At 45.4% G+C, this 61771-nt stretch overlaps 1 protein-coding gene across 1 annotated transcript; it reads right to left on the reverse strand.

The window, feature by feature from the left end:
• Positions 1-8033: 8033 nt before the first annotated feature.
• Positions 8034-45364, reverse strand: YPEL2 (yippee like 2; the record flags this gene model as incomplete). The annotated part of the gene is made up of 4 exons (XM_079726107.1): positions 8034-8123; positions 12322-12430; positions 13455-13498; positions 45248-45364. The coding sequence occupies 4 exons, from the start codon at positions 45362-45364 to the stop codon at positions 8034-8036; spliced, it is 360 nt and encodes a 119-aa protein (XP_079582233.1).
• Between the last annotated feature and the right edge of the window lie 16407 nt (positions 45365-61771).

Genomic DNA, 61771 nt, shown 5'->3' on the forward strand with positions numbered 1-61771 from the left:
TCCTGTAAAAATAAAGGTATAATACAACAACTCTTCCTCGGTTCTAAGCTCTTGGCTTCCAGTGGAAAAGCCAGGGTTTTCATTTCATGAAAAAAGAGTAAAATATGAGAGAGCAAAATAGCCATGACATTTTGGGTGTGTGCTTAGTCAGATCTGCCAGAAAGTTTCCTATTTGGTAGTTATTCGTTTTTCCTGAACAGCAGGCTGGGGACACAGATATGGTGTGGGCTTCAGAATCAGAGTTAAAAAAAAATCCCAGCTCTTCCATGGACATGTTATTTATGCTCTCTGAACCTCAGTTTCTTCCTCTGTAAAATGGGGATGCTTCGTGGGTTTTGAAATTAAACAAAAAATATACATAAAGAGCAAATACAATAGTCTTCTTTACCCCACTCCAAATGCAAAACAGACTTGAGCAATTCATAATGATAACAATCATTTTATTATCATTGACGCTTTACTGGCACTGGGCTAGCCCTTTCCACAGATTACCTTTTTATTAAGGGAAACCAGTATTTGAAACCACGTGTTCTAATTCCAGGGCTTGCCCTGTGCCCTGCTCTGGTACACTATTATTGGGTTCAGATTAAAGGATTTATGAGCAATTGCTTCTGCAGGAAACAGCTGCCTGAGGGTCGTGGTCCATGTGGTTAGATATTTGGCCAACAGTAGGGAAAGCCATGCATAATCCTTTGTTCTCACTCAGCACAATTAGTACCCCTGCTTTTCTGCTCCCTGGGGTTAGTTTCCTGACTAGACTAGGCACATAATAGATGCCTCCAAAGTACTTGATAAATAAATAAATGCAAATTAGTAAACTGATTGCTCATGGTATAACCATTTACTTTATGTAATATTTAATGCTAACCTCTTCTCCATTCTTCTCTTAGGGAAACTAACATGTTAAAGAGATTTTTTCTTAACCTGTTAAGTCTCCACATTAATTCAGTGTTCACCAAGCACTTATTAAGTACCTACTATTAATCAAGGGGCCAAGGATTACATATGTAATCCATTACTGAGTATTAAAAAACAACAAAGCCCTGCTTATATTCAGCTGTGGAATACACAATACTTTGTAGGTAGCATTGACCTTTGTGGCTTTGTTTAATTTTCTAATTTGCATTCCCTGAACCCTATTTATTAGGCAGTCATGGTAGGCAGACTGGGAAAGTGTCTTTTTTTTTTTTTTCTGGAGTATAATTGCTTTACATACAATGTTGTGTTTAGTTTCTGCTGTACAACAAAGTGAATCAGCTATGCGTATACATATAACCCCTCTCTTGAGAGTCCCTCCCACTCCCCCTATCCCACCCCTCTGGTCATCACAGAGCACAGAGCTGAGCTCCCTGTGCTATACAGCAGCTTCCCACTAGCTATCTATTTTACACATGGTAGTGTATATATGTCAATGCTACTCTCTCAATTCATATCCCCACCACCACCACCACTCCCGGGTCCACAAGTCTGTTCTCTACGTCTGTCTCTTTTTCCGCCCTGCAAATAGGTTCATCAGTACTGGGGAAGTGTCTTGTGAAGCCACACTAGAATTAAGGCTAGAGAGGAATTCCCTGGCGGTCCAGTGGTTACGACTCCACGCTTCCACTGTAGGGGGCCTGGGTTCAATCCCTGGTCTGGGAACTAACATCCTGCATGCCACATGGAGTGGCCCCCCCAAAAAAAAAAAGAAAGAAAGAAGGCTGGAGAAGAGAGAGGCTGAAATTTGGAACATGGTGTAGGGAAAGAACAAAGAACTTAGGGCTGTGAAGTCAGACGGACTATGGTTCCTGACCCTGTCACTAGCAAACCTCAATTCTGTCATCTACAAATTGAGGATGATCAGCATTGGTCACTGTTTTCCCACAGGGTGGGAAGGACTCCTAGAATGATATGAGGAAGTGCCTCATTGTGAAGATCCTACATGAGGTCACAGGAGCAAAGCACCCAACACAGGGTCTCACGCAAACCAAGCGCTCCATGAACATCCTTGCTCTCCCCTTCCTTTCTTCCAGAGTAATCTCCTCGACAGCCACTGTGGGCTAAGAGAGCTTGGAAAGGTGAGGAGGATCCAAGGGCTGCTGGTCTGAGACTGGTTGTCTCCTGCACATGTTATCTTTTCTCTCCTCCCTGCCTGCCAAAGGCAAACAAGAATGAAATGATAACAGGCATAGGCATTGAAGCAAAACAGGTCACAGGAATAAGATAATGCACTCAAGGACAAATAAAAGTTACCTGTAGCTGGGCCCAGAATAGGTAAGTAAAAAGTCTAGGGAAGTAGAGAAGGTATTTCCTATTTTATAGGGAATAGGCTTTTCAAATATTATCACCAATGTGAAAACTCACAAACACATACACTCGTGTGGCTTTAATATCCTCTTTGCTATTTCGGTTGACTGCACAAGGTGGGAACTCTGTAAGTTATGGATGCAAGCTTTTGAAAAAGTGCTTTAAAATACAGCATAGGGCTTCCCTGGTGGCACAGTGGTTGAGAAACTGCCTGCCAATGCAGGGGACATGGGTTCGAGCCCTGGTCTGGGAGGATCCCACATGCCGCGGAGCAACTGGGCCCATGAGCCACAACTACTGAGCCTGCGCGTCTGGAGCTTGTGCTCCGCAACAAGAGAGGCCGCGACCCCGCTCGCCACAACTAGAGAAAGCCCACGCACAGAAATGAAGACCCAACACAGCCAAAAGTAAATGAATAAATAAATAAATAAAATTAAAAAAATATATATATATAGTACAAATTGATGATGTCTAGGCAAATATGTTTAGCCTTGTTACAACTGTACTTATAATGACTGGCTATGCAAGGTTGTGTGTGCATATGGACGAGACTAGAGGAAAGGTACTTGGGGAAAAAAACAGCTGCTTTATTAGGATGGTCGAATTGCCTTACTCAGTGGCTAGAACCTAATAGATGTTTAATATTTGTCCAGTGAGTGAGAAGACTTGATTTTCCATATATTATAACTGTGAATATTTATCTCCCTTTGTTAGCCAACCATTCAGAGATAATGTTGCCTCTTTTTGACATTATTTTGTTGTTTTACTTTTTTTCCCCTTCACCTAATGTAATTCTATCTCTAAAGAAAATTGGTATAAACAGAAAAGCTTGCAGAGTCTAAGAATATGGGGCTTAGTAGACAGAAATGATACATTTCTGCATTTCTGATCTCCAAAGCCAGGAGAAATGTTTGTAGATAAACAGAAGACCTGATTTGTATTCATTAATCAGCCAAGTGTCCTTAGGGAAAATAACCCCTCAGGGCCTCAGTTGACAGATCTGTGAATAGGGTTAGACAGATGACCACCTACAGGTCTGTCAGTTACTTTAAATGTTAAATGTCAAGATAAAACATGCTGGGTCAATTAAGACAGATGAGCCCTCCAAAGAATTAATATTTGAAAACTTTATTTTCTCAAATGAGCACCGACACAGATTGGAAATATGACAGAAACAATGCACTTTTCTCTAATATTGAATCACTATGTACAAATACAGGAAAAGGTGAAGACAAATTACTTGAAAATAATTATCTTTGTTATTGAAGCAAAGTGACCTGAAAATGCCACTGAAAAAAAATTTTAATTAAAAAAAAAAAAGAAAAACAAAACCCAAACCCAACAAATACAGTTTGTAAACACAAGCATAAATAGAATCTGTATTGAAAGATAGTCTCTGCAGGTTGGAAAAGGGAACTGACTCTCACTTTCACCAAAATGTTATACAAAAACACATGGACAGATAGAATTTGGTAATATGAAAACAGCTTGTTTCTTCTTGGCTTTACCTTTCACTGCTGGCCAATTTCACGACTGTATTTTATTTTTAAATATTAAATATCTCTTTCCTTGAACTAGACCACTAGCATGTTTTCTCATTTGAGCAGACTCTTTTTTAAAACATGTAACATGATTGTGTTCAAGATTTGATTTCCCAGCCTCTTCCTGAACCTGAGGCAATCTGACCTTAAAAAAAAAAAAAAAAAAAAAAAAAGAAGGTGTTTACCTCCAAGGTATGTGTATTATTTTATTGACGTTCTTTCTACCCAAACCAGTTTAATGTTTAACATGATGTGGCTTCCACAACAGCTGGAGCCCTGGGTTCATGATGAATACACTCACATCTCAGTGAGAAACACAGCTTTGACTCTGCTTGATCTTCACAACAACAGATTTCCTTTACAGTCTGTAAAAGTTGAGCACACAAAGAAAGACAAAGGAGCAAACAGGCAACAGCTCCATGCTCAGGAAAACAAAATCCTCGAGGGTTGTGCTGTTGGTCCACTCAGAAACAAAACCACCAGAGAAAAAGAGAAGAAAAATCTTATGTGCCCAAGGTGTAAACTGTAGGTACAGTGTCCCCAGTAAAAACAAAAACAGGAGGCACAATCCAAAGTGCTTTACACACACACACACACACACACACACACACACACACACAAATTAAAAACAAGACTCCAAGACTCCAATCTGTTGGAAATTCTTCCAACAAGAGGAATCACTCTAATTTGTTACTAAATTTATTTGATTTTATCTATTTTCTTTTCTAGCCAATAGTGGTGCAAGAAAATATTTCACTTCTCAACTTGGTAATGTACTGCAGAGTCTGTTCCATTGGGAAGAAATGCAGAGAGGCATTGCTTTATTGCCTCTGTCCAGACTAAAGTGATGGAGATCTTTTTTTTTCTTTTTTCTTTTTTAAGAGTATATTGGTGATCACTGTTTCCCTTAAGATATACTTCAAGAAATGCAGAGGAAACCACAGCATTTAAAAATGAAAATAAAAAGTGCTCTCAGGGGATCTGAGAAAACAGCACCAAATATATTATTTAAAAAATTAAATATTATTTACAGAAGTATATTTCACAAGCAACTGTTTCTTATATATCCACTTGAAAATCTTTTTGTCAAGGGGACACCTCTCTTTTACACACTGATCCACCAGTAAAGATTTACTCTGCTGTCAGGGGAACTGGGGGAGCACGCAGGCAGGCCCAGCTGACGACAGGTGGACATCAGCAGCCTGAGACTAACATCCCGCCCGGGAGGCTGGGTGTAATCCAGGACCGCCGAGGCCGTATGACCTAGGGAGGTACAGGGGAGATGGAACTAGAGTCTGCCGGTTGGACTTCGGTTGAAAATGAAGGCAGCTGCTGGCTGAGGTATAAAACTTCTTCTGAACCTCAGTATAAATAAAAGGTTTTATACCTTTTCCTTCCTCACTTCTTCTCGCCTTCCCTCTCCCTGCACCCCACGCTAGCTTTCTCATTGAACTCCGATTCCCCGAACCTCCCAGGGGTGAATGGATGAGGTCTTTGGTTATGCTCTGAGTCAATAATTTGGTGAGGAAATTAAGAAATGAACTGACTGAGGCCTTGAGTTGATGCATCTCCATCACTCAGCTGCGGTCTCTCCAATACTATAGACGGTAGATAGACAAGCCATGAATGAAGCTGAAGTTATAAGAAGCACTTTTGGTTGACACAAAGGGAAAGCCTAATGAGTGGGGTTTTCTTCCCCTGTTGCAACATTCTGCTCAGATCTCTGGCACCAAGTACGGTGCCATGCGCCCATTGGATGCTCAATGGATAGTAATTGAAAAAAATACCAGAACCAGGGTCTAACTGGAGCCTGCTCTGATCTATGTAAGAGTCAGAGGCCCCATCCCCACAGACACAGTGGCACATCAGTCTCCTCTGCCCCTTGAAAATTCTAGGGGACCTCATGTCCAGTTTCTATGTCACCACGCTCCGTTTTTACACACCTACCCGTGTCCTCCCCAACCCCCCATACCGTCTTCTTTTTATGGAAAGGATTATCAATAGCCAGGACGTTTCCTGAGTCAAGGGGCTAATCAAGATACAGAAATGATTTTGTTATCCCTTCAGCAGGGATGGGGAGGGGAATCCATGATTTCTATGCTGGCAAGCCAGCTTAGGAATGTGAAAGTTGAATTTTTTTTTTTTTTAATTGAGATCTGGGGCCTGGGAGCCAGAGGAACTATTTCTCTGGGATCGGAAATGAAAAGACTTCTTCTGAACCTCAGTCTGCTTTCTAGTAACGTGGAGAGAACAACTTAATCTCCCAGGCTACTAAAAGCACCAAAAGATGTGGGCAAGAAGCCTTCGGGAACAAAAGATTTGTAAGAATCCTCTTTGTCTTACAGAAGCTGTCTGCTGCTAAACGTGGGGCTGGGCAGGACCACACCCATCTCAGCCCCTGTTCCACAATCAGCACACAGAAACTCAAAAAGGCATTTCCACAACAGACTCGCCCCCTCTGGGAATTTGGCTCAATTCTGAAAATGTCCTGGGTTGGCCGCTTTAATCTTGGTTAAGAATTTTACAGGTTCTCATCTCCATGAACTCACTCTTTTGTGACTTCTAAGGTGAATTTTCCTATGGGATCAGCCTACTTGGGGAATGAGATGCTGAGAATTACCTAACATAACCTACACCTATCTTAGCAATAATAATATTTTCAGTCTAAGCAGTGAAATGAACTCAGTTAAATGAGTTTCGGTCATGCACCGCGTACTGGCTAAACTGCTGTAGAGCAGACTTCACAGTGTTGATTAAAACGTAACAAACGCCTCTCTCTCTCAAGAGCCTTACAGGGATTTGTTCTCCACTTCCCTAATATAATGAACTTTGGATGGGGAGGCGGGGAGTGGGGTGTAACACTGGAATTTATAACTTGCCGTTTGACATCAAATCTGAGACCTTCCCATTGCTGGATCCCACTGACAGATTTGTCTCCACACAACACATTCAAGTAAAAGAGAACAGCTAGGGGCATGAGGAGTCTACCCGCCAGGTTATCACTAAGCTCGAAGCCTTGGGACTTTGTTTTCCACGATCTACAATGATAGAACTGGAGAAAAACACCCAAAACTCTACGTACAAAGAATTGCTGATCTCGGTGAAGCCATTGCATACCGAAGAAGAAAGATGCACTTAACCTGTTATGGTTCAAACCTGAACTATTCCCGGCACTGCCCCGCCCCACCCTCCCTTCCTTACCATAATGCTCTTCTCTTACTAAGGTTCAGAAAAAAAGGTCAGTCAGAACTGCTAACTGGTTCTACTTTTTATTTTCTCTGGCCCAATATCAGAGCCATTTCTGCAGGAGCTCCTAAGCTGCATCCCCCTTTTGTTCCCTGTTATCCTCAATCACTGATTTTACTTGGTTGCTGGTCAAAGCCTTTGGGACGTTTGGCTCTTGCACCCATTGCAAATGGCAGTCCCCTCTCCTGTCACCTACAGTGGCTGAAGAGGCAAAGATGATTACCCAGAGGAACAGTGTGGCATCAGAGTCATCAAAACCATCTGGGCTTTTCCCGAGTCACTCATTGCTGCCAGGACACTCTCCAGCTCGGCCCAGGGGAACCAGGACAGCCCCTGCCCTGCCAGCTACAATTAGGGCCACTTCTTGTGCTCATTTGCTAACCTGGCACATTTGGTGTCAGGAACAGAAGCTTCGGATCAGAGAGAATGCAGTCATGAGGTATTTTTTTTTTTCTCTTTGTCCTTTTAGACAAGTCGATTATTTCAAGCCTAAGTTCCCAGGTCTCCAGGCGCAGCACAAGTTTGTTCCTACCTCTACCCTCCCGTCCCCTACCCACCCGGGACCCTCCTGGTTCCCCTCTTCCTCACACCCCTGTGCTGTGCCACTGTCCTCCTGACAAGAGGCCATCGGGCAGCTCTTCAAGGGCCCTGGGGCCTTTATCAAAGTGGGCTGCCGCCATGTGGGCAGGCATCTGTTCCTTTTGTTGTTTTGCTTTCAGCCAACACTAGAACAGAGAGAGAAGCCAGGATCAACTCACAAACAGATACAAAGCAAAGAGACAGAGAGACAGCAATTTAGAGGCTGGTCACCAGAAAGATGGTGGCAGGGTGGGAGAATGCCCCAGATGGCAAGGCCCCTAAATGGATGGAACCAAGTGTTCAGTCACGCTCTCACGCTTGGGCAGAATGTTCGGTTGGATGGCGTTCACGTGGACACTGGGGTGGGCAGACGCTCTCCAATCAGTCCCAGCCATTGTCTTTGATCATGTGTGCTAGCTCAATGATGTATTTGCCTTCTTTATATTTCTGGCTGCTTTCAAAGGCGTGTTCCTAGGAAACACAAAGGAAGAGAAAAGACACTGAATGACCAAAGACAAGCAGATGACTTTTGGAGCGTAGGAGCCAAGGCGGGGCCAACGACAGGTATCAGGACCACTGAAGTCTGGCTCTGGCGTCACCCAGACTCACTGAGAATTCCTACCACTCAGCACACTATGTCCCCTTGGCTTAACTGCAGCACTGACTGAGGCATCAGCAGGACTTTCTCAATATTTACAATAGAATTTAAATATTTTTAAATTTAAATGTTCTGAATTTAAATATTCTAAATATGTTCTCAGTATTTGCAAGAGCGTTTCTTCAGGATCTTTGCTCACTCAAGTCTCTGGCCAAACGTCCCCATCTCAGTAAGGTCTTTACTGAAAATCACAACTTCCCAGGCAGCAATCCCTCCCTGCCCCCCTCTTTTCCTGCTTTATTTTTCTCCACAGCACTTACCACATTCAAACATGCAGTATAACTTGCATATCTATTTTGTGTTTTGTCTGTCTCCCACTACCACAAGATAAACTTCATGTTTTGTTCATTGATAGATCCATCTATGTGTGTGTGTGTCTGTGTGTGTGTGTAAAATCTTAGGGGCACTTGGTTTCTGATGTTTACCAGAAATCTGCCCTATGGAGGTATCCATAAAGTTTCTGTGTCATTATTTTATTTTATTATTATTTTTTGGCTGGTCTGTGTGGCTTCTGGGATCTTAGTTCCCCGACCAGAGGTTAAACTCGAGCCCTCGGCAGTGAAAGCCCAGAGTCCTAAACACTGGATTGCCAGGGAATTCCCACTGTGTCATTATTTTAAACTGTGCTTGTTAGGCTTAGAGAAAAGACATTCAGGGACAGGAACAAAATAGATTGTGAGGCCAAACAGGTCTCTCTTTTCATTCTTATCTTGCTATTTCCCTGTCAGATGTGTTAAGTCTGTTTTTCCGTCATTGCTTTTCTCCAGGGAAAAAGGAGCTGTATGAACTCCAGGCTGAAGAACCTGGCAGCCCTTGAGCCCTACCCAGCTGCCAGGCCTCCAGAGAAGGGCAAACCCGCTGGGAGGTTACCACCTGAAACTTACAGCACTGCAGGCTCTCCCAGCTAATAAGCCCCACAGAAATAAGTCCTGCATAGGTGTAGGATCAAGGTGACATTCTATTTGCAGACACAGATACAAAAAACCATCTTGGTATATCATCTGAAAAACACTGGGTATAAGGGTCATCAGATGGCAAAGCTCAATGTGCAGAGCAGTGGACGTCAGCTCTCCCTCCCGAGTCCCTAAATTAGGAAGGAGTTAAATAAATCCTACAGTCGATAGATTCTGGGCAGCATTTGTATGGACTGTATCTTCTGTTCTAGAGCTCAGGGGCTCCGGGTCTCAGAACAAGAGTTCAGACTAGCCTCTTGTTGAGAGAGGAATCATTCCACCTAGCGGAGGGGGGAAGGGCACCGCGAGAAAGTGCAAACACACCACACACATACAAGAGCTGTGGGCTCAGCAGTAATTTCCCTGACACCTCATTATTCCCCAGCTCCCCGTCTGTGTGTGTGTCTGTGTGTGTGTGTGTGTGTGTGATGTGTACACAACCAGAGGAATGTGGTTTGGGAATAGGACCTATTGTTCCATAGGAGTGTATTCAGGATAGAGAGGAGGAAAAAACAAAACTAGCAAAGTGACAGTGTGTCTGTCCCTATTAAACAAAAAAAGAAGAAAAAAGTCAACACCCCCCCAAGCCACAGGGCACTTGCAAAATGTCACAACTGGATTCCAGTAGACAGCACTAGATCTGGAATTGAAACAAACATCCCCCCTAAACCCCACGTCTACTGCTTCCTAGCATCAGAAGCATCATTTAAGCATCTGACTTCCTTTTACAATTTACAAAATTATAAACTTTCTATTTACAAAATTGGGATAATTACAAGTACTTCACAGGGTTATTATAAGGGTCGGAAGGGATAAGAGAATGAAAGGTTGGAGCACTGGGCCTGGCATGTGAGAGGTGATCAATGAATGTTTGGGGAGATGGATGTTCCTCTGTTGTCCTGTCCAGTTGTTGTAACTTCGCCTGTGGTTTTCCCCCTTGGTATCGTGACTATAAACACCCTGAGGGCAAGAACTAGATCTCATTCACTTTTGTATCCAGCACAAAGGTTCTTAATAAAGCTTTGTCAAAGGACTGAATCATTTTACCTGAAGGAAGGAGCAAAACCAACCAAGTCAGATTTATCTTCTGTATATAAATCCAGCACATGTTCAAGGAATAAGACAGCCAAGAAGTTGGGAAAGAAAGCAGCAGCAGAACACTTTTGGATAATCAAAACCAGAGCTGTGGCCCCCAGGTCACTCACAGGGGTCCAGTGGCCATACAGGGGGAGAAGGGCCAAGGCCAGTTCCTCCCATAGGAAGCTGTGGTTAAACCTTCTTGGTATCATGAAACACAGTGTCCAGGTTTCTTCGTTCTCATTCTGAACATTTCAAGGAAGACATGAAAAGATGGACTCTAAAGGCCATGCTGCTGCACTGCAGACTCCACCAGCAGCAGTTTTTTAGATGTGCACTTTTTTTTTTTTTTTGGCCAAGCCACGGAGCTTGTGGGATCTCAGTTCCCCACCCAGGGACTGAAACCGGGCCACGGCAGTGAAAGCCCGGAATCCTAACCACTAGGCCACCAGGTAACTCCCCAAGATCTGCACATTTTTGAACTTTATTTTTTTATTTTTTATTTTTATTTTATTTTTATTTTTTTTGCGGTACGCGGGCCTCTCACTGTTGGGGCCTCTCCCGTTGCGGAGCACAGGCTCGGGACGTGCAGGCTCAGCGACCATGGCTCACGGGCCCAGCCGCTCCGCGGCATGTGGGATCTTCCCGGACCGGGGCACGAACCCGTGTCCCCTGCATCGGCAGGCGGACTCTCAACCACTGCGCCACCAGGGAAGCCCCTGAACTTTATTTAAATGGAATCATACTTTCATGTCTGGCTTCTTTGGCTCAACATCTTTTTTCACATACACTCGTATTTTTAGAGCAGTTTTAGGTCCATCACAAAAAGGAGCACGAGGCACAGAGATTTCCCCTGTGCTCCCTGCTCCCACATATGCACAAGCTCCCCCACTATCGAAGTCCTGCAGAGTGGGGCATTTACTGCAGTCAACAAACCTACACTGATGTGTGCTCATCACTCTGTGGGCGGTTCTGACCACTCCTTCAGGCTCCTTCCCAAGCTAGCTAACGGCAGGTCCTATGAGCCAGCCCCACACTGGTGCTCTGCAATGGACAGGACAGGGAATTTGAAGCATTTTACATGGAATAAATTGCCCTCCCAGAAACAGGAAGACTCGTTTTTCAATATTCCCACAACGAGAGAGAGGACAGAGAAAAGCACCGTGAAAAGATCTGCCAATAGTAATAGTAACAATAATACAAGTTGACTTTCACTGAACACATATACGTCCTCTCACCCTGGCAAGGGACTGCCCACTCTCCTAGGTACCAAGGAGATGTTAAAAATATCTGTTGAGTCAAACAGTGCAGGAATAAATGTCCAGCTGGGCAAGTCCAGCCATGACTATATCTGACAGTGGACATTAATGAACACAATATTTGATGATGCCTAGCACAGGGTCTGGGACCTAAGAGATGTTTTGGGGACATTTACTGGAGCAGCAAAGAACATGGGCTCTGCAGTCGGACCACCGCCTGGACTCCTATCCTCATTTGGCCATGTAATGGCTAGACAACACTGGACGTACTATTAACCTCCCTAAGCCTCAGTTTCCTCATCTGTAAACTAGGGATTAAAATGGGTAAATCCTTATCCTCTAAGGATTCTGCGAAGAGTAAATAAAATAACGTACGTCTGGAATGCAGTAAGTTGTCAGGAAATGTTATGTGCCATTGTTATTATTACTATTACTATTATTATTATTAATTAAATTGAGAGGGTGTGTGTGTGCGCGCGCACGCATGTATCAGGAGCAGGTGAAGAAAGGAGTTGGAGGGGTGGACTGTCAGTGAAAAGGGGATGAGTGTGGCAAGCAGAAGTGTGCCAGGAACTGCTCTTTGAGCTCAGTTTCCCATCCTGGTCAAAGATAATCCCACAAGGCCACGGGAGGCAAGTTGAAGAAAACATTCTTCTAATGTGTGGCTCTCAGCTAGTTCCTTCATGGCCCTCTCTCCACCAGTCAGACTCCTTGGTACTTACATATTTCCAGCCCAGAGTGGTTTTGCAGTTTTCACAGTAAATGTCTGCGACGGCGTGCAGTCCTGTTAGCAACACGCGCTCTTCTGCCGGCCCGCAGCCCACGTTAACTCTGTGCCAAGGGACAGAGAGAGAGAGCAGGGCGTCAGGCACATGCTCACCATCAGTTGTTCAAGCTGGACTTCCAGCAAAAAATTAACTGAGTACAGCTGCCTGAAGGGAAGCCAGCACTGAGAAGAGCATCATCTCTAACTGAAACCAGGAATAACCTCCGAAAAGGTAGCCACATGGAAACGTCTCCGTTGAGATGCATTTCAGATCTGCAAGTTCTGATTCAATGAGTCTACCAAGAGAAGTCTTTTATGGTGGAGACTTTGCTCAGAATTTTTCTAACAAATGCTTTTAGCCTTGTGATTTAAGGGGACAAACCGACAACCACACTGAAGTCCACAGCCACGAGCACAGGTCCTCAGAGCTTCCTGAGGACTGACTGCAGCCAGAGATGTCAGTCATGATGGCACAGTCCTGTCCTGATCACAAGGATGGGGGAGCCCCACCTATCAAATACATAGACTCCTTCACAGAGCACCTATTATTTTAGACTGAACACGCTAGATTTCCATTTTCACAGTTCATCAGGCTTGCTTTCCTAGAGAAAGCTGTACATAATGCTGAGAGCTGTGGCAGACTGTGCATCTGTAGGAGGGATGGAGGCTCTTCACTCACTCCACTTTATGAAGGCTCCTCCAACCTTAGTCCTCCAGCAGCTCCTGGAGTCCTCTGTTCGCCCTCCTTCTCTTCCCCAGAGACACGTCTCAGGTCTAGTTATGAGACCTCCCGTGTTGAAGCTCTCAGAAGCACTTCAGCTTCTTCCCTAGGAGACTGCAGCCCTCTGTACTTACTGGGGGTAGTGACTATATTATTTTTAGCCAAAGATGATGCCACCCCCCAAAGTCCCCAAGGATGACTGGCTACCACTTGTGGTAAATAATGCTCCGTGTGTGTGTGTGTGTGTGTGTGTGTGTGTGTGTCAGAGAGGACAGGTTCCACTGTTTAATTATCACTGAGCGTTGCTTTTCCCCACCCCTCAAAATCTGCACCACTGAACAATGGATGTACCATTCAGAGACACTCACACTGAGTTAAAGAGGTATGCTCGTCCTTGACTTCCTTGGAACGACTGAAATGCAAGAAGACAAATCGATAGTTAGAGATCCATTTCACCCACCCATTCGGGAAACCAGCCCCAAAGCACAACAATCATTTGACCTTGCAGGGCTGACACGGCTAAAAGGGAGCAGTGAGCCAGTTAACCCTCCAGCTAGCAGATGGCATGGTGGGAGGAGGAGAAGGCAGAATAAACAGAGCTCCAGAGCCCGGGTCAGCCCACACTCGGACTGTTTTCACCAGCCCAGGTAAGAAAATATCATTAATCCACACTGGCCTTTCCTGGACCCACTTGATTTCAGCCACCTGTACTGCCCACAGCTTTCAAGTCGGCTACGGCATGGAAACCAGCACAAGCACCTCTGCTTGCACTCTTGGTTCAACCCTGCAGAAGACAGCAGAGAATCCCCAAGGTAAGAATAAACCACCAAACCCACACTTCGCACGGGTCTTGCTTTCTTGGAGATCCTAACTGCTAGAAGAGTTAACATCCTCCTAACGGGCAGCTCGAAAGCTCTCCTTTTGAGGTGTAAGCAACTTCATCTCTAGATCACAGGAATGCTCATCAAGCAGTAATCCCACTTTAACTTCTAGCTGAAAGAGGAGCTTCTTTCTTCTGGCTGGAGGATGGCAGGGAACAGGAGCCAGAGCTTGCCGTGCGATTTGGCATCTGCTTCCATGAACACAGGCCCTATCCGTGTTTTCCTCCTCTGGTTACACTGAAACGTCTGGCTGACATGAGCCGTCCATGTACTGCATTTCTGCCTGCATGTTTAATGTGGCCTGACAACTGTACCCTGAATTAAACATCCTGGTCTGCTCTGAAGACCACTCTTAAAATAAACAAACAAACAAATAAAGGACTCTCCCATGACCTCTGCTATTCAGTGGCTGGAGAAATCTATGGGTGACTGGTTAACAGATGACCAAAGGGTAGGAGAGAACCAGACAGGACACAGATCACTGCCCATGAGACAGCTGTTGTCAGAAGCACAGGACTTTAGGGATCAGTGCTGCCAGCCAGAGAGAAAGGTAAAATTCTTGACTTGTGGAAAAACTGCCTTTGGGGAAGCTAAATTGTTGGTTGCCTCCAACATACAAATGTACCAGAAGCCTTGGCTCCCAGGTGCAGCGCTGAGGAGCAAGCAGATGTTCCCCAGCTGCTGCTCAGGCTGAAACCAGATCTCTTTCCTTTGGGTCTTGAAACACCTCCGGGGGAACACAAGCGCTCCAGGCTAGCACTGAGCATGAATAGGAGTGTCACAGCCTCGAAACCTGGAACCTGGAAGTCCATGCCAAGTGTTTGGATGAGACAATGTCCCAGCAACACAGACCCTATATTTGGCCAACCCGTTAGTTCAACTTTGGAGCACAAGACATCCAAGCACTGCCAGGATAGCAAAGGCTTCACGATCTGGTCCCACCAACCTCTGCAGTCTCTTCTCTTGCTACTTTCCCACTGTGTCCTTTGCTCTAGTCAGGCCGAACCACTTGCAATTCCTGGAACTTGCATTTCACCAACTCTGACCACCATCTTCCCTGAGATGGGGAGGCTCCTCCACTTGACCAATCCTAAGCCTCAGCTCGGCTTCCTCTCTTCGGTAAGGCTTTCTCTGACCTCCTCAGGAAGAGGTACCCATTGGTACCCATGTACTGGACTCCTCTTGTTCCCTGCCTGTTCCTTTTTCTTAGCTCTTAGCATACTGGATTTAAATTGTCTCTCTGTCTAACTCACTCACTAGATTGTGAGCTCCCTGAAGGCATCAACCATGTCTTCAATCTCTCTCTGAACCCACAACACATAGCATGAATCTGGCATCATTTATAAAATATTTATTGCATGAGTCAATTGCCTCTCATTTCCTTTTTTTTTCTTTAAATGGCTTTATTGGTATATATCTGACATACAATAATAAAGTGTGTATATTTAAAGTGTACTATTTGATGAGTTTTGATACCTGCACATACCTGTGAAATCATCACCACAACCAATATTATGGACTATCTGTCACATCCAAAAGTTTCCTCATGTCCCTCAATCCGGCCATCTCTTCTCTCCTCACTCTCTTCTCACTCATCCTCAGGCAGCCACTGTCTACTGTCACTATAGTTTGTATTTTCCATAATTTTTAATAAATGAAATCATACAGCATGTAGTATTTCTTGCCTGGCTTCTTTCACACAGCATAATTCTTTTAAGATTCATCTATGTTGCTGTATATATCAATAGTTCATTCTCTTTTCATTGCTGAGTCATATTCCAGTCTGTGAATTTACCAGAGTTAATTTATTTTTGGTTTGATTTTAATAAGGGATTTGGACTAGTTGACCTCCAAGTCTCCTTCCAGCTCCAAAATTATATTCTCGTATAATTCTGTGGTCCTACATTATGGAAAATTGGGAGTGCCACCCTCGAGGAAACTTTTATCAAGATCTTCAAGTTAGAGCTTAGAAGAAGGTGGTTATGGGAAAACAAATTCTAGAAGAAAGCAGACTGGAAAATGACAGCATGAAGTAACACAGCTTCACCATTTATGGCAGGAAAAGACATTCACTTCTCAAAGACTCGTAGATCACCTGCTATCTGCTGGGCACAATGGGAATGCAGGGAGAGAGGTAGCACTGTAAAGCTTTTCAGGGCAGCAGTCCCCCCAGAATGTATACAAGACAATCCTTCAGGGTAGGGGGAAAATACTAGAAATTTTATCTATTTAATTTTATCTTTAAAAAAAAGTTTCACTAAACAGTATTTAGCAATGCTTTCATTTTATATGATCTTTGGAGTTCAGAATTGATATGCCTGTACAAAAATTAAAATGGAGGATATTCAGAAGAAAATGCAGGAGAAAATCTTTGTGACCTTGCGTTAGAAAAGATTTCTTAGAAACTACACCAGGAACACAATTTATAAAAGAAAAAACTGCTAAATTTCATCAAAATTTTAAACTTTTACTCTGAAAAACACTTTTAAGAGAAGGAAAAGATAAGCCACAGACTGGGAGAAAATACCTACAAATCACTTGTCTAACAGAGGACTTGTATCTAAAATATACAAAGAACTCTCAAAATTCAATAATAAAACAAGAAACCCAATTTTAAAATGGGCAAAGATTTGAACAGACTTCACCAAATATAAACAGATGGGAAACAGGCCCATGAAAAGATGCTCAACATCACTAGTCATTAGGGGAATGCAAATTGAAAAACATAATTGAGATATCACTATACACATATTTAAATGGTCCAAAAAAATTTTTTTAACTGACAAAACTAAGTGCACTCAAGAATGTCTAGCAACTGGAATTCAGACATTGCAAAATGGCACAGCCATTTGGATAAGAGTTTGGCAGTTTCAATTACTCAAACGAAATGAAAACCTATGTAAATACACATAACATGGATGAATCTGAAATGCTTTAGCTAAGAAGATCATTGGTTGCCAAAAGTTATAGGTAAGGGGAAAGTCTGACTACATAGGGGTAACAAAGGAGTTGGAATTTTCTTATCTTGATTTCAGTGGTGCATAAGACTATGCATTTGTCAAAACTCATTGGATTTTTTAATTTTTAATTTCACATACAGTAAAATTCACTCTTGTTGGTGAAATCCAATAAAAATTTTAAAATAAGCCATCTCTAAACTCTTCTATATCTGAACACCGTACTCCTATATTTGTACAATTAGGAATTGTAAAAAATTTCCTGATCTATTTAAAAGTATTCCAAACAAAGTGCTTCCGAGGAGTTTGAAGTCTCGTTAAAAGGTACTTTTCTAAACTACAAAGTTCAGCAAAAACCTTTGTATAACTGGTGGGTGGGTTGGAAAATGGGGATCATGATTTTTGTAAGCTCAAGGATGCAAATGTTCCATCTGAATCTACCTTTGTAAGGAAGTTTTCATTAAAGGCAACTGTTAAAATGAAGTATAGAAGTATACTCTCCTAGGGACACACCTCTGAATTATTGAATCACAAAGTGATAAACCAAGACTTTTTTTTTCCTAAAAAGAGAGCATATTCAATCATATATACCTTCAATAAAATAAGATTAAAAGCAAATTTACAATTGTTTTATTTTTTCTTCCATCCTTTTAAATTACAGAAATTATTAAAATTTTCTAATATTTGTTTATAATGTAGGTATTACATAGCAACCCATGTATACCATTTATAAGTAAGTAGACATATTAGGAATACATGCTCAAACACTTTACTGGTAGGGGTATGTGATTTTAAAGGTTTGGAGGTCACTGTTCTGGGGGCTCCAATCTGTTTCAGGCAGGGCCTGAGAGTCACTTTCTCTGGCCTGACACAGATTTGAATTCCTAGAGAGTAGGGTGGGGGAGGGCACATGGCAGGGAAGAGAGTTGCCAGTCAGGCCCAGAGGCGCCTCACAAGGCCACCACGGTTCCTCCTCCAGGCCTATTCTTCGAGAGAGAGTGCTGGCAGAGGTCCACACTCTGCAAAGGGTGCCGAAGCCAATCAGGGCTGTCTCGGTGGCAATACCTATAGAGGTACCTCCCCAGCGACAGTACCTATGAGCCTGTCTCCTCAGCCTGGCACTCAGGACCAGCTGAATCTCTGGGGCAGGATTCTGGAAGCTTTTCCACCATGGCTTCCACACTGGGCCCCTGCCAAGCCAACATTTATGATGAGAAAAACATTCACAGAGAACAACAGGCATCTTGCAAATAGAGACAAGAATAGCCCCGCTGGGTCGCTGTCTCCTGTAGGCCCAGCCCAGCCTGGCACAACGAGGCACGGTCTGGCGCTCCCTTGAGTGAGGGTGGTACCCAAGGTGGGGAGACTGAAAGGAAGTGAAGGAAGCAATTAGAATGAAGCAAACAGAATCTCAGACCAGGAGATCCCAAACAGACTGTCGGACACATTTGTTTGCTGTCATTACTGCCAGGCAACAAGGCAGCTCTTTTCCATGTTGTGTATCAATGAAGGCTGGTATTCAGGACTCCAGAAAAGGTTTTTTTTTTTTTTTTAAATTATACAAAACTTTTCTTCTGTCCTTTAAAGGAAGGTAATAGTTCCAGGCCCAGCCCTTCCAGCCAGCTCAAAGGAACGGAAAGGGCTTTGAGTTTCCTGTTTAGTAGCCAAAACCACCGATTTCTGGCCCCTTTGAAAGTCTGGAAGGCAGCAATTCCTTTTCAAAGTAGGAGGACCATTGAAAAAATGAATACTTGTGGGGGGAGGTGGCAACAGAGCAAACATGTGGGTTCCTCCTTCACTTGAACAGGCTCAGGCATGAAGTCCTCCTAGCATGAAGCAGAGCCTCCCAATCTCCTCTCTCTGGGAACGTCAACCATTATCAACCGAGTATGTGCCCCAGGAAGTGCCCAGAGATGAGGGAAGCAGATGCCCACCTGACTACTCAGCTGTAACATCTGGGAGCTAGACAAGCCCTTGCATATCTTCATATGATAAGAGGATCTCATCTTGGCTCAGAAATTCAGGATAAGACCCTGGTTTTACAACTTCAACTTAATAGCTACTTGACCTTGGGAGAATTATTTAGCCTCTCTCGGCTTCCACATGTTTTACATCTGCAGATGGAAACCATACCTATTTTCCAAGTTGTTGAGAACAAGAAGTAAAACAAGGTAAACAAAAGTGCAGAGTAAAAAGATCAGTTCCCTACCTTTCCTTTTTGGCCTTTTCAGGAGCCTGGAGAAGAGAGAAGAAAAGGTTGACTCTAATCTATTTGGTTCTTCAAACTTGTTTTCTTCAGTGACTTTGGTGTCCCCCTTTCTCTGTATTATGGCATAAGGCCACTCTTCCACTCTTTGTAACTCAATATCCATAAAAATGTAGGGATGGAACTGAAGCTCCCCATGATCCTTTCCACTTGTAATAATATGAGTCTTTTAAAGCACCTAGTGCTTACTTCTCCAACCTACCATCCATAGGCACAGTGTTCATTACATGGGCTTTGAAGAGGCAGGACTGCCAGACTTTGAGCCCCAGCTTGGCCATATACTCGCTATGTTACTAACTTGGTCAAGCCAATTAATTTCTCTGAGACTCAATTTCCGAACCTGTAAAATGGGCGCAATAATATAGTATTTACACCCACACCAGATCTGTATAAGAAATAAATGAGATACTATATATGAAAGAGGTAATTCATAAACTTCAAGGTATGATAGATAGATAGATAGAACCTTACCATAAAAGTTACCTTTTTAAAAAATTAATTAATTTATTTATTATGGCTGTGCTGGGTCTTCACTGCAGCACGCAGGCTTCCCTAGTTGTGGCATGCGGGCTCTAGAGCACACAGGCTCAGTAGCTGTGGAACGCAGGCTTAGTTGCGTTATGTGGGATCTTAGTTCCCTGACCAGGGGTCAAACCCGGGCCCCCTGCATTGGGAGCTCAGAGTCTTAACCACTGGGCCACCAGAGAAGTCCCAAAAGTCACTCTTAATGTATACAATTCAGGGGCTCTTGGTATATTCACAAGATTGTGCAACCACACCACTATCTAATTCCAGAGCATTTTCACACCCCAAAAAGAAATCTTGCATCATTATCAGTCACCTTCCATTTCCCCTGTCCCTGGCAATCACAGACCTACTTTCTGTCTCTATGGATTTGCTCAACGTACTATTATATGCTATACTATGTACCATCTCAGTGAGAAGGTAACAGAGGTATTAGATAGAGATACAATGGACGATTTGAAAAACTGCTGCCTTGGGGTGTTGGCTAAATACCCCACCTCAACATTTTGCTGGGGAAGGTCAGGGCAGTCCCTTTTCCTTTCTCATTCCTTTCTGCATCCATGGTTAAGCCTGGTGGAGTTTGCTATTCAGGGTCAAAGTAAACCACAGGCTCCATTCCAAAGAGCTGAAACCCAAGCAAAATAATACTGGATCTTGTTTGGGTTTCACCCTTTAGGAAGCATATGGAGAAAGTGGGAAGGGTGGTAATAAAGAACAATGAGGGCTTCCCTGGTGGCGCAGTGGTTGAGAGTCCGCCTGCCGATGCAGGGGACACGGGTTCGTGCCCCGGTCCGGGAGGATCCCACATGCCGCGGAACGGCTGGGCCCGTGAGCCATGGCCGCTGAGCCTGCACGTCCGGAGACTGTGCTCTGCAACGGGAGAGGCCACAGTGGTGAGAGGCCTGCGTACCGCAAAAAAAGAAAAAAAAGAAAAAGAACAATGAAAATGATGAAAACTTCCACAATGAGAACCTGGTGCAGTTTAAAGAAACTGAACAGTGAGCTAAGAGGAAAGAAGATTAAAGGGGATTTCTTCCATCTTCTCTGCAATAAGAACAAGAGGAAATAGACGGAAATAAGAGAGACTTGGGTTAATTATAAGGGAAGAATTTCCTGACTCTGTATGACTTCCACACTAGGACACAGGTCACCGGGAAAGACTAGGAAAGAACAAAGCCATTTGTATGTGTTCATGGCTTACAGAAAGTTTTCACACATCTGTCTAGAAACCTCAAGATGGGGTAAAAAGCCATGTGTGTTGCCTCGGGGCAGAAGCATGGCTGCTTCCCGCCCTCTCTGGCTGGCTTTGAGCTTTGGTAGATCTCAACTCGCTCTCCCGTTTCTGAAACAGATGGAGGGAGGGGCAGGGAAGGGACTGGCTCTAAAGGAGGAAATATCTGCTGTGTGGAGTCATAAAATTCCAAGGGCATGGGAGCATACAGGATGCAAACTATGCAAGGCACTGAATGGCAAAAACAAAAGGTGGTGTAGGGCCTGGGGCCTGGGGGCCACATTTAATTGCTGAAACGTGGAGATTTCGGTATCTAAGTCACTTAATGATCAGACCTTTCAATTCAGCAGGTGCCATCAGCTCTCAACAACCTGTACTCCTCCCTCCTGTTCTCCATAGAGAAGGCCTGGAAAACAGGCATTCTCCACAGGGATAAAGAGCAGGGGATTCGTATGATCAGACAAGCCCCATCCTCTACAGAAGCAAGGCTGACATGTCTGTTCCGGGAGACTGGCTTCTGAGTTAGAGAGTGAACAGGTGGAATCAGGATGTAATGGCAGCCAGTCGTTAATAGCTGGGTCCTTTGCAGTTCAAATATAAAACTAAAACGTTTAAGGGCTGAAATAACGGAGCTCAAATTTCTCTCAAAACCATCAGGCCAGGCTTCCCTGGTGGCGCAGTGGTTAAGAATCCGCCTGCCAATGCAGGGGACATGGGTTCAAGCCCTGGTCCGGGAAGATCCCACATGCCGCCGAGCGACTAAGCCCGTGTGCCACAACTACTGAGCCTGCGCTCTAGAGTCTGCGAGCCCCAACTACTGAAGCCCGTGAGCCACAACTACTGAAGCCCGCGTACCTAGAGCCTGTGCTCTGCAACAAGAGAAGCCACCGCGGTGAGAAGCCTGCGCACCGCAATGAAGAGTAGCGCCCCCCCCACAGCAACTAGAGAAAACCCACATGCAAGCGAAGACACAATGCAGCCAAAGAACAAAAAATTAAATTAAGTGAATAAATAAATTGATTAAAAAAAAAAAAAAACACCAGGCCCTTCCACTTCCACCATCAGGTATATATTTGAAAAAACCAAAACACTAATTTGAAAAGATACCTGCATCCCAATGTTCATAGCAGCATTACCTGCAATAGCCAAGGTATGGAAGCAACCTAAATGTCCATCAACAGATGAATGGATAAAGAAGATGTGGTATACATATGGAATCTAAAAAAAAAAAAAAAATTGTTCTGAAGAACCTAGGGGCAGGACAGGAATAAAGACACGAACGTAGAGAATAGACTTGAGGACACGGGGAGGGGGAAGGGTAAGCTGGGATGAAGTGAGAGAGTGGCATGGACACATATACACTACCAAATGTAAAATAGATAGCTAGTGGGAAGCAGCCACATAGCACAGGGAGATCAGCTCGGTGCTTTGTGACCACCTAAAGGGGTGGGATAGGGAGGGCGGGAGGGAGACGCAAGAGGGAGGAGATATGGGGATATATGTATAGCTGATTCACTTTGTTATACAGCAGAAACTAACACGCCACTGTAAAGTAATTATACTCCAATAAAGATGCTAAAAAAAAAAGATGTGATATAGATACACAATGGAATACTACTCAGCTGTAAAAAAAGAATGAAATTTTGCCATTTGCAGCAAAATGGATGGAGTGTATTATTCTAAGTGAAGTAAGTCAGACAGAAAAAGACATACTGTATGTACATCACTTATATGTGGAATCTTAAAAACACAACAAACTAGCAAATAAAACAAAAAAGCAGCAGACTCACAGATATAGAGAACAACCTAGTGGTTACCAGTGGGGAGAGGAAGGGAGGAAGGGCAATATAGGGGTAGGATTTTTTTAAAAAGGGTTATTATGGGATTATATGAAATCACGTGTGTGAAACTTTTGAAAATCATCAGGCTTTTGAAAACAATTCACTATGAGCTGCTGAAGTTAAGAAGACAATGCAAGTTAATACACTTAGGAAGAACATAATCAATTTCCTGGATTTATGTTTCAATCTACACTTCTGCTCCCAAAGCCAACTGGCCATTGGCAAACGAAAATGTCCTGACACTACAAAGGATTTCTGCAAAGTCAGTGGGCAAAACCTACAGACTCTCAAGGCAAGTCTTCCCCTGTAACCAATCCAGGCAAAAAGGCCAGAAAAGGTTTTCCTCCAAGACTAAAGCCACATGCCCTGGAGGGGATTGCTTTTTAAATATTTTCTAACAAGCAATCACTATAGTGAAATTGGAGGCAGTTTACAGATGAGATTGAGGTGGCTCATTAAAATAAATTGGAAATGGTGAAATAACAACAGTCACAGCTCACATTTATATAGTGCTTACTATATGCCAGACAGATTCAAACTGTTTTACATAAACCAAGTAATTTAATCCTCTCAACAATCTGATGAAGGAGGTACTTTCATCGTTCCCATTTTACAGATGAGGAAAGCAAGGCAAAGAGAGGTTAAGACATATGCCCAGCATCAAATACAAATACATGACAGAGACCCAGGCAGCGTGGCTCCAAAATCTAGGGGAAAAATGAAGATGGGATGACAAGGGTGTTGTCCAAGTGACTCCCTAAAAGAAAGGAGCTCAACAGAATTAGACTAATACTGACACGTTTACAGGACCTCAGAACGTACAAAGCACTTTCACATATATTAACTGATTAACCTTCAAACCAACAGAGGAGGAATCTGAGGTCCAGAGCTGTTGAATGACTTACTCAGTTTCACAAAGCTTGTAAGTCAAGGTCAGAACTTAAACTACAACTTCTGACTCCAGGTCAAGATTTTTCTAGAATGTGTTCACTTGGAAAATCTGTCTCTTTGAAGAAGAAGGATGGATTAAGCTGTCAGAACTGATGAAAGTCTCTTAGGCTATTCACCTTCCTCTGCCCTGACTCCATATTTACTAAGCGACTGCCTAAATTTAATTCTCTCGCTCAGTGGGTTTACCTTCAAGGAAGATAACACACAGTCCAAGCTTTCGGGATTATCCGCTCCACTGTAAATTAATTAGAATTCTGGTCTACCAATTAGCTTCCTATGAGTTGTGTTAGGGTGAATCACTTCACCAGAGCTTGGTCACTCTTGGGTGAATGGATAAAATTTAATTTGTAAACTTATAATGCTTAAGGCTGACAGGACCACCAAGAGAATGTTCTCTGCAACCTAACCTGAAAACAGCCTTCCCAGCTAACTACTGAATGAATGATTCTCATTTCGAAACACGTGGGAAAAAATAATTAAAGCAAAGAAGCCCTTTAAAATCCCCCCCGCCTTTTTTTTGGCACCTGGACTTCATGGCAAAGAATGAGCAGAGAACCCAGAAGAATGCTTTGGGGAGTTTTCAAAAAGAGAAATACTTAACTAATTGCAGTCTGCAGGAATTCCATGCAGTGGATTGCAGGTTGGGTAGCGTGGAGGATCTCAAAACAAAACAAAATATACTTATGGCTTTATCCAGTTTTAATTTCATAGGCCACTGGAATTTGAGGAGCCCCAAGGTCAGTTACACACCTGATGCAAAGCTCTTGTCCACATTTCTACCAAACCTCTGCTTAAATACTTTCAGGGATAGGGAATGCCTCCTCAGGAAGCCCATTCCACTGCCAGCCGTTCTGACAGTAGCAGAACTCCTTCTACGAGCTCAACTCCTGAGAGCTCCCTGAATCCTTCATCTTTATATCCTTTGGTGCCAAATAACTTTACAGCTTTTGTCTTGCCCATACCAAGGTCTCCTTCTGTGGGCTAAGCTTCTCCCAGTTTAGTAGATGAACTAGATTCAAATCCCAGTTCTGGCACTTTCTCTATTGTATGCTCTTAGGTACATTCACCCCTCTGTTCTCAAGTTCCTCACCTGTCAAATGGGCTAATAACACCCACTTCACAGATAGTAAAGTGCCTGGCATACGATACGCCAGGCCCTCGAGAAGCGGTAGCATCCTTCCTTCTACCAGCTCCTTCAAATTTCCTGTACACAGCATGGTTTCACACTCGTTGAGTCTACCACTGTGTTTTTGTTGTTGTTGTTGTTGTTGCTTTTATTTATTTATTTGGCTGCATTGGGTCTTAGCTGCGGCACGCATGATCTTCGTTGCGGCACGCAGGATCCTCAGCTGCAGCATAGAACTCTTAGTTACAGCATGTGGGATCTAGTTCCCTGACCAGGGATCGAACCCGGGCCCCCTTCACTGGGGGAGTAAAAAACCACCGTGTTTTTAACCTGATTTTTCATTTCATACTAGGTGTTCCCTAAACACTTTCAACACTTTCCTCTCCTGGAAATGCTAATCAAAACACAAGGCCTGGGCTTCCCTGGTGGCGCAGTGGTTGAGAGTCCGCCTGCCGATGCAGGGGACACGGGTTCGTGCCCCGATCCCGGAAGATCCCACATGCCGCGGAGCGGCTGGGCCCGCGAGCCATGGCCGCGGAGCCTGTGTGTCCGGAGCCTGTGCTCTGCAACGGGAGAGGCCACAGCAGTGAGAGGCCCGCGTACAGCAAAAAAAAAAAAAAAAAAAAAAAAAAAAAAAAACACAAGGCCTTGCTTAACCAGTCAGGCTTCAGGTTGTACATACAAACTGAAGTAGGCCAAGTGCTGTGTTCTCCCCCACCCCTCATGGCAGATGTCCAGCACTAGACTTTCCACCTGTGGCGTATTAGCATGTATCTACATTTAACCTCTGTATTCATATACCCCCAGGGACGGGGCTGAGTTAGGAGTAGAGAGTTATTGAAATAGTTACGAAGGAAGAGACAGTGTTATTTAAAAGGGCTTGAAGAAATCACAGCCAAAGAGCTCTTACGAAAGAGACTTGAGCATACAAATGTTAGAAAGATGTGAGCATAAAGGGCTTGCCAACGTGCGAAAGTTGGGCACTGGTGATTCTCAGTATTCCCTCTAGAAACAGATCACGACTGGGTCAGAACATCGAGCTGACCCCCTCCCACCTGTGCCAGGCAAGGCTAGATCATCTGCCTCCGACCGGCATGACTTCCTCAGGCAGACCCCTGATCCCCTGAACTGGGAGTTGTATCATCTGTGAACTGAGGGAGTTGAGTGAGGTTTCTTACGAGGGTGGATATCCCATGAGGCCATATTCTCAAGAGAGGAGACGCCTTGCACAGTAAATGAACATTTCTGAGTCAGAGTTAGACCTCTTTTCTTGTGTTTTTAAACTTCCTGTTGATCTGCATAAAAGGGCTTTTCTGCTCATCGGCTGGGCTATCTTATCTAAGTCCTGGCTAAGACTCATCCTCAAGACATAGAGACTTAAATCCCTTTCACCTATTCTGGTGGTCAACATTTTCCCCTGGCCAACAGAAAAACCCGAGGCACATTGTGAAATATCGGGCACTAGAAAATCATCTCCCAGGCAGAAAGGTTTTGTCACACTAAAGCAGTCTATGATAGTTTTTAAATGGGGGGCGGGGGAAGGAGGGAGATCTAAATCAACAAATATTTAATGTCCCAGACCTTGCTCAGCCCCAGAGCGTGTAGTGAGCAGCTCTGCCCAGAAGATGCTTAAATTCCAGCAGAGGGCTCTCCTGGGAGAGAAAGTAGGGTGAAGAAGATGGTGAGGACTTAGCATAGCCTCAGCACAGCCTGTCTATATGCCCATCTCTTTCCCAGGGGAGGATAATAACTCAGTGAGAAGTCAGCAGTGGTCCCCAGATATTTGCTACATAATAAGAAAAACAGCGATTTCTTGTATCTCCCATAGTTGGATACCTCGTCAGGGCATTGTCTCAGGTATTATTCCTGTTTTATAAGGCAGCTGATGGGAACAGAGCCACACCTGGAAGTTAAATCTCAGAAAGGCCCTGGCTCTCTTTTGGGCAGCTACTTCGTTTGGAAGTGTGTGTGAGCATTGTCCATTGTGTACACATCACTCCCCTATCCACTGATCTTTCCTGTTGATGTGGGTGGAGAGGGTGTGGGATCCTTAATAGCACTAGACAGCAAATTTGAAAGCAGAACTTGTTAGTTTTTAAACAAGGATCAGCCAGTTGGACCACAGAGTGGGTGTTCCCATGCAAATCCCAGCACTTTCAAGTTGCTCCCTGAACTGAGCCCAGCCAGGACAGCAAGCCGCGTTTTTTTGCAACCAGCACTTTGATTAGGTCTAGAGAGGGACTCAATTAGCATCATGGAAACACAGAGCAGATTTCAGAAAGGAAAGGTCAGCTGCAAGCCCTAGCATTTGCTATCAGCCATCTGCCAAGCAGGAAGTGCTACTCAGATCTATTTTTAATCATCTTCCCTAGGCAAGGGTTCCTGGGAGAATGCAGAGGCCAGGCGTACTCCAAGAGAAACATTTAATTGCTACCTTTCTGTACACATTTTTAAAATAGTCTCTGGATACTCTGGATATCATTTTAAATATATTCTGGACCCCAACTTGTACACAGAGGCCCAGTTCTATAATGGAGTGAGTGTACTAACTCCAGGGTTCATTTCCCAAAGCAGTGAGACTGGCAAAGCTAACTGTGCAAACTTCCTGGTCACTCTCATTTTTATTTTAAGTGCATCTATCACTTCAGAAAGGTAAATTAACACCAGTTCATCTGGCAGTAACTCATTTGTGACTCAAGATATGGACTGGCTAAAGAAAAGAGAAAGGCTTCATCTCTCCTCCCAGAGGCCCGGCCTGTGCCGTGCTGGTCCGCCCAGGCGCAGGAACGTTTGTCCACTGGCTTCATCCCCCTCCCAACTCGCAGCAGCACTCGTGTCTCAGTTCCATCCTGCCTGAGGAATGAAACCTCTCTGCGAGGTCTGGACAGGGAGTCTGGCACGGCCATTGCAGATTATACAGAAACAGAGCCTGGCTCAGGAACCCCTGCATTCTCCCGGCCCACACACTGAACACAGAGTTTCCTTGTCTCTTGACACAAACTTTCAGCCTCCAATTTCTAGCCTAAGGTAAAGCTTAGCATATGTACAAGTATGCCTCAGCCAAGTCAAGTTCCATTTGCCAATAAAGGACAGGGGCCAGGCAGCTAGCCACCACCCAGGGCTTGCCCCGCCAAACACAAGACTGGGGAGCTACAGGACCCACTGCACCCCATGACAAAGGGACAAAGGGGTCTGCCCCAGGTTTTACCCACCTCTCCACCCTCCCTCTTCCCTCCTTTTAGAAGCTTATCTGTCAGTGAGCAGCCGATGCGAAAGCTAAGCTGAAAGGGCACCTTGGCTGTGGGATCTTTGCCTGAGGATGTGAAATAAGAGACTGGGTATTTGGGGCAACTTAACACCAGTAGGAGCCCAGCCAGAGGGCCAGGGAGGAAGGGACTGAATAGGTAGACATGTGCCTCACAGGAGATCTAACCCCTCTGGGCTGGGGGGCTGGGAGTGTGGGGGAAGGGAGCAAGGCTGAAATCCCTCCCCTCAGTGGCATGGAACTCTGCTCTAGTGAGCTGTGGCATACAGGTCCCTGGGGGGAAGAAAAAAAAAGGCCACTGCACAGGGTCACTCTCCCTGACCCAGTTGGACCACAAATCAATTAGGGCTTCTGAGCCCTGCTGAGTCTTGAGTTCCTCTTCTTTCTGGTTGCAGGAGCAAAGGGAGTTAATCAGTGAACAGCTTAAGAAAGAATAACTCTTCTGCTGCTCCTGCCAAAGATCACCTGTGTGCTTCCTCTGCCCTTTCCCCAGTTTGCCATGGCTGTACGTGTCAGGAAACCCATTCACACCAACAAAAAAACACCCAAAGGAGAGCTGGGGTGTCATGTTTGGTCCAAGTACTAAACCCCAGGTATAGGAAGTTACCTGGAGATTTCAGAGCCAGGCAGACTGCCTGGGAAGGACCAAGAGAGGGGGCTGGGCTAAGCTCCTTTGCTAATTCAGAGCAAGAAATAGGTCCTGTGTTAGAGCACTTAGGGGAGTGGCCTGGTGTGGTCACACCACAACTCCGGTTCTACCATTTCCTAGCGGAGTCCCCTTGATCAACGCAACGAGTTGCCGTAAGATCCAGCAATCCCACTCCTGGGCATATATCTGGAGAAAATTCTAATTCAAAAAGATACATGCACCCCAATGGTCATAGCAGCACTATTTACAATGGCCAAGACATGGAAGCAACCTAAATGTCCACGACAAATGAATGGATAAAGAAGATGTGGTACATATATACAACGGACTACTACTCAACAATAAAGAAATAATGAAATAACGCCATTTGCAGCAACATGGATGAACTTGGAGGCGTTATGCTAAGTGAAGCAAGTCAGAGAAAGACAAATACCATATGATATCATTTACATGTCAATCTAAAAACATGATACAAATGAACTTATTTACAAAACACAAATAGACTCAGACAGAGAAAACAAACTTATGGTTACTTAAGGGGATAGCGGGGGTGGGGTGGGGGTGGGTGGGGAGTGAGATAAGTTAGGAATTTGGGATTAACAGATACATACTACTAAATATAAAATAGGTAAACAACAAGGACCTATTGTATAGCACAGGGAACTATACTCAATATCCTGTAATGACATATAATGGAGTGAGTGCCCCCTTACATCTGGTGTCCTAAGTGACTTGTTTCCTTCCCCCACTAGGGGCTGTGATGTCACATTTAGACCTACAGAATAGGAATTTCTGGAGGTGGGACCTTTTGATAAAAACCAGCCTTTTTATCCCAGCTTTTTCTGATGTACTGTCAGATTCGGGAATCGCTGCCTAAGAATCCCCATTTTCCAATGCCAGTTTCAACTACTCTTAGGCCCTAAAAGACATGAATACTGCAGAAGCCACTTATTTTCTGCCTTCACTTTTCCCTGTCCTAAACTTCAAAACTACACCAAAAGCATCTGAATTCTGCAACTCAGTTCTCCCATTAAAGTAACAGAAAAACTCAGACATGTGGGGTTGCAGCTGCCAGCTTATGATGACTCAGTGAGTGAGCCTCAAGAAGCCAGGAGGGTCACATGAGAGAGAGCATCTCACCCAGAAAAGCAGGGAATCCAGGTCCTGGAGCACTCTGAAAGGCCCTCTTCTCAGTTATGGGCGCCTGGTGTTTGCCAATGATTTATCTGGTTGCTGTTTAGCTGAAGGCATCACCAGGAAGGGACTGACCCCGGTTATTAATTACAGCCACTGGTTTAATTATCGGTGCTTATTAACTTTATACAATATCAACATTCCTCTTCACACAAAGCTCATGGATATACAGTCTGTAGAAGTTAGAGAGGAGTTGAGTGCAATATGAACCAAACGCTATTACCCCCTTGCTTAAAAACTTTTCGTGGCTTCCCAGAGCATGCAGCATACAAAATTGAGTCTAAACACCTTAGCTGGGCCTTCTGGGCCCTATGAGACCCATCCCTGCTGACCTCCTGCTTCCCTCTACATGCCCTCTCCATCTCTTACCTGTGGCCCCCTAGGCTGGATCTCCTCTAGAATGTTTCTATGCCTCTGCTCAGAATGGACTCCCCTTTCTTCTTCACTTAATAAACACTCATCTTGCTCTTTGCCCCCATAGCAGCCTGAATAATCACCTACTCAAAGCCTGTGTTTCACTACATCGTATAATAGTTCACCTATTTGTCTTCCCCACTAGATCATGAGCTACTTAAGGGCAAGAATTTTGTTGTGTCCATTTCTGTATCCCCAGTGCCTCATACAGTAGAACTCAGTATATGCTAAATGGTCAGAGAGCGGTCATTATCCAATGCCACCCTCCACGGTTAGTGGCGGGATTTCCCTGGTGGTCCAGTGGTTAAGAATCCACCTTCCAATGCAGGGGACGTGAGTTCAATCCCTGGTCAGGGAACTAAGATCCCACATGCCACGGGACAACTAAGCCCATGTGCCACAACTACTGAGCCCGTGCGCCACAACTAGAGAGAAGTTCCCACGTGCCACAGTGAAGAGCCCACGTGCCACAATGAAAGACCCTGCACGCCACAACGAAGATCCCACGTGCTGCAACTAAGACCCGACGCAGCCAAATAAATAAATAAATAAGTTAGTGGCAGGGCCAGGCCCTAGAGCAGAGGTGGCCTGACCCTTTATTCAGGGCTTTTAAGGTGGTGCCAATGACTCGCCATCCACAGGGCCCCATACTGTTTTCCCACATAAGAGATGAGATTGTAAGAAATTGTGTGCTCTGTCTGGCTTGGTTACCCTGTAACCTTTGTTGGGAACCAGTGTGCTAGATGGCTGAGGTTGAAGTTTGGCCCGTGCAGTAGAATTCTCTGGTGTCAATCAGACCTTGCCACTGAGCATAGTGCATCAACTCCCATACTATCCCTACCAAATGAAGCCACTGTGTTGATCTGGGATGCCTCCTGAAATCACATAAACTCATTTCTCCAACACCCATTTCACAACTCTCATTCCAATCTTCTATTCAGGGGTCAGCGAACAATGCACTAGGGCCAAATGGGGCTTCTCACCTGTTTTGTAAGTAAAGTGTTACTAGAACATAGTCAGGCTCGTTTGTTTAGGTACTCACTATGGCTGCAGAGTTGAAACCCTATGGCCAGCAAAGCCTAAAATACTATTATCTGGCCTTTACAGGTAAAGTTTTGCTGACCCCTGATCGAGCTGAAGGGAATGAAGACTCCAAACAGCCCTTCCCTTCTACCAAGCGTCTGGCTGCTCCCACTCTGGAAGTCAGTGGACCAACTGGCTTTTGCATGATGTCATTTCTTTTTTTAGCACTGGTTACAGGCCTGGGATCCACGAGGAGATTTTGCCTACCAGAGACACACAGGGGCCTGGAACACCTAAGCACATGACCTGGCATTTAATGGTGATCAAGAAATGTGTATTAAATAAACAAACAAACAAAGGCCTGGGAAGTCAGCTAGTCTGTGCCCTAAGCAAAAGTCCATCCTCCCTCCTGTCGTTTCAAGGTGACTAGTCACACAGGTGCCTGGAGCAGCCTGGTGACCTAGATTTGTCAGACCTTATCTTATCAGCTTTCCTTCCTGGTGTACTTACCCAGCACCTGGCCCCATAGTGCCCAGGGCAGACTGGCCTGTTGTTCTTCTAGAGAAGGAGACAGACTGGGAGGAACTCTCCTCCCCCACCAATACGCTCTGCTGTTTTTCCTGCTAAGGGGAGGATCAAGATATACGACTGACTTGGAGCTTAAAGAAGCTCCAAGAAGTCTATTTTTTCTCACTTCCTCTCTCCTTAGGTTTCCTGGGTGAATCTGTCTAGGATGAACCTTACAGGTTCCTCAGAGCCTTACCTGTCATTCGGAACATTCAGCATGTAGAGGGGAGGGACCAGCTGTGGGTAAAGGAAGCAAAGCAGCCACCACCCAATGGTGACAGGCCTGGTCCTAAGAACAGACATTCCTCCCAAGATAAATCCGAGAACAGCGGGTCTGATTCGCTGGCCACCTCAAGCTGCAAGAGCCCAGCTGGCAGTTTTACAGCTTGGGCTGACACTGCAGGGGAAGCAGGGGGAATCAGGGGGAAAGCTGTACACATTTGGGCATCTCATGAAAATCAGGCAAATTGGGTAGAAAACACTATGGAACAATATGCTGGCCTCTCAGCTGCTCCAGACAACCCTGGGTACCAGGCTCAGGATGGATCTCCCCACTTGTACTGCTGCCAGCTGCTTCTTCAGACTGGATTCTGGGTACAAGTTGTGTGAGGGCAAGTTATACATCTGTTTGCCAGTGTATCCCTAGTATCTAACAGGTCAGAGGAGCTCACTGAAGGCAGAACTGGTGGGGCTTAGTGCAGTAGGCTTCACACCAGGATCTTTTGTTTGGGCAAGGGAATGCTCTTCCAGGCCCCTCATTTATCTGTTAGAGTTGAAGTTACAGTGAATGCTCTTGGTGGGACCAGTCCTAAAAGGGAAGAGAAGGAATTTCCTGCCACCCCTCCCCCCCCAAAGAGAGATAACTTTCCTTGTGACAACCATACATTGTCCCTTCAAAGATCCAAAGGCATTAGGGGCTGGGGGAGGGGAGAGTCCATGCCACCTGCTCTGACTCTTGACATCACTGTGCTCTGGAGGGGAGGGAGTTGATGGACTGATGAGATGTTGTTGTTTTTAGCAGCAGCTGGTGGAGCTGTCTCCTCCTCTCTTCCTCTCCTCTCTCCTCCTCCCCTGAGTCACTGTCCAGCCACCAGCAACAGGCAGGGGGGAGAGGGAAGCAGAGAGCTAAGGCTCTCCTTGGCTAAGCAGCCCTGACCCCAGAGACAATACTCTGGGTCACCAGGTCAAACCCTCCCCTCAGGAGTTGGCTGAGTGTTTTGGAAACAAAGGCATCAGAGATTCTTTTTTGGGTTTGTTTTCAAAGATAAGAAAAATGGCAGGGACTTCCCTGGTGGCACAGTGGTTAAGTATCCACCTGCCAATGCAGTGGACACGGGTTCAAGACCTGGTCTGGGATCTGGGAAGATCCCACATGCCGCGGAGCAACTAAGCCTGTGCACCACAACTACTGAGCCTGCGCGCCACAACTACTGAGCCTGCGCTCTAGAGCCTGTGAGCCACAACTAACGAGCCCAAGAACTACAACTATTAAAGCCCGCGCACCTAGAGCCTGTGCTCCGCAACAAGGGAAGCCACCCCAAAGAGAAGCTTGTGCACCTCAACAAAGAGTAGCCCCCGCTCACCTCAACTAGAGAAAAGCCCGCACGCAGCAACGAAGACCCAACGCAGCCTAAATAAATAAATAAATAAATAAATAATAAAAACAACCCTTCTGTAACAAAAAAGGAAAGAAAGAAAAATGGCTTCATTCAAAAGAACCTCGCCCCGCCCCCCCACCGTGGAGCACCACAGGGTGAACCAAACTGAGAAGCAATTCTCAGCTACTGCTGCAACACTCAGGCCCGGAGTTCTCTTCCAGCTGCCCAGGCTGCTGTTGTCATGGTAGTTTGAGGTTTCCGTAACTGGTTGACATGTGGTTCACAGGCAAAATAACCACCTGTCAGACTGGAAGGGAAGGGGGGTAGGGGGCAGATTTTTCCATTTAAATTCTAGAGAGGCCTCCCAGCTACTTGCAGATAAGCCCCCCCAAGAGCAGAATGGAAGCTGCTGCTGCTGCTCTTCAATTACCTCCAGAAACGTGCTGGTCCCTTTGGAATTACTATAAAGAACCAGAGACTTATACGGGTCTCAGAAGACCACTGACAACACCGTATAGCTAAAGGGCGATACCTGAGACTCAAAAAAAAAGGAAGGAGCGAATACACCAGAACTGTTATGGGTGCCAGGACCTGATTATGTTTGAGTGCCACTTTCTGTTTTCTGCTTAACGATATTCATAGATAGAACATTTACTGAGCATTTACTATATGTCAGGCACTGTGAGAAGTACTTTATATTGATTGCCTCACTTAATTGCCACAAAAATCTTATAGGTATCTAAGATTAATATGATTCCCCTTTTCCCAATGAGGGCACGAAGACACAGAGAGGTTACTTAACTTGCATAACTAATAGGCAAAGAAGCCAAGGTTTGAACCCAGGTAGCCTGACTCAGACGTTACACTGTTAACCACTAAGTTATGTTGCCTTGTATCATCTTCTGCTGCTATATTAGAATCAGATGGGGGAGGTGGAAGGAACCTTTAATGACAGTCTAATCTAATGCCTCATTTGGATTGGATGGATGAAGAAAAGGGAGAGCCTGAGAGAACAATCTTGCCCAAGATCTCACAGCTTGATACTTTCATTATCCCGGCTGCCAGCCCTCTCTCCTCCAGGGCTGCCTCTAGCATTTTCAAGCACCCCCTCTGTGTAAGGCAGTAGGTGGCGTGTGTGGCAGGGAGGAGGTGGCAAAGCACAAAGTTAAGAGGCACTCAGTTTCCTACTCTGTAAAATGAGGAGTTGAACTAGAAAAACCCAGGGCCAAAGGCATTCGGAAAGTCTGTGACTCCAGGTCATTTAGAATCTTATTAGGGAACAAGACCATTACACATAAAAGTGCATGTAACCACAATAACATAGACCATATTCTTACAAGAGTCATTACTAATTGCCAAATGAACAACCAGGCAGTGAGTACAGTGGAGGGAGAGAATCCTATAGTCCAGGAAGACATCCTAGAAAAAAAATACTTAAGCTGGTCTTCAAGAATGGGTAGAAATTGAATAGAGAAAAAGAAGCATTCTCCAGGCAAGAGAAATGATAGGAGGGGAGACGGGGTAGGATTTACCACCGATAGCACTGAGACCCAGAAAACAGTCAATGCCAAAAGGAGCTACCTAGGTCAAGCTATGATAAAGAGGGCACAGACCTATCTAGACCTGTATCCCATATGGCTTTTTGCTACCCCATGGCTTTAGGCAAGTCACTTGATCCCCACCTTGAAGGGATGTTGTAAAGTAAGGAGTCCCTAACACACAGTAGATCTTCAATAAATAGTAGTTAATAGCAGCAATGTAGATTTTTCATCCTGGCACCAGTACAACCTCATCTGTACCATTCTTTTCTGCCCTCCGTAGTGAGCCTTCCATTCCCATGTACCCCAAAGATCACAGGCTCTCTGAGTATAGGAATCATGTTGGCTTCTCTCTATCCTAGCACCCAGCCTAGGCCTGGCATGTTGTTTGAAACACAAAAAATATTATTGAACTCTATACAGCATCGCCACCAACGACCAAAAGCTACAGCTACACATAACAAGATGAATAAATCTTTAAAATGTAATATTGAGCAAAGGAAGTAAGACATGAAAGATTTATACAGAATAATTTTATTTAGGTATATTTCAGAAACAGGCAAATCTAAATGTTAAAGTACTTAATATACACCTTGGTGGTTAAAATATGAAGAGAAAGGAGGAAATTCCTACACAAATCAGGAGAATGGTAACATTCAAGGGGAAGGCTGAGAATAACTGTCGTCTTTTAGAGTTCTGTCAATGATCTACATTCAGTTACTTGAACTGGGTGGTGGTGAGATGAGCAATTCTTTAAGCCATACATTTGTGTTCTATGAATCTTTTTCTGTATATTTCATAATAAAAATTTAATGTATATCCTTAAAATACAAATATATATATATATATATATATATATATAATTGAACTGAACAATTAGTGTATAATGGTAGATTCCAGTCAGACCCCAAAATACAAACAGCCAAAGAAGCAATGGTGCAGCTTTACCATTCCAGAGACCTAGGGAGTGCTGGTGCTCGAATAAAAACACAGGGGCAGGGGTTCTGCATCTACTTCTTGCTTCCCAGGGAGAACACCCTGCTGAAGAGAGTCCGGATTTTCACGAGAAACACAGGCTTGCAATCACCAGCGTCCCTGCTGAATGCTGAGGCACGAACGTACAAACCAATCTTAGGACTGGAATCTTACAGGCATTTGCAAACCACAGAATTAATTTTCAGGGTATGCCTCATAGCTCAAGTCAACATTTCCTTTTGGTATTTAAAGCAACCACATAGAAAGGACCACATTTGAGCAGATTTGTGCTCCAGCTGCCTGCAGTCCGCAGCAAAAAACACAGATGATTCACTCGACTTGGTCCCTAGCAGTTCCTTTGGTAATAAATTGGGGAACAATTCTACTTATGCCCACCCAGATCATTAATTTTCACAGACTGTAGGACAGGTCTGCCTCCCAACCAAAGAGTGTGACTTCCTGAACTCAATTCCTCTTGTTCATGGCTATAAATGATAGAGAGAATTTTTCTAAGCCCTAGAATGCTTGTAGTTCTTTCCCAAGTGGTGATCAACAAGTATGTACTGAATGACCACCATGTGCCTGGACCACCTGCAGACCACTGAGGTGCATATACACTCGTATCCCCAATTCTAGTCTCTTCTTCAGCAGTTCACCTAGGATACCACGACACCTGCCATCTGAAAGCAAAGCTCTGGTCATGTCATTACTTGCTCAAAAGTCTTCAGTGACGGGACTTCCCTGATGGTGCAGTGGTTAAGACTCTGCACTCCCAATGCAGGGGGCCCAGGTTCGATCCCTGGTCAGGGAACTAGCTCCCAGATGCGTGCCGCAACTAAGAGTTTGCATGTCACAACTAAGGAGCTGGTGAGCCACAACTAAGGAGCCCGCCTGCTGCAACTAAGACCCAGCGCAACCTAATTAATTAATTAAAAAAAAAAAAGTCTTCAGTGGCGCCCAACTGCCAGCAAAATAAAGTCCGAACTTCTATTCTCCCAACAACCTGGCTTCGGCCTACCCTTTCAATCTGTTTTCACAGTTCTCAATGTTACCCAAAAGAGTGGCTCCTCCCCACACACTCCTGGCCTCTACTTCTTTGTTCGTGATGCTCTTTACCAGTCCCTCCCCATCCATTTCCACACGTCTAGGTTCTTGCCTCAAGGTACATCTCAGTGTCACTTCTACCAAGTCTTCCCAGAACTTCTGTTTCTAGACAGATGGATCTTAAGGGCAACTTTTGATCAACAATACTTTGAGAACCTAATGAAAGCTATGGAACCCTCCCTAGAAAAATATACATACACATAGAATTAAACATACAATTTCAGAAATCCCTTGAAGCCAGCCCATGGACCCCAGATTAAGAGCCCCTTATTCTGTCTCTATCTTAGAGAACTAACAGTTACTCGCTCAGATATTCATTGAAAATTTACCAGTCTTTAGGAGCTGTGCTGGGTGCTGGAGACACAAAGATGACGTCACAATTATCTCCACAAGTAGTTCACAGGCTAATGGGAGACATTCATCGTTATACTGTGATAAATGGTTTAAGATAAACATAAGGTAGGGAATTTCCTGGCCATCCAGTGGTTAGGACTCAGTGCTTTCATTGCCAGGGCCCGGGTTCAATCCCTGGTTGGGGACCTAAGATCCCACAAGCCACGCAGTGTGGCCCCCCAAAAAAGAAAGAGACCACCTAAGATAACCGTAAGGTGAAGGACAGTCATCCCACTGTGTCCACAGGGGACTGGTCCCAGAACCCACCTCAGATACCAAAATTCAAGGATGCCCAAGTCCCTTATATAAAATGACATGGTATTTGCATATAAACTACTATACTTTAAATCATCTCTAGATTATTTATAACACCTAACACAATGTAAATGCTATATAAATAGTTGCCAGCGTGCACATAGCAAATTCAAGTTTTGCTTTTGGAACTTTCTGGAATTTTTTTCCTGAATTTTATTTTATTTTTTTTTTTGCGTTACGCAGGCCTCTCACTGTTGTGGCCTCTCCCGTCGCGGAGCACAGGCTCCGGATGCGCAGCCTCAGCGGCCATGGCTCACGGGCCCAGCCGCTCCGCGGCATGTGGGATCTTCCCGGACCGGGGCACGAACCCGTGTCCCCTGCATCGGCAGGCGGACTCTCAACCACTGTGCCACCAGGGAAGCCCCTGAATTATTTTTGATCCACTGTTGGTTGAATCCTTGGATATGGAACTGTGGATGCAGAGGGTTGACCACACAAACTTCAAGAAGGGACACCTTATGGGGGAGGGGCCGAGACGGTGGAGTGGGAAGCCCCTGAGCTCACCTCCGCCCATGGGCACACCTAAATCACAACTATTTATAGAGCAGCTATAATGACCTGGGGAATGACCTGAAGACTAGCAGAAAGGATCTTCTACAACTAAACGTATAAAGAAGGAACCACAACCAGAAGGGACTTGAAGAGCGCCCACAAAACACCTTTACGGGTCCTTTACCAGAGGCCCTTAGCTGTGAGAACTCACACCATTGACTCTATGGAGACATGCTGTGTGGATGAGCATCGTTTTTGCCTCTATCTAAAGACTCAAGTTGGAACCTACAATAAAGAGTTTGTACACGGAGGCTTTGGAAGAACCAAGCCGAACACTGACTCTGATTAATGTGACTGCAGACATTCCTGAGCTGGATGTTGTGTCTATAGAGGCAGACTGGCCCCCTGCTCTGGAGGACTAGCTTTCAAATTTGGAAACAAAGAGTAGGGTTTTGTGGCATGATGTGGACATCCATTCAGTATACACTATAAAATGGTTGTTGAACCACCATAACGGTGTCTTGGAAACGATTTGGATCATGTTGATCTACATATTTTAAATTTGTTGTAACATCTCAGGAGCTATACATGTGTATATTTTGTGTTAAATTGTTCTAAGGGGGAAAAAAAGGGATGACGTATGAACCTTTTATCTCCCCAACTAGAGTGAAAGTCCTTGAGGGTAAAATCCTCGAGGGTAGTATCGTATCTAGTACAGTGTACCCCACCCCATTACATATTTTGTATTCGTGCAATAATAGAACAGAGCCAATGAGACAAAAGAGCAAGTTATAGGCACAGTCCCCACTGCCATCACCCACATGTACCAGAGGCCTCTGAGATCCAGTTAAGGTGGTCCCAGCTTTGAACAATTATGCTGTACAAATTGTACCAGCCTAATTTATGGTTTATCTCAACCTGACTTGATTCAATCTCTGCGCCCATGAGGAGACGATATCATAAGATGTTCTATCTTACAAACTCTAAATAGTTTCTTTCCACCAAGAAACACTGTAATCTAACCACACTCCTTTGGAGATTTGCTGTAGACGTGGTTCACCTGTCACCCTTCCTGGGTGGTCGACAGATAGCTCACCTGTACCCCTCCAGAACTAACACTTCATTAGTAAGAGATTAGGGCTTTCAAAGATCAAACAGCTGAGGGAAAGAAGTAAGTAGTTTTAGGTTGGATATGTGATTTTCTTTACAAAAGCTAAATTGATTGAATGTGTTTTTAAACTGGGCTTATTAGTTTATGTTGGAACTCTTCCATAATTTATTAATTCTGCCTTTACTGCACTTCAGAAATGCTCTTTAGGAAACTGACAAACACACAACAGTGTCTTGCAAACACTGCAAAAGAAGCAACGGTGCCCGCTATATGGTATGGGTCCTGCAGCGGTGATTGTTCTCAACCTTTTGTTTCTTAAAACCTAACAATCACTCTGGCCCTAGGTTTCCACTATTTTGGAAACAAAAAAATGGACACTTTTAATGAAACAGACATTTATAGGTTTACATGCAATCTGGCTTTTTTCCCCCTCCTGCTAGAATAGAAAAACTAATTTTACTGAATTATGGTTTTTGTAAAAATAATTGTCATCCACTGGATGCCGAAACCTCTCAATTAATAAAAGTACAATATGACATATATTTTGCAAGATAGATAAGCTCACAGAATTATCTTCAAAAGCTGTATCTTATTGTATACGTTCTTTAGGAATTATGCCTTTTAATGTGACACAGAGGTCACTAACACAACTAATACAATCTGATGCTCACTGTCACATTTTCCAGGGCACCTAGAGGAAAAGAAATGAGTAGATTTTTAGAAGTTCTGTTCCTGTATTTATTTTTTACATGAAGTTTTTTCAGGACACAAATAACTGCATTAATATTTTGGAAAGTTAGTTTTATTGCACATTAAAGACAAGCTGGTGGGTGGTGGGGATTCAGAGAAACAAATCCCTGACACGTAGAGTTGACAGGATAGGATGGTACTCCCTCTTTGCCCACAACCTCTAAGTCACTGTGTTGGGGTACAAGACTTTTTGAGAGTCACTGGTGTAGAACGCTAGTGCTCAGAGCAGAGGTGGGAGGCCGAGGGCAGAGTGAGCCTCTCAGCAGCCACCAGATCAATACAAGTCTTCAGGCTTCACAGCAGCTCCCTCCCCGACACTTTTCTCAAAGCTGTGCTGCAGCTAATGTCTAGGCAGGAAGGAAAAACCAAAATGTCACCACTGTGAGCCCAATGGAACCCCACAGGGAACAAAAAGAACCTGCCTCCTAATTAGACTGCAGCCTCAGAAGGAGGCCCAGCTCCTCACACAGACAGCAGTTGAGGGGTGTGAGGTAGAGAAGCCCGGCCTTGAGGCTGTGTAACCTCAGGCTGTCATTGAGTTGCCCACTCCACAGCCTCCAACACCTTCCCTCTAAGGACCCAGGGCACTTAGAGCAACCTGTGTCTTGGAATGAAGCCACTGTCCCCAAAGTGGGCTCATGATAGATTAATCCAATCAATTCACCATTCTTAAATGGCCTACTTGCAACACCACTGAGGGCTAGCAGGAGGGAGGCAAGGGAAGGACTGACTACAGGTAATTTTTATGGAAAGTTTTGCAAAGGTCCAGGTTTCCATAATAGATAGTGTCCACTGAAGTGAGCATTAGATTGTTTTCACTGGGGGCAACTAGCTGTTCCAATTGAAACTATTATTATTTTATAACCAAAGTATATTTTTATACTGTGACTTGCACCATTAAGTGAGAAACAACAGCGTGAGCAATTCCTCGTGCCAACTCAAAATACCTCTGCGTGCAAACACTTCAGCATTTAGACCACAGCACCCCCGAAGAAAGAAATTGTAGGAGGCCTCAGCACATTCCCTAGATAGTTCTGTCATCGATTCAAAAAGCACCCCCAACGCCCCGCACCCCCCAGCGTCCTACAGAGCAAATGCTCTTACCTTTCTGCCAACACACACAACTTGGCTGTCCTTCTCTTCCACTGCCTTAGTCTCTCAAATCCAACTCCTGTGCTCCAGGTTCTAAAGTGAAACTATCTTGGCTAAAGTAAATTTGCTTAGGCAGTAACAGTCCCCTCCACCCCACCTCCTTGCTTTTTTTTTTTTTTTTTTTTGGACATCAAGGCCAAGAGAAGCAAAGGGACTACTTTACATTTGCATAGAGCTTTGTGATTTGCAAGCCACCCACACATCGATGATCTCATCCAGCCTCCTAACAACCCAATGAGGTAAGCCTACACCCCCTACACTCAAATAAGGTAGGGCTACCTCCTAGGACTGTTCCAGCCATGGCACACAGTAAGCACACGAGTGCTAACTACTAGCCATTAGACACAGCAAATATTATTTAACTCATTTTATTAGTGAGAAGCTAAGACTCAGAGGTTGGACAGCTGACTCCAGACCTCTAGGAATCTGAAGCAAGCTGGGAACCTAGTGCAGGAGTCTTTCCACCACATCAATACAGACCCTAACTGTTTAAAACTTGACAACTACACATTTCCACGGCGGCTTAGCCACGCTGATAAGAAGGGAGCCCGAAGTCCTGATTCTGTTCCCAGTTCTCTGCTAGCCACGTGCTCTGAGCTTTAGTTCTCTGGACCTTTGTGTTGGCTTCTCCATAATGAAGGCAGACTCACTTTTTTTAAAAAAAAAACAACAAACAATGGAATGTCAAGCTTCCAGATGAAAGGCTCTGTTACAAGTACAAAGTATCATTTAATTACACTGCTGCTCCAGTTAGCTGCTTCCCAGCTCCTAACTCCCACTGGGTGGATTCTGAAACCGCATAGGAGATTATGTCAAGAGGGGAGAACAGGAGAAACATTCTCTCCCTGAACTTTCTTAAATGGAAGAGAGGAACAAAATGAAAGGCCCATTTTCCAAGGAGGGGGCTGGGGCAATGATCTTCCCATTAAGTGGACCTGCATAAGAATCTATAGATTATTTAACGCTGGGGGTGGCTGTGGAATGAAATAAAGGAATCTTTGTGCAACGCCAGCCACAGTTCCCTCACTCTCTCCCCACGGTCAGGCATTTAACACAACTCTTTAATCATCAAGCTCTAATGCACCCCATCTGTGCACTGGTTGTAGCCAATGAAACTGCAGCCTGTGCTGACTTTGGCCTGGACTTGGGAAGGAGCCTTTCTGCCTCAAAAGGGGCAGAAAGGAGGACATGAGGCCACAGCCTTTTTTGCTCATCACTTGTCTTCTCCCAAGGCTCAAGGGCCATCCGTTTATCTGACCATTTACTGAGCTCTTGCCATGGGTCAGATTCTGACCCAGAGATACAAAGCTGATCGGACATGGCCCCAGGAGGAAAAGGATGTGTAAGAGCTCCTGTGAGAGAGGAAGGAGGTAAAGAAAAACGGATGCTTTTGGCTGAAGCACAGAGGCCCGAAAAACCCCTATCTGCATATTCAGGGAACTGTTGCTTAGTTCCAAGTGGTTGGAACATAAAGCAAGGAAGCGGCAGGGACCCTAACTCAAAAGCTAGGCTCTGCCAGATCATCCAAGACCCTGTGCACCAAGCCAAAGAGGTAAGACATCAACTCTGAAGGCCACTGTCATCCCCACATACTCCCTTCTGACCATTTCACAAGGCCCAGCTCAAATACCACCTCTTCCAGAAATTTTTCTTGAACACGCTCAAAGTAATTGCTCTCTCTTCTTTGAGAACTCAAGACCTGAGTTCTTAGACAACTTGTATGAGTCTCAGCTTCTCCATCCATAAAATATATGACTAACATCACCTACCTTAAAGGCTTCTTACGAGGATTAAGTGAGATAACATTTATAAAGTGTTAAGTAGCTGTTTTTAGTACACAGAAGGTGCTTAAATACAGTTTATGGTTACCTCCACTTCTTACGATACGCAGTACTTCTTTTCTTCTTTTAATAAATTTATTTATTTATTTATTTATTTTTGGCTGCGTTGGGTCTTCGTTGCTGCGCGCGGGCTTTCTCTATAGTTGCGGCAAGTGGGGGCTACTCTTCATTGCTGCGCGCGGGCTTTCTCTATAGTTGCGGCAAGCGGGGGCTACTCTTCATTGCAGTGCACGGGCTTCTCATTGTGGTGGCTTCTCTTGTTGCGGAGCACGGGCTCTAGGTGCGTGGGCTTCAGTAGTTGTGGCACGTGGGCTCAGTAGTTGTGGCTCGCGGGCTCCAGAGTGCAGGCTCAGCAGTTGTGGCGCACGGGCTTAGCTGTTCTGTGGCATGTGGGATCTTCCCGGACCAGGGCTCGAACCCGTGTCCCCTGCATTGGCAGGCAGATTCTTAACCACTGCACCACCAGGGAAGTCCCCACAGTACTTCTGGGTATTAAAAAGATGTCTTGGCTTCTACTCCTCTGGAGATTTCCAGAAGTAGAACAACTCATATTTTCCCTCCAAGCTTCCAAAGTGAAGAGGACTGACTCCCTTCTCCTCTCACTGACATAGCCTCCCCACATCCAAACTTCCAGGCTCCAGGGGTTCCCCAAAGGTCCAAGAGGAATCTGAGACAAGATGAGTTAGCTGACAGAGAAGGAAGCTATAGGCTGGCTGGAACACAAATAGCATAGAGGAGAGTAATTAGCAGAAACCTAGAGAAGGGAAAGTGGGCCAGAGACCAGGACTCTGAGGGCTGCAGGGTTCAAGCCTTTTGGTAACCCTAGACCCTAGAAGAGGCCTAGAAGGAGGAGTTCTTCCATCTGCAGTCCTGATTTGAGAATCCCCACTAACAGACGTGGTTGTTCAAGCAGCTTCTCCACTTCCTGTCAGATCAGCCAGCTGGACAGGACTGTTCTGTAACTGCTGATCCTTCCTCCTGCTCTGCCCAGGGCTACCGAGCCAGAGGCAGGGAAAGTGATGCCACCTTTTCTAGCAGTTCTTGTAAACAGATCAAGAACACTCAATTTTTTTTTTTTAAACTTTGTCTGAGTCCGCATAAAGGGTTTTTTTTGTTTGTTTTTTTACTTTAATGGCATGAAGTCCAGGTTCTGAAAAGGATGCTTTTTAAAGCGAAAAGTCCCCCGTGAGCTCTTTCTCCTTTTCCTGCAGGCTAGTAAAGCTGTTTCTCCTCCCTTGGCAAGGAGCTTGGGGCCAGGAGGGAGCAGCTCCCCTCTGAATGCTGCCTGAAGCAGCCAGTGTCTGGACTGCTCAGTGGGACATTAGGTTTATTTATTTGTTAATAATCCCCCACCCCAACTTCAGGAAGCAGGTGCCAAGGCTCCTCAGGGAAAATGGGGTTCCACTCTTTCTTCTGATTGCGACCAAACGTCATGCCATTTCACCTCACGTAGAAGCCCAAAAGGTCCCGACAAGCCAGTGGGTCAGCTCTTCACCAAGCCACTTTTGGTCCTCCAAAGGCCACCCATTTTAGTAACTAAATCATCTGGTAACCTTCCCTAGGGGCTTAAAAAGCAATGTTCCCCCCCCTCATTTCAGCCATTAACCTCTCCTACAAGAGACCACCTTTCTCAGAATTCCTTTCTAGGCAGGCAGCACCCTACATCGCATGCATCTGCCAACACAGCCCAGGCGAGCAGAGCCCAAGGCTCCAAGCCCTTTTCAGCCCCTCTCCCCTCTGGCTCGCGAGCCCCCGGCCCCCACAGACTCAACAGGGATGACATTTACTTTCCAAAGTTACAGATTAAACGAGTACACTCTCCCCCTAACTCTGAGTTATTTCTCAGCTGAGTGAGACAGCCATTTGGGTCAGCCCTCCCTGGACAAAAGAAGGAATACAAATGTTCCGGGCCCTTTGGCAGAGCTCATAAACGTCTGCAAACCTAGGAGCCAGAAGTGCCCTCCCCCAAGGTAGGCAAGGAAGGCCTGCAGGGAACATGTACCTTGGAAATTAGTTCATCATGATTGGCCAAGTGGGCTCTGCAGTGAATGCAGCTGTAGGTCCGGTGGCAAGAGGGCAGATATGCCTGGAAAGTCTTGGATCTTGTCATCTTCACCATTGGCGCTGCTGAGTGTGGGGTGAACTCTGGGGCGGCCCACGAGGCACTCCCACAGGATGGGTCGCACGGGAAACACCGGAAGACACAGGTAAAGGCCGTGGTTTGGCAGGGGGTGGGTGTGGGGCAGGCTCCACACACTGGTGATGTCTTCAGAGGAAGGACCCTCAAGCAGAGGTCTAGGGCTGGTTCTCAGCAGCCTGCAGTGCCAAGATAAGGAATATCATTAGCTGATGTAGCTGGGCTTCCTGCAAAGCCAGTACAGTAGAGTCCAACTGCCACCCGAGAGAGGGCAACATTTACAGGATAAAATGACCCCCCTCCTCTGTTCTTACACTGTGCCAAGATGCCCCACGAATAAGAAAGAAACCAATGGAGATCCCAACATTGCTGCAATTCTAGAGTCGGAGGTTCAGTATCAACTCAGGGCTCTCAGGAGTTACCCTACCAACATCTAGCAAACCAGCATGATCACCATTCCTAGGGAGCCCTAGAAAAGGCCAGGCTTAAAGATATGCTACCTCCAACCCCAGGGAGAGGACTCCCAAGGGGACCCTTCTCCTGATCCAACCAAGATAAATGGCTTAAAAAGTTTAGTCTCGGGCTTCCCTGGCGGCACAGTGGTTGAGAGTCCGCCTGCCGCTGCAGGGGACACGGGTTCGTGCCCCGGTCTGGGAGGATCCCACATGCTGCGGAGCGGCTGGGCCCATGAGCCATGGCCACTGAGCCTGCGCGTCCAGAGCCTGTGCTCCGCAACGGGAGAGGCCACAACAGTGAGGGGCCCGCGAAAAAAAAAAAAAAAATTTTAGTCTCTAGAGATCTGCTACATCAACAATCACAAGTGGATTTCTCATCCATTTCCAGATGCCAGGAGTCCTCCAGCACTTGAAACCACCATCTGAAGAGGCAACAAACCCCACACCACCTTTTGCTTATGAACTAAGCATGGGATACAAAGGATCAAGTTCCCAACCAGCAGGATCCCTCGCGGCTAGCCAGTACTTCTAGGAGAAGTGATTCTGTTTGTAATACCTTGCCCAGAAGTAGATGCTCAGCACATTTTTTTAAAGCTAGTAAATTAATGAAACTAATGGCATAATCAGGATCCTGCATCTAAAATTCACAACGACAGTGAATCTGACCAGAATTTCTCTTCAACTCTCAAATTTTCCATTACTCATCCCACAGTACCAAGCATTTTTCCTTCCGTAGCCTCAGCTTTTTTATTCTAATGGGAAAGAAGGACACTGAGATAGCGGGGTGGCTCCTAGGGCCACCTAGGGTATGCCCAAGTAGAGGTCTGAGGGCAAAACCCCAAGGTGTGAGATCCACTCCGCTTCTCTGTGGCTCACATACCTGAGGCTTCTGGACCTACCTATTCCCTGGGCTTCACTAACGGGGGTGGCGTTCCCACTTGCCTACCTCCCAGGAGAGCCAGAATGTTAATTAACGCCTGCGTCATGCTTTGAAGATAAAATTATTTAGAGAGACAGGGGAGGAAGACAAACAAAATCAGATCTTCCTTGCTGGATTATGCCTGGGATCCATCTGGATGTTTGGAGAAAGCCCACAAATCATAGTCCTCTTTTTCCTCTGAACCTCACTGGAACCGAATCTTCAGCAGGGAAGCTGCCCTCTTCCCCGACAGCCTTCCCACCATAATGTCACTGAAGGCCACTATACCCCTGGGACTCCGCAGAGCTTCCTGAGTGGCCAACACCACTGGCCAGCACTAGGCTGAAGGACAGCAGTGGTCACTATCCTTTACCCTGCATGTCCCTTGAGGAACTGAGCCAAGCAAGCTCCACATCCAGGGTGACCAATTACACAAGATGTCCAACTGGTTTTTTTTTGGTTTTTTTTTTGCGGTACGCGGGCCTCTCACTGCCGTGGCCTCTCCCATCACGGAGCACAGGCTCCGGACGCACAGGCTCAGCGGCCATGACTCATGGGCCCAGCCACTCCGTGGCATGTGGGATCTTCCCGGACTGGGGCACGAACCTGCGTCCTCCGCATGGGCAGGCGGACCCTCAACCACTGCGCCACCAGGGAGGCCCCAAGATGTCCAACTGTTGAAGGGATTCAGACCTACAGGGGCCCAGGCATAATGTCTTCCCTGCTCCGTCTCCCACCACTAATTTTAAAGATGAGTAATCAGATTAAACTGAACATCACAGAAATACTTCAAGAATACGGGGGTGAGAATTAACCTCCCCAGCTTTCCCTCAGAGATAGGCCTGGCCATAACAAGAGGTAACACAACCCCTTGGATCAGAACCCCTGCGTCTCACCCAGGCACAGTGGAAGTGGAAGTGGAAGTGGAAGTGGAAGGTGAGTGGTCAAAACGAAAGCCCAGGGCTTCCCTGGTGGCGCAGTGGTTGAGAGTCTGCCTGCCAATGCAGGGGACACAGGTTCGTGCCCCAGTCCGGGAAGATCCCACATGCCACGGAGCGGCTGGGCCCGTGAGCCATGGCCGCTGGGCCTGCGCGTCCAGAGCCTGTGCTCTGCAACGGGAGAGGCCACAACAGTGAGAGGCCCGCGTATCGCAAAAAAAAAAAAAAAAAAAAAACGAAAGCCCATGGTAGACCAATGTTGTTGGGTGTTGAAGTGGAAGAGGCGGTAGAAAGAGCTAAATACCCCACTTGGGGTTTCCCGAAATATCCTTGAACCTTCCAATACTCGTGTTCCATTCTCAGGAAGGACAGTATTTCCAGGAAAGGAAGGGGTGATAGGTCAGGGGGTAAGGAACAGGAAAGACGGAGGCAGGGGAAGCAAGCGGGAGGCCTGCCCCAGGCCAGCCACTTCTGAAGTCCACAGCCTCAGCAGCCCGGTGGGGAGCTGGAGGGGCACTGGCCCCATTCGCCTTATACAAACGCTGAGGGAAGGAAAGGAAACAATGAGCCCTGGCTGCCAGTCTGGGTTTATAGAGCAGCCACAGAGTCTGTTTTCTTACACATGCAGACGGCTTCTAAATTATGCCTTTCCCCAGAGTAGAATTATTTCTTTTCTCACTCCTCTTCTGTAGGAAACCCAAAAAAAGTTCACCGGCAGGGGTTTCTGGTTATGCTCAGCTTCAAATGTGAACCTCAAAACTTATTCATAGCTACCTTTGGAGAAATCAGCATTCATAGTCTGCATTAAATGTGAGTATGTCACATACAAACACATTCATTGCACACCACAGCTTAGAACTTAAAAAGAGAAAAGGAGACCCTGCAAGCAACATCCCAGGCTGCCTGGTGCTGGAAAAGCCCCAGAGAGCCTAGGCTGCAGGCCTTGGACTTTGCCCTATGGTCATTCTGGTCCTCTCACTCTTTGCTAGGGATTGACAGGCACCCACAAAAGTGACTCTTTACCCAAGAAGGAAGAAAAGAAAAAGTGGCTTGCTGTAATATGAATCTTGTCCCACTGGTACAGGGCAATCAAGAAGGAATGAGAGAGGGAAAGTGGAAAGCAAAGTGAAGGAGGATCAAGCGGGGGTCCTCGTGCCTGAGAATAAAGGAGAGAACGGGCTGAGTGAGAAAAAAACGTGGGAGCTAGGGGCCGAAAAATAATCACCCATTACTGTCTTCTTCCCTCTTAAAGGGAAAATATTGAAAGCTGCTTCTTTAAAAAGAAGTCTGTTTTTAAAAAGGAAGTAAAAAAGAAGTCAGTTTTTAGGAAGGAAGATGAAACAGATGTTGTTGTTGTTGTTTTATGGAAGAAATTAAGGGTATGGGGCTGTAGAGCTCACCACATTTTAATTTTTGGACTCTGGTACCTGTTAATGGGGCCACAGGCTCCATGGGGCTTCATGAGTCCAACCCGCTGAACATATTGTGGAGTCTAAACTGATTTCCAACAATAATCAAATGAGCTCGCTTTTTTAAAGCCTCGGGGCACGTGTACAAATTAAACACCATTTTAAATGAAGTAATAATCCATCACAGTGGAAATTAAAGGAAGATTTGCTACCACCTCCAGCTGGCTCCCGCTGGGCAGCATGGAAAGCAAAGATGTGAACTATTATGATTAAAAACAAAGACCTTAGGTACACCACTCTGAGAGCCAAATGCATAGGGAGCGCACAGCAAACCTGGCCATCCCACCTCACGGACTGGCCTTTTCCAAAAGGAGCCACAATTGCAGGTGGAACTCAAAACAGAACCTTCTGAGTGTCCCCAGGATGGAGGGGAGGAGGTACGAATTCCTCAGATAAGTCAGGAAGGAAATGGAAAAATGATGTGGGAACAAAATTGTACCGCCACACACAGAGCCACAGAAACCGAGAAGGCAGAACTTGCCAGGGGAAGTGACACCTCCAGCCACAGGACAGGACCACCCCTAGATGTGCCTCAGCGTTGCTGTTTTTGTGGGGTGTATTGGAGGAGGGTAGGTAAAGACCGTCTGGAAAAGAAGTGGGCTCTGGAATCAGAAGTCAGTTCGACTCCGTTCTAAATGAGTGACTTTGGCAAGTTATTCAACCACTCTGACCCTCAGCTTCCCCAATTCTAAGAAGACCAACATACACAGGGTTATGAGGATTAACTGAGATTGATGTAAGTACACACACAGTGCTGGCACACAAAAAACACCAACATTGGAGTTATTATTACTTTTAGTGGTTAATGAATTTTTAAAAATATATGTTGCTACTTAGAAAGAGAAGAAAAAGAAAAAGGAGGCCGAAGAGTTCAGAGACATACATAGTTTTCCTGCCACTTCCATTAGGACTCTCTAGCTTGTCTTCAAGCAAGGTAGATGGTACTACTGGGATGACATTTCTCTAAACCTCGAATTCTCAAGGTAAGACAAGGTGATGATGACACTGGAGGAACCACAGGAGTATCCCCCTAAGAGGTGGCTTCCCCAGTGGCCACGCTCCCAAAGGCCCTAAAAGCACTGCCAGGAACACAGCATCTCTGATTCACACAGCCCTGGCAGGCCCCTGAGCCTCCTTTCCCCCTTAAATCCACCCTCTGCATTTCAGCCAGTGTTATGTATTTAAAAAGCAGATCTCACAAACAATAAATGCTGGAGAGGGTGTGGAGAAAAGGGAACCCTCATACACTGTTGGTGGGAATGTATGGAACAGTATGGAGGTTCCTTAAAAAACTAAAAATAGAATTACCATATGACCCAGCAATCCCACTACTGGGCATATACCCTGAGAAAACCATAATTCAAAAAGAGTCGTGTACCACAATGGTCATTGCAGCTCTATTTACAATAGCCAGGACATAGAAGCAACCTAAGTGTCCATCAACAGATGAATGGATAAAGAAGATGTCACACATCTTCAATATACAATGGAATATTACTCAGCCATAAAAAGAAATGAAATTGAGTTATCTGTAGTGAGATGGATGCCCTAGAGTCTGTCATACAGAGTGAAGTAAGTCAGAAAGAGATAAAACAAATACTGTATGCTAACACATATATATGGAATCTAAAAAAAAAGGAAAAAAAATGGTTGTGAAGAACCTAGGGGCAGAACAGGAATAAAGACGCAGATTGCATAGCACAGGGAGATCAGCTCGGTGCTTTGTGACCACCTAGAGGGGTGGGATAGGGAGGGTGGGAGGGAGATGCAAGAGGGAGGAGTTAGGGGGATATATGTATATGTATAACTGATTCACTTTGTTATACAGCAGAAACTAACACACCATTGTAACCAATTATACTCCAATAAAAACGTTAAAAAGAACGAACGAACTAAAGGAGGAGGAAAAAAAACAAAAAAAAGCAGATCTCACCATATCATCACTTTCATGTCCTTCAGAAAGGCAATACGAGGGGGCTTCCCTGGTGGCGCAGTGGTTGAGAGTCCGCCTGCCGATGCCGGGGACACAGGTTCGTGCCCCGGTCCGGGAAGATCCCACATGCCGCGGAGCGGCTGGGCCCGTGAGCCATGGCCGCTGGGCCTGCGCGTCTGGAGCCTGTGCTCCGCAACGGGAGAGGCCACAACAGTGAGAGGCCCACATACCGCAAAAAAAAAAAAAAAAAAAAAAAAAAAAAGAAAGGCAATACGGGACAGTGGGTAAGCAGATGGGTTCTGGATATTTAACTAAAGAAAACAAAAACACTAATTCAAAAAGATCTATGTACCTCTATGTTCATTGCAATACTATTTACAATAGCCAAGACATGGAAGCAATGTAAGTGTCCATCAATAGATGAATAGGAATGTGGTGTACGTATATAAATCTATATAAAATGGACTATTACTCAGCCATAGAAACAAATGAAATCTTGCCATCTGCAGCTACACGGTTGGACCTGGAGGGTATTGTGCAAGGTAAAATAAGTCAGAGAAAAACAAATACCATATGATTTCACTTACATGTCTAAAAAACAAAGCAAATAAACCAACATAATAAAACAGAGTCATAGATACAGAGAACAAACTGGTGGTTGCCAGAGAGGAGAGGAGTGGGGGACAAATGACATAGGTGAGGTACAAACTTCCAGCTGTAAAATAAATGTCATGAGGATGAAATGTACTCATAGGGAATATAGTCAACAATACTGTAATTGCTTTGTATGGTGACGGATGGTAACAGGTCTTACTGTGGTGATCATTTCATAATGTATAAACATATTGAATCACTATGTTGTACACAGAAAATTAATATAATATTGTACGTTAATTATAACTCAATTTTTTAAAAAAGACGGGTTCTGAAATCAGACTCCGAGGGTTTCAAATCTCAGTTCTACAATTTTCTAGCTGTGTGACCTTGAACAACTTACTTAACCTCTCTGGACCTTGCTCTCCTCATCAAAACCTAGGAACACTAATATTGACCTCCTAAGGCTCTTGTGAGAATTAACTAAGCTAATACATATACAGTACTCAGCATATGCACCTGGCATGTAGTAAAGCACACAATAAATTCCAAGTGTGTATTATTGCTGACAACCATTGACATCCATGAATGGCATCCCATGAGAGACTCATCTCTCATACTCTATATAGTCCATTTTTTGAACTGATATTTAAGGGTCTACTGTGTGTCAGGAACAGTCTCCTAAGTGTTCAGATTTGCCAACCAAACTCTCTGTAGTTCCCCCGAATACACCACACCTGCATTTCACCCTTCCATGGTTTTGTTGATGCCATTCCCTCCATCTGACATATCCTTCCCACCTCCTCACCAGGCCCTTACTTGTCCATTAAGACTCAGCTCAGGGCTTCCCTGGTGGCGCAGTGGTTGAGAGTCCGCCTGCCGATGCAGGGGACACGGGTTCGTGCCCCGGTCTGGGAAGATCCCACATGCCGCGGAGCGGCTGGGCCCGTGAGCCATGGCCACTGAGCCTGTGCTCCGGAGCCTGTGCTCCGCAAGGGGAGAGGCCACAACAGTGAGAGGCCCGTCTACCGCAAAAAAAAAAAAAAAGACTCAGCTCAAATATCCCCTCAGCATTGGACTTATTGACCCATCCTCTGTGCTCACCTCCATCTTAACATTTACCCTATTGAAACTGAAATTATTCTCTTCTGCCTCTGTATCCTCTACGAGAGGTAAGTGCCAAGAGTAGGGACCACATTTTAGTTGTTTCTGTACCCCCTGAACTTGGCAGCACAGAGCACACAGTAGCGGCCACTGTTGGACTAAACTACCCCTGCTTCCCCTTGGGCTGCTGACTAGACCAGTCTACTCATCCATGTGGGTAGCACAAATGATTGAGGTTCCTCCCTTCCCCCTGCCAGTAACGAGGCAGGACGCAGAATGACTCTGGCCCCATGGAACCCTATTCTCCCCGATAGCCCCCACTCAGATCCTGTGCTGAGATGCCCATAACTACAGTTCTTCTAGGCAACAGAAGACTTTTCTAAGTCCTGGATGTTAATCAAAGGCCTGTCATTGGCATCCATGCCCATTTTTCACACTCACAGGGTCTAGGTTAAAATATACTATAGTAAATATTAATATAGAGAGATATACATATATACACATATATATATATCTGTTGAGGTAACAGCTTAACCATTTTCCAGCTTTCTCCATCTCTTACTTATTGTAGGAACTCTCAGAAAGCCTGAAGAGGACTTTATGCTGACTTTAAGGACAGGAGGGTAGGAGCATGACTGAGCAGTCTGTTCCAGGAGCAAAGAGAGGAGCCCTGATTGGAGGCAATAAATAGGTGGCAGTGGAAAGGGGATAGGTAAGCCATTTCTGGGGCTGGAGACAGAAAAAAAACCCAAAGAGACAGAATGGCTGTGGAAAGCCCCTATCCCAAGAGGGTAGTCCTCCTTCCCCATTCCTCATCTCACCAGAATCCTGGACTCAGACCAGGGAGCATAGAGACCCAGTTTCCCTGGGCCGCCACAAAGAGAAGTGGGTGGTGGTGTCGTCCACTGGTGAGGAGGACAGGATTAGAGACAGATGGACTTGGATTCTGTTTTGGTTCTTCTCACTAGCTGCATCACCACTGGGCAAGTTGCCCGAAAGGGAATAACAGTGCCTACTTCATGGAGGAGACAAAAGCATCAAATGACATAAGGCAAGTGAAGCATTCAGCATAGCACCTGGCACGTCATTAGTACTCAATAACCTTGATTAGCCGTGATCACCCTTACCAGCAAGGGAGAAAAAGCACGGGAACTGTTCATGTTCACAAGACCCAAATGAGCAGTGCTCCTGTCTGCCAGGTTGACTCATGGTGGCTAGAGGGTTAGGCCTAAATTAATCCACTTAAAGGTATACCGTGGTTTTAGTAGGTTTTGGTGGCTTAGCTGGGGATCTGACATTATTGCAGTATCATTCCAAACAACAGACCACTCCATCACTTACTTAGTGCAGTGGAAGTTACCTCTGCAGTCTGCACTGACTCTACTAATCCCAGGATGAGGCCACTATTGAAAACTTTACTGAAACTCCGCTATCAAAACTGCCACGAGCTGATGTGCAAGACGTACTGGGAAAGAAATGCTATCACTTCATAGTTAACAACTTTATAGCTCTGGACCCAGGTGGTACTGCAAATCCATCCAGTTGATAATAAAAACCAGTCTGGATAGTCAAGAAACCACTCTCGGGCTTCCCTGGTGACACAGTGGTTAAGAATCTGCCTGCCAATGCAGGGGACACGGGTTTGAGCCGTGGTCCAGGAAGATCCCACATGCCACGGAGCGACTAAGCCCGTGCGCCACAACTACTGAGTCTGCGCTCTTGAGCCCACGAGCCACAACTATTGAGCCCACATGCCACAACTACTGAAGCCCGCGCACCTAGAGCCCGAGCTCCAAAACAAGAGAAGCCACCGCAATGAGAAGCCCGCGCACCACAACAAAGAGTAGCCCCAGCTCGCCACAACTAGAGAAAGCCCGCACGCAGCAACGAAGACCCAACGCAGCCAAAAATCAACAAATAAAAATAAATTAATTAATTTAAAAAAAGAGAGAAACCACTCTCTTTCATAAACAAAACCAACCATTCATCTCTATGCTGGATACAGGGCCTAGTCTTGATTTCAGGAGGATTATCTGTCAGATGATAATCCTACATGATCTCTAGGATTCCTTCAGCTCCTGAAGTCCTGATTTCATGTTGTAATGATGTCTCTGCCAGCTGAACCCTGCCCCAGAACTGAGTACCCATCCACCCACCTTTATTCTGTTAAGACCTTGATTTCAGCGAGGTCACAGGACCTGCCAGTCTCGCAGAGTTCACTTGGATATGGCTGGACGGTGCTTTGCAACATCTGTTAGCAAAGCAATATACTTATCACATGGTCCTTAGTTCAGCACTCTGCCTGTGAGGCCCCCAGATGAGGCTGACCTCTGTTAGAACATGGCATAGAGAAGAGCCACTTCCCCTTGAACATTCTGAAACTTGCATGTAATTTATTAGTTATTACATAGAAGTAGCTGTTGCTAGCTGGCTATGAAGAGATCAGATACCACTTTGGGTTGTTTCTACAATTTCAACCAAAAATGATCTGTCCGAAGATTTATTACCAAGGACACTTGGCTAAAGTTCATCAATGGCTTCCTTCTTTTTCTTGTACAACTCCAAGATCCAAAAAGGATTTAAGGTGGCTTATAAAAACATAAACAATACTATACTATTAAAATAGATTAAGAAATTATGGTAGGAGGAATAAAAGAACAAAAGGAGGGTTAGGACACAGAAATGCATACTATTAAATTGCTTAATATTTACTGAATTTCAACTGCAAATTTGGCTTTGAGCTCCCCAGTAACCAAGGCAGGAAAGAAAATACCAGCAGTTATAAGGTTTATATTTCCTATGAAATAAAAGCATCTTGGTTGTTGAGGATACAGATTTTCTGAGAGACGTTTATTTCTCCCGTGGGTGGTCACAGGAGACAGTAAGCAACCCCGCGGACAGAGCCCCAGCGCCCATCAGCCCTTCCCACCGTGTCACCCTCTTGCATGACTTTCTTAGAGGCCCCTCCATGAAAATGGACACCAAAGGGCAATTCAGTAAAAGCGATTCTACATGGGGTCAAATCAGGGCAGCCCAAGGACGTGGCAGCCCAAGGACGTGGCAGCCCAAGGACCCAGATCCTGACGGTCTGGCTGGATCCAGTGATATCAGCTCTCCAGAGGAATGGAAGAGCTACAGAGCCTTCTGGCAATGCTCCATGAATATCATTTATCACAACCAGGCTTTTGAGTAACAAAAATATGGGCAGCCTCCAACATGCCAAGTCCAAACACTAATACTTTTGAATGCTAACACTATTGGGCCCTGGTGCTGCATTCAGCTCTCTCATGGGCTGTTTTTTCTCTGAAACTCTCCCTTATGGGTCTCATCTTGTCTCTCTGGGTTCTTCTGTGTCTCTGACTGAGCCTCAATCTCCCTGGCTGCTCTTCCATCCTCCTCCTCCTTCGAGGTGCTTCCACCGTATGCCTAGGTGCTCCCCGCCCCCGGCATTCTCACCCATACCCAAGTCTTCTAAATACCTCTGTCCCCTGCTCCTGGACCTGGATTCCTTTCTAAAGGGGGCCTCTTCCTGGCTCCTAGGAAGGCACTTCAAACTCCCAAAGCCAGTACCATCTTTTCCCTTCCCCCTGATCCTATCCCCTTCACCCCCTTTCTGTTCCTTCCTCCTGAAGGCCCAGCTGCCCAAGCAGGAAACACCCTTTATTCTCTCTCCCTTCTATGTCACACTGCATCTGTCCCCTAGACGGTTGGTTGTGCCTCTCAATCCACCCTCCGTTGCCATCCCCAGCCACAGGCAGCACATTGTGTGAGCCCCGTCCTCTCCCATCCTGAACCTCCTAAACGGGTCTCCCTGACTCAGCTCTTACCTCTCCAGCCCATTCTAGAATTCTATTTATACAGCACAATCTGATCACATCTCTCTCATGTTTCAAAGCCTCCAGTGGTTTCCTAGCAGCCTACAGGACAAGGTCCAACCCGTTAGGCGGCACCGAGAACCTGGGCCCAATTCTCCTTATCTTCCCACCCCACTCCAAACCCGCTTCCCCAGCTGACCAAGCTCGTTCACTACCTTTTCTCAAGTTATTTCAGCCTCCTGCAAAGCCTTCACCTGTCTTCTCTGCCCGGTAAATGCCTGCTCATCCCCTAATATCCAGCTCAAATAAGACCCTAAGCAGAGCTGGGGACCCCCTTCTTCCAGCATGCAAAAACCTATCCTCTGGAATGGCACTTTAACACACCATTGTTGTGTGTCTCCCAGACTGGAAAATTCCTGCAGTCACAAGTCCAGTCTTTACCCCGCTTGGTTCCCCAGGACTCCTAGTATCCAGCACATTGGAGATTCTTGATAATTATTAATTAACTGAGTAAAATGAATGATCATCACTGGCACTGTGCTGCCCTGTAAAGCTGATATTTTTTAGTCTCCTTACTTTGCCACTATCCAGTACGATTTAAAATACTGAATTCTGAGCATTACATGGGACTCACACACCAGTAATGCTCCACAAAGTTTGAAAACTAGCAAACTCTTACGACGTAAACTTACTTGGGCTGGCAGGTAGAGTCTGCAACTCAGGACTGTGGAGCCACATCTCCGATGGGCCACACCACAAGACCCTCTGGTGGTTTTACCCAGCTGCTGTCTGACGGCAGAAATATTTCCCATTCTGTCTCACCTGGCCCTTCCCACCATTTCTGTGTGTCACCTAGGGCAGCTTCCCGAGGGACCCTCCCCAGGCTGGCAGTGGCTTCTGGACCCCTAGAGAAACCCTTCCAGGTTGATCCCCACAAACCCCCCACGGCAGTCTGAGCTGCTGTTCTAGGCAAGACTGAGCCAGGGGAAACGCAGTGGTAGACTTGGTGCCGGCTAAGAGAGAAGGGGTCCCTTGACCCTGCCTTTGCTCCACATTTCAAAGAAACCAGATGCACCCTTTTCTGCAGCCCCCAGAGACTGCCGTCCTCGGCGTCAGTCCTGCATGTTGTATTTGGCCATGGTCAGAGATGTTAATCCTGGTCAAAACAAAGCGAATACTTTCTTCCCATGATCTGGGACCCAAAGAGAGATTGGGTCCATTCCTCTGTCCCCAGACAAGGCTACTCTTGAACTGTAATGTAAAAACAGCCATTTAGAAGATCTATCAAGAAAACAACATCTTGAAAAGCAGAGTAAGAGATGGCCAGTCTTCAGGTTACTTCACCAGGGAACCCTCCCTTTAGCCTCCTCCAACGCCCACTAAGTCAGGCCCCCAATTCCAGAGGCATAGCACTTTTCACAGTTGTTGTTTTATTGAGATGATTATTTGTCATCTGTGTCCCACACACTCAAATATCCAATATTATTTACTGACTAAGTGAATGTCTTTTGGAATATGGGCACTGTGTGACCTTGATTTCTCTTTAACTGTTGCTCCCCGAGGGCACAGCTGGGGCCCCAATTAATTACAAACCATCCATCCCAAATCTGCCAATACAATTCTATTGTTCAGCTGTCAGCATGCCTTTGGCTTTCTCACTTTAATCTCCCATTTCAAATAAATCCAAAACTCTAGACTCTCACATCTGTGGCTGGGCTCCCTGCCTTTCCACGATTGGAATTTGGAAATTGAACTTAAAACTCAAGAGAAAAAAAGGGCAGAGGCACTTTCAAAAGGATGCCTGTTGTATGTCCAAAGTCCCCGCCATCACCAACCCAAAGATGGATGCATTTTGTTCTAAGAATTAAACTGTCATCTAGCGTTGCCATTTATTGAAGCAGCGGAAAAGGAATAGGGTGGGGAAGACAGACTGATTCTAGAGCAAATTTCTGGATTTCTCCTATTATGGGAACGGGAGATAGATTTTAATAAGAAAGACAGCTTCTGGGCTTCCCTGGTGGCGCAGTGGGTGAGAGTCCGCCTGCCGATGCAGGGGACACGGGTTCGTGCCCTGGTCCGGGAAGATCCCACATGCCGTGGAGCGCCTGGGCCCGTGAGCCATGGCCGCTGAGCCTGCGCGTCCGGAGCCTGTGCTCCGCAACGGGAGAGGCCACAGCAGTGAGGGGCCTGCGTACCGCAAAAAAACAAAAAAAGAAAGACAGCTTCTTTTCCTTTCAGGCCTGGCACACTAAGGGGAGCCATGCACATTGCCAGGGCAGCTTTTTCATATAATTTAGAAACCTCCACAAAGCTAGCAGTTTATGGGTCAATCTTCCCACTAGATTGTGTGCCGTTCCTGACCACGTCCAGAGACCATGTCTGGTTAATCATCCACCATAGCTAGCCCAAAGCTCCACTGGCACTAAGAGCTCAGAACGTGTTGGTTGAAGGAGGGTGGGAAAGCGGGGGAGGAGATAGGGAGAGTCATCTGAGGCCCTTCAGCAACTGTCAGCAAGCCTCCAGGACTCTACAATTTATTAATTTCGTACTATGGGCCCATAAGGGGCCAAGTACTTGATATGCATTATCTCAATCCTCACAACAACCCAGAGAGGCAGGCATTATTATGATTACTCCTATTTGAAAGATGAGGAAAAAGCTCAAGAGAAGTTAAGCAATTTGCCCAAGGTCACTCTACTAGAAGGTACCATAACTGGGATCCTGGGAACAGCCCCCCGCAACCTCCACCCCCCAGGGGATCCTTCAACCAAGACATGACAGAGAGGGGTCTGAAGATGTGCATCCTTGGTACTTGAGCCCTCTAAAACAAGCAGAATATCTCCCAGAGGGAGAGTCTAAGTCAATTAATTACAATGCAAAACAAAGATGTCAGGTTCTCTTAAAACATCTTCAGGCTGTCAGGGTTGGCTCAATGCATCAACTTTTAATTGCAGAAACCTGAGAAAACAAATGAGGGAAGGGAATAACCTGAACCAGAAGGTGGGGCAACAGATTAGGCACAAGAAAAAGCTAGTTTTCAGTTCTTATCATCTCTTCATGCTGATGGGATATTTAGCTTTAAGGCTGCAGTCATGTGCGGGGATACTTTTTCCCTCAAATCCTAAAGAAAACAAATTAAGAATTGTGTAAGCAAAACTAACCAAAAGCCTTATCCAATTTACATTTACATAATACACATGTTTATACCATTAGCACAGCAAATGCTGAAAGAGAATTCATTTCTACTCTATGGTCCATTTGGTGGTGGGTCACCTTAGGTAGGGACCCCCAAAAGACAAAGACCAAAATGGTGATAAAAGAAGAGATAAAGGGAAAACAAATATAGTGGATGACACACAGGAACATACAAACAAAAGAAGAAAAGGAAGAGGCAAAAATAGAAACTAAGGGAAAGGAGGCCAAAGGTTAAGGGTGTTTAGTAGTTGGTATCTGCCAGGGAGAGCAACTACCTTAGTGATTTCCAGGCCTCAGACATGCGTGGGGTGGTCTGAATTAGGAAAACCTGGGAAATTGGGGTGAGGGGGAAGTGTAGGTATTAAATTCTGATTTTATAGGCTTTTGGCTGGGCCAGGAATTCTTAAGGCAACCAGGTTTGAGAATCCCTAGGGATAGTCTCGCTTTTGAGGATGCCTATTATCTATGTCGGCTAGCCTTCATCCTCCAGAGTTCTACTGTGAATGTAAGTCACAGTCCACATCTATGGAGCTCCTCTAAACTGTAGCAATGGTAGCCCAAGCAATATCTCCTTCCTGCATCTCATATGCCTCCTGAGCATTCCTCATACATTACCTGTCATGTCATTACCTCAGTGCCTTTGCACACACTGTTTCCCCTGGCGTGTTTCTGCATGTTTAAATCCTCTTCATTCTTCCCAGCCACATCTCCAAAATGCCTACCCTTCTTTCTGTATCTCTGTAATGAACTTAAACTCTTTCTACCTTGTACTCTGGTTATTGACATAGATGTCTTAATCACTCCTATTTGAGGATATGCTCTTAGGGACAGGGGCCATATTATGACTTTTTCTCCCAAAGGTCTTATTATCTGTTGAATGACGAATACCCAGGAAAATAAAACAAAACAAAAATAAAATAAAACCAAATAAAAGGTTGAGTTTCAGCCCCAGGCCAGAGGTTCCTCTTCTCTATCTCAAAACAGGAATCAAAATTTTCCTGACTCAGGCAGGATATGTTCCAAGCCTATGCTCTCTTGCCCCAGGTACTCCCACCCAGAACACCATGGGAAAACAAAACAAATCATTAGGCAGGTCAGTATTTCCTATAACTAAATTTCGTATCAGGTAGAATAAAACCACTTTCTTCTGCCCAACCAAACTCAACCACTGTTCACACCCAGCAGATCCTGTTTGAGCCTCGGTGGCATCCATAGGCCATCTGGATATCAAGCCTTCCTTTCATGGCAAGAAGTAGCCAAGGGAACTCCAGACACTAGAGGCTAATTTCATTCTGAGCAGGCAAGCTAATTTCACATAAAACCCACTAAGTCTGGACATACTACATTCTCAAGACCATGGGGGAGGGCTGACTGCCCTGCAACTCAGGAGACAGGAGAGCTCAGTGCTGCTGACCCAGCCAGGAAACAGGAATGAGAGTGGCAGTGCCACACCTCACTGGCAGATGTTGCTTTGTCCCATCACAGAGGGAAGGTAGGCTTTGCGTAGTATTGAGACGTTATGGGTTATTTAGAGTTTAAGTCAGAAGTTGGTACTTCTCCAGAATGTACAGAAGTAGTAAGAGCCTTGGACCTGAGAAATAAAAGATGTGGTTTACAGCCTGTGCTTTGCCCAAATTAGTTCTGTCCTAAGCAAGTCCTTTTGCCTGTCTGAGCCTCAATGTTTCTATCTCTAAAATGTAACACCTAAAATGGATTTTAATACCCAATCCAGCATATATCTAATCAATAGAGTTATAAACCGTTAACTTGAAAGTAGAGAAAATAAAATTATACGGTTAACACTGGAAAAAATTGGGATGCAGGGCCCGACAGTTACTAAAGTCAAGCCACAAATTTGTTTCTCTGCTTCCTGGCAGCCAAAGCAAAAAAGAGAAATATGATCAGTTATATCCAATTGTCCACAAAGAAAAATCATGCCAGTTCCTTGGGAGAGGCAAAGTTTTTCC

Source organism: Hyperoodon ampullatus (genome assembly GCF_949752795.1).
Source record: "Hyperoodon ampullatus genome assembly, chromosome: 19".
NCBI lineage: Eukaryota > Metazoa > Chordata > Mammalia > Artiodactyla > Ziphiidae > Hyperoodon > Hyperoodon ampullatus.